A 72089-nucleotide genomic window follows, 5' to 3' on the forward strand; every position below is an offset into this window, starting at 1 on the left:
AAAGATGTCATTGGTCGAGACATTTTGGAAGTGGCTTGTGCATGGACCAAAAATTACCCGATTGCGAAAAATAACACAGTTTTAAAAGATTCCGATTTTAACCCAGATTGGATGTTTAAAAATGAAAAGGTCGAAAAGTATCTAAGTTATCGTGACGTAGGGCCCAAATTTATCAAATTTAGTTCTTCCACTAGTGCCTGTTTTCAGAAGTTGCTGATTTTCTTGCCATTTTTGATTCCGTTGTATGACGGGAATCAGTTTGCTGATGAATATTTAGGAGTAGTTTTGTACTATTCAGTTAGGTTTGATTTTTCAATGATTTTTGAGTGCATCGAAAATTCTCTCCCGTTAAAAAACACATACAGTAATATAAGTACAAGGAGTGTTTTAGCTGTAGCTCTTGATAATCGATCGAAGAAAATTCTGAACAAACTATTTTCCGAAGAAAAAGATTACTTAGAATGGGACTGTGTCTTGGATTTACGGGTTTCGTTAATGGAAACAGAGAGAATATTTGCATTTATGTTAGAGTTAGAACAGTTTAAATTAGATGTTCCAAATTCGGACGGTCAGTTGCTGATACATTTTGCATCTGAGTACCGCCTAATTAAGACTTTAAGTTTATTAATCCTTAATGGTGTGAAACTGGACGTTCCGGATAGAAGCGGTCGGCTACCGATTCATTATGCTTGTGGCGATGCAGATGTAGAGACAGTAGAATTCCTGCTAAAGATTGGTGCGGAAATCAATGCTCCGGATAAAGATGGTCTCTTGCCCATTCATTATGCATGTAAAAATTTTCACTACGGTTTTACAGTTATAAAATTTTTGATCGAAAAAGGTGCTAAAGTAGATTCCCCCGACGCAGATGGTCGGCTACTGATTCATTATGCTTGTGTCAATGCCAAATTAGAATCAGTTGGATTCCTGCTAGAGAATGGTGCGGAAGTCAATGTTCCGGATAAAGATGGTCTACTAGCTATTCATTATGCATGTAAACACTCTTACTTCGGCTGGAGCATTATATCATTGCTGATCGAAAAAGGTGCTGACGTAGATTGCCCAGACGCAAATGGTCGACTGCCGATTCATTATGCTTGTGAACATGGATATGTGTCTGAAGTAGACTCAATAGTAGCTAATGGAGCCAAAGTGGATGCTCCGGATGGAAATGGTCGGCTGTCCATGCATTACGCGTGTTTAAATGACGCTTATTGGTACAAAATTATACCATTTTTGATAGAAATAGGTGCGAAAGTGGATTCTCCAGATGGGGATGGTCGACTACCCATTCACTATGCCTGTGAACATGGAAATCTAGATCTGGTGAAATTCCTTGTAACGAATGGTGCGAAAGTGACGGTTCGGGACGGTGATGGGCAACTGCCGGTGGATTACGCAAGTAAAAATGAAAACTTTGCTAAAGAAATCACTAAATTTTTGACAGAGCAAAATGAAATTCCGTAAGTCTAAATTATATAAAAATTATAACATGGTTCAGTTTAAATCGAAAACAAGAAAAATCAAAATCCATGCGGATGTTTGATATTGACAATGCATCAAAAGAGATAAAAACATAATAAGTTGTCTACATTAGCCTACAGATTTGGAATAAAATATTATAATATTAATTAGTTAATTGATTAATTACAAAAAAAAGGGGTTTTTAACACAAGAATATCCATATAAGGCTAAGGGAAAGCTAACTTAAACTATATGTCTATTTAAGTTAGCTTTTCCCATTATTTGGATGAAAAAAATGTTAGATGGTATGAGTGTGGGAAGTGTCCACATAAAGCTAAAGAAAATTCTCATCTTGGGCATTCCTCTACAAATTTATATGTTGACAGAATTGTTTTTACAAGACAAAGAAAGGTATTTAGATTTGTTGAAGGACTGTTCTCGATTTGTATGAACACTTTGTGGACGAAAAATTCAAGGTTTTGTACGAAGAGAAACCAGAAATCCTGCTATCGAATGAACAAAATGAAAAAAAAATTATCCAAGAAAAAGAAATTAAAATTAATTACTACAAACGTTTGGCGGTCAGCTCTTACATTTACAACACATATGTGGAAAAACTTTTCAAGATAAATCGCTGTGTCGACAGAGGTTAAAATTTTTTTGGAAAAAATTAAAAATGGGGGCGACTTCTAGAGGAATGTCTATCTCTTTTGCCACATGCAATATTGTTGTACAGAATTAACCAATTTGTATAATTTAAAATGTAGCTTTAAAAATCCTAACACTGTAAATATAGAATTAAAGAATTTGTTGGATTTTTTATGCTGTGTAATTATTATAATTTTTAGAATGTGAAAAAGGGGAGAAAATCGTAAATATGGGGAAAATCGCTGTCTGACCGCTAATTCAAACGAATTGTCAGACGAGAGACGTCAAAAAATTTTCTATTACAAGAGTTTGGTAGATCATTGACATATTTCAAAAACAAAGTCGTTTCTAACATTGATCTTTGAGGCACTCCACGATCAATATAACTAATTTTAGAAATTTTTTCAAATAAGATTTTATGATTGCTTTAGAGAATCCATAGAATTTTAGCTTGTCAAAACATAATTTTTTATGAAACCCCAAAGGAAACAATCAATGCGGTTCAAATCAGGCGATGTTCAAGGCCATCTTATTGGGCCCTATTCCCGTTTCTTACCTTCTGGGGTGGTGCTCCATATTGTTGAAAATATGAAAATACAAGTTTTTGACGTGATTCGACGGTAACTTATGTTCTTCCATTTGCCACATTTACGTAAATATTGCATATATATACATATATGTCTTTTGAAAATATCTTTTTTGGTGAACGAAGCTTCGACGCTTCAAATAATAATATTTTCAAAAAAATAACGGTTCTTCTTGCCGTCTTGTTAGTACCAAAATTTGATTCTAGCTGTCGGATGTCTTTATGGTACCATTTATGAAAAATATACCGAGTGTTCCATTAATAAAATGACGTTGGTGTCAATTCCGGTTCTACCGTAAGCTCAAGAACTATAGGTTTATTTTTACAAACAAAAAGTTACAAAGGTTGTATCAAATATCTGTCTGTCTGTCTGTCCAGTGTCTGTATCCACTTTTATTGGACAAGTAATCTCCGAAACTACTGACCGATTGTTGTTATATTTTGTACGTATATTAGGAATATCATGTAGATGGTTAAACGCTAACTAAAATTTGGCTAATCATCCCCACCATCAATGGGATGACGTCATTTCCAAAATTTATAACAAAAAGTTTTTTTAAACTTTACAAAATAAGATACGCCTGCACTTGTGGTGCATGAATCCGTGTCGAATTTTCACCCTAGACATCCAGAATTTTTGGAAAAAATTCAAAACTGAGTAACAATATTTTGCAATAAATGAAATTAATTACTCTATTCCAAATATATATTTTTTATTGTTCACCCGTTATTTTGTGCGATATGATAGATAAGATTAGATTTTTTTTAATATCGATTGCTGTTGCGATGAAGTCCTTATCGAACAGTTCACGACTAGTCAATTTTTACGTTTAATCCTACAACTATTATTGAAGGTAATTCAATAGGATGGAAACCGTAAGTTATAATAAATCATATAATATGTATATTTAACAATAGGTACATTATTTTCAAAAATATTTCAGACTGCGAAAAGCACAGATATCCACCAAGAGGATAACTCATCTGAAAATTCTGCCTCGGTGAGTTAGAAAAACGCTACTTCAAAAGTTGAGCACATGTAAAGTGTACCTATTATCAGTTATCACTGATAACATGATATGACGATTGTTTTTTTTAATGTTGATGTCGTCACCAAACAATTTTAATATGAAAAACTCACTAGAAACATATGCATACGATGCTTCTTTACTTGTACTGCAACAATCCACGCTAATACTAATCTTAGCTCATAGCGGTCACCATAAAAAAAAATAGAATCCTCAAAGTTATGTAGATGTGATAATTTTTCGAAGCTGTATTCGTTCGAGTGTACTTTAGAGGCGAAGAAAGTTTTGTTGAAATAACCTTAGACAATTTTTTTAATGGATGCGAAAGGATTTCGCAGGCCCTTAATGTCTTTTTTTCTTTTAGATCAAGAAAAAATTTCGGGGATCCCTACTGTGTTTTATTTATTATAGATGCGATAGAATCTCGGGGTCCGTAGTGACTTTTTCTTTAAGATTGCGAAAGAATCTCTGGGGATATTAATGTTATTTTCCTTCAAGATTGCGAAAGAATCTCAGGGGCTTCTAGTGCCTTTTTTTATAAAGACGAAAGAATCTCAGAGGTCTCTAGTGTCTTTTTTTCAAAATTACACAGGACTCAGGGGAACCCTAGTGGTTTTTTATTTCTGGATGCGTAAGAAACTCGGGGGCTCCTAATGTCTTTTTGATGTATGCGAAAGAATCTCAGGGGCTTTTAGTGTCTTTTATTATAAGTACGAAACAATCTTAGGAGCTTTAAGAGTCTTTTATTTATGGATAGGTAAGAATATCGGAGACTCCTAATGACTGTTTTATGGATGCGAAAGAATCTCGAGAGCGCCTAGTGTCTTTTCTTCAAGATTGCGAAAGAATATCGAGGGCTTCTAGAGTTTTTGTTCTTTAAGATTACGAAAGAATCTTGTGGGTTCTTAGTGTCTTTTTCTTCAAGATTGTGAAAGAATCTCAGGGTTTCTTCTTGTATTTTTCTTCAAGACTGCGAAAGAATCTCAGCGGCTTCTAGTGTCTTCTATTTAAGGATGCATAAGAATCTAGGGGGCTCCTAATGCCTTTTGTACAGATGTCTTTTTCTTTAAGATTTCGAAAGAATATCTTAATGTATTTTTCTTGAAGATTGCGAAAGAATCTCAGGGGCTTCTAGTGCCTTTTTTTTATAAAGACGAAAGAATCTCATGGGCCCCTAGTATTTTTTCTTCAAGATTACATAGGAATCTCGACGATCTCTAGTGTCTACTATTTATGGATGCTTAAGAAACTCAGGGGCTCCTAGTGTCTTTTTTATGGATGCGAAAGAATTTCGAAGGCTCCTAGCGTCTTTTTCTTTAAGATTGCGAAAGAATCTCAGAGGCTTCTTGTGTATTTTTCTTTAAGATTACGTAAGAATCTCAGGGACTTCAATTTTTTTTTTTATAGATACTAAAGAATTTCAGGGACCCCTAGTGTCTTTTCTTCAAGATTAGGCAGGAATCTCGGGAATCCCTAGTGTCTTTTATTTATGGATGCGTAAGAAACTCGAGGGCTCCTAGTGTCTTTTTGTTTAAGATTGCGAAAGAATCTCGAGGGCTTTTACTGTATTTTTCTTCAGGAGTGCCAAAGAATCTTAGGGGCTCCTTGTTTATTTCTATTTAAGATTACGTAAGAATCTCTAGGGCTTCTAGTGTTTTTTTCTTTAAGATTACGAAAGAATCTTGTGAGTTCTTAGTGTCTTTTTCTTCAAGATTGTGGAAGAATCTCAGGGTTTCTTATTGTATTTTTCTTCAAGACTGCGAAAAAATCTCACCGGCTTCTAGTGTCTTCTATTTAAGGATGCATAAGAATCTAGGGGGCTCCTAATGCCTTTTGTACAGATGTCTTTTTCTTTAAGATTTCGAAAGAATATCTTAATGTATTTTTCTTGAAGATTGCGAAAGAATCTCAGGGGCTTCTAGTGCCTTTTTTTTATAAAGACGAAAGAATCTCATGGGCCCCTAGTATTTTTTCTTCAAGATTACATAGGAATCTCGACGATCTCTAGTGTCCACTATTTATGGATGCGTAAGAAACTCAGGGGCTCCTAGTGTCTTTTTTATGGATGCGAAAGAATTTCGAAGGCTCCTAGCGTCTTTTTCTTTAAGATTGCGAAAGAATCTCAGAGGCTTCTTGTGTATTTTTCTTTAATATTACGTAAGAATCTTAGGGACTTCTAGTTTGTTTTTTATAGATACTAAAGAATTTCAGGGACCCCTAGTGTCTTTTCTTCAAGATTACGCAGGAATCTCGGAAATCCCTAGTGTCTTTTATTTATGGATGTGTAAGAAACTCGAGGGCTCCTAGTGTCTTTTTTATGGATGCAAAAGAATCTCGGGGGTTCCTAGTGTCTTTTTTTTAAGATTGCGAAAGAATCTCGAGGGCTTTTGCTGTATTTTTCTTCAGGAGTGCCAAAGAATCTTAGGGGCTCCTTGTGTATTTCTATTTAAGATTACGTCAGAATCTCTAGGGCTTCTAGTGTCTGTTTCTTCAAGATTGTGAAAGAATCTCAGGGGTTCCTAAAGTATTTTTCTTCAAGACTGCGAAACAATCTCAGGGGTTTTTAGTGTCTTTTTTTATAAATGCGAAAGAATCTCAGGGGACCCTAGTGTCTTTTCTTCAAGATTACGTAGGAATCACGGGGAAATCAAGTGTCTTTTATTTGTGGTGGCGTGAGAAACTTGGGGGCTCCTAGTGTCTTTTTATGGATGCTAGAGAATCTCGGGGGTCCCTAGTGTCCCTTTTTTAAGATTGCCAAAGAATCTGGTGGCCTCTTGTGTCTTTCAGCATATATGAGAAACGATCTTAGCAGTCTCTAGTGCCTTTTTCTTTAAGATTGTGAAAGAATCCTGGGGTTTTTTGTATCTTTTTGTTCAAGATTGCGAAAGAATCTCAGGGGCTTCTAGTGCATTGTATTTATGGATGCGTAAGAAATTCGGGAGTTTTTAGTGTCGTTTTTATGGATGCGAAATAATCTCGAGGGCTCCTAGTGTATTTTTCTTCAGGATTGCGAAAGAATCTCAGGGGCTCCTAGTGTATTTTTCTCTAAAATTACGTAAGAATCTCGAGGGCTTCTAGTGTTTTTTTCTTTAAGATTGCCAAAGAATCTTGTGGGCTCTTAGTGTCTTTTTCTTCAAGATTGTGAAATAATCTGTGGGGCTCCTATTGTATATATTTTTCTTCGAGATTACGAAAGAATCTCAGGGACTTTTAGTGTCTTTTTTAATAGGTGCGAAAGAATCTCAAGGGCTTTTAGTGTCTTTTATTTATGGATGCGTAAGAATCTCGGGGGCTCCTAATGTTTTTCGTATGGATGCGAAAGAATCTCAAGGGCTTCTAGTGTCTTTATTTAAGATTGCGAAAATTTCGGGGGCTCTTAGTGTATTTTTCTTCAGGTTTGTGAAAGAATCTCAGGGGCTTCCAGTGTTTTTTTTATAGATGCGAAAGAATTTCAGGGGCTTCTAGTGTCTTTTTTTATAGACGCGAAAGTATCTCAGGGGCTGACAACCACAAATCTGAATATTTGTCTACAGATCAGAATTCAGTTACTGACGTTATTTATATATAACTTCAAAATATATCAAATTTTAGACAAGAAATCTGAAATCAGGTATTCTATTTTTTTTCAGATGTTTAAGAAGAGACCTGGTACCACTGACCACGACAAACACATCTACATAGCTAACTTGCTTTTAAAACTAACGATTGATGACGACGTCGAAAACTTTCACTTGTCTTGGAATGACGAAGAATTTGGTTCCTTCGAAAACGTTGCAGTTGAAATTTTTTTCAAAAATCGGACGGAAACGTTCGCCTTTCAGTTGAAACACGTAGCCGGAAAAACCGCAATGATTGAAAAATTAAACTCACCGAATGAAGAAACGAGTGAAGAAAATTCGGAAAAGTTTGAATTTTTTTTCAAAAATGTATATCTCTGTAATGATCAACCAGATGTCGAGCAACTTAAAAAGGAAGTATTGGAGACACTAGAGGCACATTTCTGTTGTAATGAAACTGTTTTTCGTGACTACATAGATTTCATAACCCAGTGGAGTATGAAGCAAGAAAGACAATTCAAATTAGATAAAACATGGATGAAACACGTGATTGCCCTTTGCGTGTGTTCGCCTCTTACTAAATCGTTGTCCTTTCTTGCTGGTAAATCAGTCGACGATAAAGAACAAATTTTTCGAGAAGCTGTTTCTAAATGTGATTTGACTGTTATTGGTAACGACAATTTTGAAAGAATCGAATCAATTTGGTCAGATGCTATCGACGGTATAGACGATATGGAAAAAACGAGTAAAATTAATAACTTGTACCAAATTATGGAAAACTTGATAACGAGTAAGGAAATGCTTTACGCTGAGGATGCATCCAAAGTATCGAAACTCATGTGGTTGCTGGGAAAAACTCCGTTAATCGTTACAGGATGTCCACAAGTTTATCAAGCACTAAAAACATGCCAAATTAGAAATCTTATCGTACTTGATAATCAAGAAACGTTTAGTAAAGGCGTTGAAGGAATCACAAACAGTCAACAAAAAACTTTCCTGTTTCGAAAGTTATTTGAATTAAAAGAGCACACAAAGTTGTATCACGACATCTTAATGAAGTTTACCTATTCGTTGGAAGGTCAAAGAGAAATTGAGCTGAAATTCTTACAAGAAGTGTGCGATATTGACAATTTCATCACCACAGATGATTTAATTGAAATGTTGAAAGCTCCATTGTTAATTGGAAACCCAGAAGCTCTACCACCAAGTCACATCGAAAGAAAGTTGACCAAAACTTTAATAGACGTCAAGTTTTTGGAAACTATCGACGAAAATACAGTCGCTTTAATTGACTGTATGACAGACGTTAACTTCTTTCAACGAAATTTTAGAGACGCTTTTATTTGCAAAATAAACGAAGTTGACTCAATTCAGAATATACATCATAGCCAGAAGATTTACGTCTGCGAAAATCAAGTTTCACAAGAAGAATTTACTAGTTTGTGTTGGAAAAATCCAGGAACGCAATTTCAACATTTTAAATACGTGGACAATCATCTCTTGGAGTGGGTAGGAAGTGGGAATTATGACCCCAAATGCGGATATTTGAAACAACTTGAGAACTTTCGTCTACGCAGTGAATTCATGGAACATGACATCGACGAACGTCAATATTTTAGTGAATCGCGACAAAATGTTAACATTATTTGCGCCGGTCCTGGTGCGGGAAAAAGCACACTAATGAAGAGTTTGAAAAGTAGGACTTCCTCATCAAAATGGGTTGTTTTAATCAACGCTCAAGATCTTGGAAAAGTTGCTTCCGACGTGGACATCCTGGAAGTTACTTGTCAAAAGTGTTCAAAGCTTTTGGACCAAATAGTGTTCAAGACAATGTTGGAACAAAATCAAATAGAAGTAGTTTGGGATGGACTCGATGAAGCGTCTGACTCCATTCAAGCTACCATTGTAGCTTTAGTGAAAGCTCTTTCGCAACGAGGGGTCAAGCAATGGTTAACTTCCCGAAACAACTTGAAAAATGTGTTAGAAGAGAACTTAGGTACTTTTTCACGAAGTGTGAAGCAGTTCAGTGACGACGAACAACGAAACTACATCAAAAGTCGTCTACAGGTACCCGAAGACGAGTTATCCGAAATTTTCAGTAAAATAAAAGAAAACATAACGACTTTTCCAAATTATGAAATTTTGGGCATTCCTCTTCAACTTTACATGTTGACAGAATTGTTTTTAAAAGATCAAAAAAAGTATCTGCTTTTGTTAGACGATATATTTACTGTTCTCGATTTGTATAGACACTTTGTCACAACAACCAACGACTTCTCTCACAGTTCGTTTGGTGAATATTTTGCAGCTGTTTACCTCTTCGAACACGAAATGTCTAAATCACTCGACAAAAAATTTATTTCGGACAGTCGCAACACCAACACCCGATTTTTTTTAGATTTGATGTTGACCGAAAATCGCAAAGTGTTCCTAGCTGTTTTATATAAAAACCCTTCGATCCTGGGGGAACTCACCGATGCAGATTTAGAACAAAAAGATGCGATAGGTCGCAACGTTTTAGAAGTAGCTTGTGCCTGGACTAGAAACTATCCAGTTGTTACCAATGAAACCCTTTTAGTTAATTTCGGTTTTAACAAAAAATGGATAATTAATAACGATCACGCAAAAGTCGCCCAAGATTTAAATCATCGCGATTTGAAGTCAAAATTTGATCAATTTAGTAACACGTGTTTCAAAAAGTTGCTGCTTTTCTTACCATTTTTGATTCCATTGTATGACGGGAATCAGTTTGGTGATGACTATTTAGCAACAGTTTTATACTATGCAATTAGGTTTGACTATTCGGTGATTTTTGAGTGCATTGAAAATTGTCTTCCTTTGAAAACTACATATGAGGATGATATTAACTCCAGCAGTGTGTTAGCGTTGGCTATTTTTCACCAATCAGAGCGAATATTGAAGCTACTATTTTCCGAAGAAAGCGATTATTTTACTTGGGACTGGGTGGAAGATTTGTGGACTCCAGAAGTAGATTTTGACGAACTATTTGCTTTAGTGTTGGAGTTGCGAAAGCTTGAAATGGACAGTCGAAACTGGAGAGGTGAATTCCTGGCGCATTTTGCTTGTCGGAAGAATCTAATCAAAACCATGCGTTTACTAATTCGTAAAGGTGAGAAAATTGACGCTACAGATGACGATGGTCAACTGCCGATTCATTATGCTTGTCAATATGGGGACTTAGAGATGATACAGTTATTGGTAGCCAATGGTGTCAGTCTGGATAATCCTGATTACCACGACCAGCTGCCCATGCACTACGCTTGTAAAAACCGCTACAGTGGATCCATTATTATACCATTTTTGGTAGAAAAAGGTGCCAAAGTGGATTCCCCAGACAGGAAAGGTGGACAACCGATTCACTTTGCTTGTGAGTATGGAAATTTAGAAGAAGTAAAGTTGCTGGTAGCGAAAGGGGCAAAAGTGGATGCTCTAGATGGAGATGGTCAGCTGCCCATACATTACGCTTGTAGAAACTGGTTAACTGGATATCGCATTGTACCATTTTTGGGACAAGCAGTAGATCGTCCAGATGACGATGTTCGACTTCCGATTCACTACGCCTGTGAACATGGTGATTTACAACTAGTAAAGTTACTGGTAGCGAATGGTGTCCGAGTGGATGTTCCAGATGGAAATGGTAAGCTACCCATGCACTACGCATTTAAAAACAGTCTGAGTGGCTACAGCATTATCCCATTCTTGAAAGAAAAAGGTGCAAAAATGGATTCCCCAGATGGTTTTGGTCGACTACCGATTCACTGTGCTTGTGAAGATGAAGATTTAGAAGAAGTAAAGTTATTGGTAGCAAATGGTGCCAAAGTTGACGCCCTGGATGGTCATGGTCGTCTACCCATACATTACGCGTGCAAAAATCCCTACAGTGGATACAATATTATACCATTTTTGATAGAAAAAGGTGTCAAAGTAGATTGTCTGGACGGAAATGGTCAACTGCCAATTCATTACACTTGCATATACAACGATTCAAAGGTACTAGAATTACTACTAACAAACGGTGCCAAAGCAGACGTTCCGGATGGAAATGGTCGACTACCCTTGCATCACGCTTGTCAAAATTGCTCCCACGGATACCAACTCATGTCACTTTTGATAGAAAATGGTGCCAAAGTGGATACTTCAGATGAAGATGGTCTGCTCCCGATTCACTACGCCTGTGAACATGGAAATTTAGAAAGCGTAGAGTTGCTGGTCGCCAATGGTGCCAAAGTTAACGTCCCGGATGGTCATGGTCACCTGCCCATGCACTACGCGTGTAAAAATTCCTGGATGAGGGACAGCATTATATCGTTTTTGACAACACAAGGTGCGAAAGTAGACATTCCTAATGACGACGGTCGACTCCCGATTCATTACGCTTGTGAAGGTGGAAGTTTAGATGAAGTAATGTTGCTGGTAGCGAGTGGTGCCAAAATTAACGTTCCAGATGGAAATGGTCGCTTACCCATACATTACGCGTCTAAAAATCGTTTCAATGGGGACAGAATTATACAATTTTTGATAGACAAAGGGGCGGAAGTGGATGCGCCAGATGGGGATGGTCGACAACCCATTCATTACGCCTGTGAACATGGAGATTTAGCGATAGTAAAGTTACTGGTCGATAATGGTGCGAAAGTGGATGTTCCGGATGGAGATGGTCAACTACCTATGCATTACGCGTCTAAACTGTCCCATTCTGGCTACACCATCATACCATTTTTGCTAGAAAATGGTGCGCAAGTGGATTCCCCGGACGGGAATGGTCGACTACCGATTCATTATGGGTGTGAACATGGAGATCTGGAAGTAGTAGAATCACTGGTAGAGAATGGTGCTAAAGTGGATGTTCCGGTTGGAACCGAACAGCTACCTATACACTTCGCTTGTAAAAATCGCTACAGCGCACACCCTATTATATCCTTATTGAAAGAAAAAGGTGCAAAAGTAGATATTCCAGATGGGAATGGTCGATTACCAATTCATTATGCTTGTGAACATTGCCCTTTAATTGTAATAGACTTACTATTAAGAATGAGCTTGAAATTGGATGTTCCGGATGGAGATGGTCGACTGCCCATGCATTACGCCTGTAAAAATTGCTTTGATGGGCGCAATGTTATACCATTTTTGAGAGAAAATGGTGCAGAAATGGATTCCCCAGACGACGATAATCGGCTGCCGATTCATTATGCCTGTGAACATGGAGATTTAAACATGGTAAAGTTATTGGTAAGGGGTGGTGCTAAAGTGGTCGTTCGGGACAATGAGGGTCGACTGCCGGTGGATTATGCAAGAAAAAACGAAACCTTTGCAGAAGAAATTGTTACATTTTTGACGAGGCAAAGTGAGAATCGATAATTGTGATATATCGTGAAATTTCTTTACTTTTTGACTTAATTTAGTATTTTTTTGTACATTTTAGCCCTTTATGACTTTATGAAATGAGCTGCCTCCGTTTTGTCTTTTGAAATTGTGTTGAAATAAAATTAGTCTGTCACAAACAAATGAATATCACAAATTTTGTCGCACACTCAGTATACAGTGTGTGTTGGCGCACTATGGATTTCAGCAATCCAATTTCTAAGCACTTGTAGAGGAATGTCTACATATATTTCGCCATATCTAATATTTTTACACACTATTATCTTTCTTTAGCGACTTTAGAATGTAAATATATTCCTGTTAGACAAATGGTTTGCCATCTTCCAATACATCCAACTGTTTGTTTTAAAATTTTAGAACTACTATTTTTGCTGTATCATCGAAAATGTGTAAAATTCTTTATAATGTAAATGTAGAATTAAAAAATTTGTAAGATAATGTTGAATGATGAACTGAATTATGTTATACAGTGTGATGATTATTATTGTAGGAGAAATTAAACGAAAAAAATGCACAAATTGCACAAAATATTTTATGGGGTTATGGTGCTAGTGGCGGTCGATTTTAGTGAATTTTTATTGTTAAACGACGAATTAATATTACTTAATATTAGTATTTCGCCGGAAGTTCTCACTCGAGTATTTGATTTAAAAAAAGGCGAGTCAAATTGTGTATCGAAGCTCATACAATTTTACATAAAATTTATTTTGATACGTTTTGTAAATAATAAGAAATGTAGGTAAGTAAAGATAAACGTATTATTAAATATATATATTTTTTCTACCGCCCACGTTTTTTGGTTTTCTAATAGAGCTATTAACGCACGCAAATGACGTCACAGCAGTTCGTTAATAGCTGAAAGGCGTTCTTTAATAGATCTGGTGTAATTTAGATCGGTAAGATTGGTAGCAATGACGAGAAATGTCAGGTGAATGTCAGTGGCAAATCTAAACTTAAAATTTCCCACGCTTCCGGACGCGTAACTTCTTCGCAAGACATTTTAACCAATTTTAAATTAGAAAAACTCGAATTGATTCGAATTACAATTGTTGTTGTGAAAATTCGAACCTCAAATATTTCGTGGTTAGTGTCAGACCAACTCATCACCAACCACGACAAAAGTCCCCAGATTAAAAAAAATGCAAATTTCAATTAAATTTTGGGAAAAAACGTGTGCGGTAGAAAAAATAGTATAAATAACTCGTTCATAAGGCCATTGAGGCACTCATCCTTTATATAACTCGCGGCTTCGCCGCTCGTTCTATAAACTTGGATTCGTGCCTCAATATTTGCCTTATGAAACTCGTTCTTTAATATACTATTTTTTGTGAGATATAATAGACAAGATTAGTTTCATTTTAAAATATCGACTGCTGTTCGGTTTAAGTTTGTATCCGAGCAACTTACGAGTAGTGAAGTTAATACCCTAAATAATTGAACCGTTCATCCTACAAGAATTAGGTAGTTTCTATCGGAATTCGTCATGGCAACCGTAAGTTCTTATTAATCATATATATGTATTTCACAATAATTTATTTGCAATATTAATTTGTTGAGTAGAGCACGAAATTATTTTAATGGGTCCAGATACACAATTTGCTAAAACATGGGACAGAATATTATGACATTTAAATGTACTTTTAAGTCGTAATATTTTATTCACTTCGCTTTATACATTAGTGTCACGTCATAAATGTATACAGGTAACATGAGTTCTCTCCCGTTTCCGTCTGTCTGTCTGTCTGTCTGTCTCTCCAGATTTTTATTAGGTAGTTAACCTTCGAAACCACTGGACCGATCGTTGTCAAAATTTGTATGTAGATGTGAAAACGCTAACCAGAATTTGATAAATCATCCCCGTCTCCAATGGGATGACGTCATCTCCAAAATTTATAACAATATATTTTTTTAATTTTATAAAATAACATACTTAGGCACTTGTCTATGTTGAGATTTCACCCTAGACATCCAGATTTTTGGAAAAAAATCAAAATTATGTAACAACACTTTGGAACTTAACTTTGAAAACTACAAAACCGAATGTTCTGAAACCTTGTAAATGTTTTAAGGTTATCGTAATCGTCTAAATCGTTAGTCAAAATTTACTCGTTTTGTCCCCTCTCAAAAAATTGATGACGGCACTTCTGAATTTTGCCTAATAAAGCATTTCTAAAATATGCAAAATATTTTGACTTTATACTTGTGGTATATCAATGCACACATAGTTTTTATAATTACTTATATAGTGAGATTTCAAAAAAAATGAATGAGGCTATCTATTGCATTCATTAAATCAAAAATTTGGAAATATAGTACTGTTATTATTGTAATGGAAAATCTCACTTGAAATAATAAACGCGTAGCGCGCTTCTTGACCTTTATTTTAACATTACATACATTTTAACTTAAAGGGTTATGATAAAAAAATTAAATTCGCAAAATCAAATCTTATAGTTCTTCGAAAAATTTACCTTCGACGAATTTTTTCATATCACAGATTTTACAATTTTTTGATCTCACAATGTTTCGTTTTTTCAACTTTCATTATCCTCAATTTTAAATTTTTTGATTTTTCAGTTTTTCAGCAGTTTCTGAATTTTTAATTTTTCAATTTTTTGAAGTTTTATTTCCTCAATTTTCGTATTATTGATTTTTATTCTTCATTTTCTTGATTTTATATAAAAATTTTTCTTTTTTCCATTTTCTTTATTTTTTCAATGTTTCTTTCGATTTTATAATCTCTCGTTTATTCAATTTATCAAATTTTCGATTTCTGATTTTCAGATTTCTTTATTGGCAAAATTTCGACTTCACAATACATATTTCGTTTTTTCGATTTTTGAATTTTTCGTGTCTTCAATCTTTCAAATGCTTGTTTTTATATTATGCTTTTTCGTTTTATCATTTTCGGAAAAAATTGAACCACTGAAAAATTACAAATCGAAAAAATTAATGAATCGAAAAGTTGAAGAAAGAAAAAACGAGACGGGTCGCAAAATAGGAAAACCCAAAAATTGTGAAATCGACATATGTACCACGGAAAAATAGAAAAATTATGGAGAAATAAATGAAAAAGTTTTAAAATTCAATAAATGAAAAATGAAAACATTCTAAAATAGTAAAATTAAAAAAGTGATTTTTTTTTATTACAATTATTATGTATTTAAAATGAAAACTAGAAAATTGCAAATTGAAATTGAAGAAACGAAAAATCTAAAACTGAAAAAATGAAAAGTTATAAAATCAGAACATTAAAAAACAGAAAAATTGCAAAAATAAAAAAAAACAGCAAATCGAAAAGATCTAAAAACTGCAAAATTCGAAAATTCAAGTTTTTACAAACTAAAAAATTTAAACTTAAAAACTCAATAAATTGTATGTTTAGATGAATTTTTTAAAGAATCTTGAGGTGGCCTCATAAATTGTTTTAGATAGTAGCAGACAGATATAAACATTTTGGTCAAAATTCATTATCTAATAAGTATAAAGTAATTTTAAGCTATAGGCAGAATTTTAGGCAGGCAGTAAAATTCAGTGAGAATTTAAAATTGCATATTCATCAAAAACACTTAGAAGATGCCCTCAGTTGACCCTAACATACTTTTCAGACGTTTAAGAAGAGAACGGGTACCACTAATCAAGGTAAAGACTACGAACACCTTTACATTGCTAACTTAGTTCTAAAATTAATAATTGATGATGAAGTCGAAAGTTTTGATTTGTCTTCGAATGACGATAAGTATGGATGTTTCGATGACGTTGTAGCCGAAATTGTTTACAAAAATCGTACGGAAACGGTGGCTATTCAGCTAAAACATATTACCAAAACCAAAAAAAATGGTCAAATATTAACCTCATTGGTTGGTGACTCTACAATCGAGAATTATGACACAAGTTTCAAAGAAACGGAAAAGTTAAAGGAACAGTTTGTCAAGATGATTATATTTACCAATTTTAAGATAAACGTTAACAACTTGAGTAAGTTCAATTATGGCAAATTAATGGAATACGATCAAGGGAGTTTGACCGGCGTTTCACAATCGAAAGGGATGTGTTATTCATTCCAAGCAAGTGGAGACAATTTGAAGAAATATGAATTATTTTTCAAAAATTTGTATTTCTGTAGTGATCAGCCAGATGTCAGACAGCTTAAAAAAGAAATATTTGAGACACTAGAGACACAATTTGGTAGTAATAAAAGTGTTTGTCGTGAGTACGTAGATTTCATAACTCAGTGGAGTATGAAAGAAGGTGAAAAGTTCAAACTGAATAAGACATGGATGAAACACGTGATAGCCCTTTGCGTGTTTTCGCCATTCAGCAAACCACTGTGCTTCACTGAGGGTAAGTCTGCCGACAAAAAAGAAAAATTTTTTAGAGAAGCTGTTTCCAAACGTAATTTGTCTGTTATTGATAAAAAGAACTTTGAAAAAATCGAATCAATTTGGTCAGATGCTGTCGACGATATAGGTGATGTGGATGAAATGAAAAAAATTAATAACATGTATCAACTTATGGAAGACCGGGAAATAAATAAAGAAAGTCTTTACGTTGAGGATGCATCCAAAGTATCGAAACTCATGTGGTTGCTGGGGAAAACTCCGTTAGTCGTAAAAGGATGTCCACAAGTTTATAAAGCAATAAAAACATGCCAAATTCGAAATCTTATCGTACTTGATAATCAAGAAACGTTTAGTAAAGGCGTTGGAGAAATTAGAAACAGTCAACAGAAAATTTTGCTGTTTCAAAATTTATCTGATTTAAAAAAGCACACAAAATTGTATGACGATTTCTTAGTGGATTTTACTTATTCGTTGGAAGGTCAAAGAGAAATTGAGCTGAAATTCTTACAAGAAGTGTGCGATATCGACAATTTCATCACCACAGATGATTTAATTGAAATGTTGAAAGCTCCACTGTTAATTGGAAACTCAGAAGCTCTACCACCAAGCCATATCGAAAGAAAGTTAACGAAAATTTTAATAGATGTCAAATTTTTGAGAAATATGGATTACAATTCAGTTGCTGTAATCGACTGTGTGACAGATGTAAACTCTTTTAAGCAAAACTTCCCAGGTGTATCAATCAAAATTATTAATGATGTAGACACAATTCAAAGTACAGTTCAAAGTCCGACGATTTATATTTATGAAAACGAAATCTCAAAAGAGAAATTTGATGCTTTGTGCAAACAGAATGTAAGAACACAGATTCATTACTTTAAATATTTGGACGATCATCGTTTGGAGTGGATAAGAAGTGAGAATTGTAGCTCGAAACGTGGATGCTTTGAAAAACTTGATAGGTTACGTATAAAAGGTGAATTTATCGACCAACGTCAATACTTTAAAGAATCGTGGCAAAATATTAATATTATCTGCGCCGATCCTGGTATGGGAAAGAGCACATTATTGAAGAGTTTGAAAAGCAATAGTCCTTCGTCAAAGTGGACTATTTTAATCCACGCAAGAAATCATCCTGAACACTTTAGAAAAAATAAATCCGATATGGACAAGTTTTTAAAATACATCCTGGACGTTACTTGTAAAAAGTATCCAAAGACATTCCACCAAGAAGTTTTCAAAAAAATGCTGGAACAAAATCGAGTAGAGCTAGCATGGGATGGTCTCGATGAGGCGTCTGACGCCACTCAAGCTTTTGTTGTAGCTTTAGTAAAAGCTTTTTCGGAACGAGGGGTGAAGCAATGGTTAGCATCGCGAAACAACGTGAAAAATATGTTAGAAGAGGGCTTATGTACTTTGTCACGAAATATAAGGCAGTTGAACGAAGAAGAACAACGAGCTTACATTCAAAATCGTCTACAAATTCCCGAAGATAAGTTGTCGGAGACCTTTAGTAAAATAAGAGAAAATATAATGGCTTTTCCAAATTACGAAATTTTAGGCATTCCTCTACAAATTTACATGTTGACGGAGTTATTTTCAAAAGACTTAAACCGTTTTCTGAATTTATTAGACGGTACTTTTACTGTTCTTAAACTGTATAAACATTTTGTGAAAGAAAAATTTCATATTTTATATGCAGAGAAAAACGAAATTCCTTTAACAAAGGAATCCAATTACAAAAATTTTGTTATTAAAAAAAATAATAAAAAGAATTGTTACGAATATTTAGCTGCCAATTCTTACATTTATGATTTACTGGCAGAAAAACCTGTCATCGTAAAATGCAGTTTTGACCGAGAAGTTGAAAGCTTTTTGAACGAAATTAAAAATGAAGGCGATGAAGTAGGAATCATAAGCCGCGTTAATTCTAACAACGATGTTGAATTCGCTCACAATTCGTACGGGGAATATTTTGCAGCTTTATATCTCTTTAAATATGAACCATCAAAAGCACGGGACAAAATATTTATTTCGAACTGTCGTTACAACAATATTCGATTTTTTTTAGATTTAATGTTGGCGAAAAACTGTGAAGGTTTCGTAGCTATTTTATATAAAAATCCTTCAATTCTAGAGAAACTCACAGATACAGATTTAAAGCAAAAAGACGTCATCGATCGCGACATTTTAGAAGTGGCTTGTGCATACAGCAAAAATTATCACGTTGCGAAAAATGACACTGTTCTAACAAAATCCGATTTTAACGAAGATTGGGCAGGTGATACGGAAATCGTAAGACATTTAAATTATCGTGATGTGGGTCGAGAATTTAATCACTTCAATTCTTGTTTTCATAAGCTGCTGCTTTTTTTACCATTTTTGGTTCCATTATATGATGGGACTCGATTTGATGACGACTACTTGGCAGTAGTTTTATATTATGCAATTAAGTATGATGTTTCAATGATTTTTGAGTGCATTGAAAATTCTTTGTCTTTAAAGACCATGTACAATAGCATTAATCCAAGGAGTATTCTAGGATTAGCTCTTTATAATCGATCAAGACAAATATTAAGAAAACTGTTTTCCAAAAAGGAAGACTATTTCGAATGGGATTTTGTAGAAAATTTAGGGGATTCGGTGATGGAAATTGACGAAATATTTACTTTTGTGTTAGAGTTGGAAGAGTTTCAAATAGAAGTTCCAAATTCGAAAGGTCAGTTGCTGATCCATTACGCATCTGAGAATCGCCTAATTAAAACGTTAAGTTTATTATTGGTTAAAAGTCCGAATGTGGATGTTCCGGATATAAGTGGTCGACTACCGATTCAGTATGCTTGTGAACATGGTGATTTAGAGTCAGTAGAATTATTGGTGAGAAATGGTGCAAAATTGAATGTTTCCGATGAAAATGGTCTTCTGCTCATTCATTACGCTTGTAAAAATTGGTTAAATGGATATAGAATTATTCGATTTTTGATTGAAAATGGTGTGAAAGTAGATTCTGCAGATAGCAATGGTCGACTGCCGATTCATTACGCTTCTGAATATGGAAATTTAGATGCAATAAAGTCACTGGTAGAGAACGGAGCAAAAGTGAATGCTCTTGAAGCGAATGACGAAAAGTTACCTATACATTACGCGTTTGACAAAATGGTGAATGCGGACTCCATTGTATCATTTTTGACAGAAAATGATGCGGATTTAAATTCCCCAGATGGGTATGGTCGACTACCGATTCACTACGCTTGCGAGTATGGTTGTTTAGGTGCAGTAAAGTCACTAGTAGCGAATGGTGCAAAAGTGAATGTTGCGGATGGAGACGGTAAGCTGCCCATATATTACGCGCGTAAAAATCGATATTTTGAATATAGCATTATACCATTTTTGAGAAAAAAAGGTGCGAAAGTAGATTCCCAAGATGAGGGTGGTCAGTTGTCGAGTCTTTATGCTTGTGAATTTGGGGATTTAGAAGAAGTAATGTTGCTGGATATAAATGGTCAACTGCCCATGCATTACGCGTGTCGAAATCGTTTCAATGGACATAAAATTACTTCTTTTTTGATAAAAAATGGTGAGAAAGTAGATTTGCCAGATAATGATGGTCGACTACCAATTCATTATGCCTGTGAATTTGGAGATTTAAATGAAGTAGAGCTGCTGGTTGCAAATGGTGCGAAAGTGGATATTCCGGATAGAAATGGTCGATTGCCTATGCATTACGCGTGTAAAAATCGTTCTATTAATGGACATAAAATTACGTCCTTTTTGATAACAAAAGATGCGAAAGTAGATTCCCCAGATGACAACGATCGACTGCCAATTTATTATGCCTGTGAATTTGGAGATTTAGCTCAAGTAATGTTGCTGGTAGAAAATGGTGCGAAAGTGGATATTTCAGATAGAAATGGTCGGATGCCTATGCATTACGCGTCTAAAAATCGTTTTAGTGGACATAGAATTACGTCATTTTTGCTAAAACAAGGTTCGAACGTACAATCCCAAGATAAAGATGGTCGGCTGCCGATTCATTATGCTTGCGAATTTGGAGATTTAGATGAAGTAATGTTGTTGGTAACGAATGGTACAGCAGTGAGTATTCCGGATAAAAATGGTCGAAGGCCCGTACATTATGCGTGTAAAAATCGTTTTAGTGGACATAGAATTACGTCATTTTTGATAAGAAAAGGGGCGAAAATAGATTCCTTAGACGACAAAGGTCGACTGCCGGTTCATTATGCTTGTGAATTTGGAGATTTAGATCAAGTAATGTTGCTGGTAGCGAATGGTGCGGCATTGTATGTTCCGGATAAAAATGGTCAATTGCCCATGCATTACGCGTCTAAAAACCATTGTAGTAGAATTAAAATTAAGTCTTATTTGATAAAGGCAGGTGCGAAAGTAAGTTCCCCAGATGAGGATGGTCGAATGCCAATTCATTATGCTTGTGAATTTGGAGATTTAGATGAATTAAAGTTGCTGGTAGCGAATATTGTGGAAGTGGATATTCCAGACACAAATGGTCGACTCCCCATACATTACGCGTGTAAAAATCGTTTGAACGGACATACAATTACGTCATTTTTGTTGAAAAAAGGTTCGAAACTAGAATCCCGAGATCACGATGGTCGGCTGCCGATTCATTATGCTTGCGAATTTGGAGATTTAAATCAAGTAATGTTGCTAGTAGCGAATGGTGTGGAAGTGGAATTTTCAGATAGAAATGGTCGAATGCCCATGCATTACGCGTCTAAAAATCGTTTTAGTGGACATAAAATTTCGTCCTATTTGATAAAAGAAGGTGCGAAAGTAGATTCCCCAGATGAGGATGGTCGAATGCCAATTCATTATGCTTGTGAATTTGGAGATTTAGATGAATTAAAGTTGCTGGTAGCAAATGGTGTGGAACTGTATATTCCAGACACAAATGGTCGACTCCCTATGCATTACGCGTGTAAAAATCGTTTTAGTGGACATAAAATTTCGTCCTATTTGATAAAAGAAGGTGTGGAAGTTGATTCTCCAGATAACGATGGTCGACTGCCAATTCATTATGCTTGTGAATTTGGAGATTTAGGCGAAGTAAAGTTGCTGGTAGCGAATGGTGCGGCATTGTATGTTCCGGATAAAAATGGTCAATTGCCCATGCATTACGCATCTAAAAATGATTTTAATGGACGTAGAATTAGGTCATTTTTGAAAAAAAAAATAAGATGGTAAAGTAGATATCCCAGATGACGATGGTCGACAACTAATTCATTATGCTTGCGAATTTGGAGATTTAATAATAATATTAATTATTATTATTATTAATATTATTATTTATGCCCAACAGTGTTTGCAACACCAATTACAGGACAAATCAACTTAATTTTAAAACAGGAAGTACGAAAATATAACAAAAAAAAAAAGAGAAATATTATTTGTAATTATTTTATAATTATATTATACAATACTAATTCTAAAAGGTAGCTAAACAACAATAGCCGGTCAATGCCCCAAGCAGCAGACTGTCGTCTGATTCACGTCAATTTTTGGTCATAACTCGTCGGCGACGTCATTCGCCCAAAAAATCACGTGATAATGACGAGATTTTTATGACTTATTTCTGACGTCAATTAATGACGTCAAAAGGCCGTCTTTTCTTCGTCATTTTTTAAGATTATATGATCAATTAGATGTGGGTCGTCGTATTCTTTAAAAAGTGGCCTTCATAATGCTTAATTATAATTATTTAGAGCAAAAAATACAACGGCTTTATTAGAAATGCACCAAAGACAAGTTTTTTCATTCTAATAATTTCTTTTAAAATAATTATTTCTGAAAACTTGTTTACTCTGGAAGTGTTATTTTGTATGTACCTGCTTGGCAAATTATCAATAGAACATCCGGGGTTGACCGTATAATAGTGAAAAGACCCTACGACACAAACAAAGTCATAAAAATTCTTTGTCCATTGTCCCTAAAACGGGACAAGGTTTTGAAGAATGCCTTCGTCGAATTTTGATTTTATAAAGACGTTTATAAAGTGATAATGGTTACCAAAAAAATTAGTGATTTAATATTTAGTTTTATTAAATTTATTTCATCTAATGAAAAAATAATGCTCAACTTCCGTATTTACTATACAATACATCAGATGTTTGAGGCGTGCATTCGGGCTTTCCCTTTTTTCGGTATTTATGTTTATTGCACTTCACAGTGAAGGATTCCAATATTTCCAGTTGGTTCTCAACCACCGAAACTTTCTCGTGTATCCGTTACTCACTTCATTTTTAACCGAGGAGGGTAGAATAAGAACGGAGGGATAATACGGTCGAAAAATGTGGCACCGACCGTCCGAAATCTAGACACCGTTTATGACGGTGTTTGGAATACGCGCTCGGCTAAACCACGCCCCCAGTTTCGAGAGAATCCCTAAACAGTGGCGGGCAAAGTTACTCAAGTTATACATTTATTACTTACTTATGAAAACTAAGTCTGTCTTTCACAGATTGTTTACTTCCATTCCACGACTTACAAAGTTTGCAGTTCACCATGTTGAATTTATTAAAAACAAAACGGCTTAAAGGATAAAGATATACAGCACGTGATGGTACAAAATAACTGAGATGTACGCCCATGGAGTACGATGGGCTTTTCTCGAGGTTTGTAGCCAGCTCGCACATGCGCACAGTCGACAAACCGATCGTAAACGGTGTTTGCGGTAGTTGATTTTGGGCCAAAACCGTACCATTGAAAGCATACGACATGCTCCCTCCGTTCTTATTCCACCCTCCTCGTTTTTAACGCAGTTAAGAAAGCAAAAATAGAAGTTATGCCACCAGGACCACACCTAAACAAATTTTGACGAATTACAAGATTATCTTTGCTAATTAGAACAACCAGATTTCTTTGTAAGTTAAAAAAATACAATGAATTCCAATTCATATGTACATATAATATAATATTGGATATTATATACAGGTAGATGCCTGTAATACTACGATACTTTTTGGTAACTTACTATACAGTATTGACAACGAGATTTTCCTGATAGGTTATACGTTTTTGTCAATGCAACCATTTTACGATTATCCGTTAGATTCAAGTAAATTTTTAAAATGCAGAATTTGTCTTCTGCTTTAAGCTGTAATCCCTTAAATTTAATAATAGCCAAATGCTTGCTATTGCCCATACACAAAAAAATGATTGCATTTCCCTTAATCCATGCACTCTAACGAGTTTTTCTTTTCAGTGCAATAAATTGAGGCAAACTTAAAAAACTTAGGTTATTAACATGATTGTTAAAACAGAATTAATTCTTAACGGTACTTTTTTGTGTGTTGGGGACAGTCAAGTCGTCGTGAATTAGAAAGTTTTACAGTGCATTTTCAAATCAAGTAACTTCAACAATGCGATTCAATTGTCTTTTCCCTGTATTCTAGTTTTTTTTTTATATTTTTTGTAAATAAATTTGTTCGTGTTTTTAAGACTGATTTATAGTTTATTATAGTTTTCTTTTAATATTCTTTGTAACTAAATAGATGTCTTTGTGTTTTAAAACAGATTTTTCTTTAAATAGCATATTTTATTGCAACGTGAATTTTTGATTATATATTGTATACTATCCTTTTTTTTATACTAATTATACTCTTAATTGCCTGTATGTAGATTTGTTTGTGTTCTTAGGAGTGGTTTATCTTTAATTTGTTTAATTGACATATATTTTTTTATTTGTTTATTGAAATTCATTGTTGGTTGTACAGAATTGTAGTAAATTTATTTTTTTTACTCTAATTTGTTTTAACTTTAATATATATTTTGTTTTGGGATTTACCTGGTGATTACAACGAATTGTAATATTTTATTTAAAGTAAACAATATAAAAATATAAAATTATTTCAGCGTTTTATTTATTGCATATTTTTTTCTAAAAATCAAAATATTAAAAACGTCTTAAAATGGACAATAAATGCCGTCTCTAAGACGTCAGTACATCACGTCAATAGTTCGTTACAAAATGACGACTCTAAGACGTCAGTACATCACGTCAATAGTTCGTTAGAAAATGACGTCATCTGGACGAGACATTTGACCGTCATTGGTAAGTCAATATCACGTGAAATCTTTGGTCCCTATGACGTAATTGATGACCATTTATTCACGTGAAAAAGACGACATCGTGTTGCCTGGGGCTGAATATTTTCAACCAAGCATTATAGACTTGATAGTTAGAATACCAAACAATAGATGCGTATTCTAATCTACTTAAAATAAACGCACGGTATAATGCAACTAAACAGTCAATATTTAAAAAATACTTACAATTGCGTATGATAAAGCCTAGCATAGAATTGCAGACGGAAATAATATTAATATACTGCTGATCGAACCGAAGGGAAAAATCAAAATACACCCCAAGATCCTTTGTTGAGTCGCACCGGTGAAGAGGAGTTTGATCAATGGAATAGTTAAATATAATTTTATTCTTCTTGAAAGTAAAAGAAATAATCTTACATTTTGGAATATTTAACTTGAGTTTATTAACAATGCACCAATTATGTAAGATATTTAGGTTGTCTTGTAAGAATAAGGTATTTTTAAGAGAATACATGACATGAAACAATTTGGCATCATCAGCAAACAACAGTATCATTATCAAACAACGCAAAACCGAAGACAAATCATTTATAAGTATATAAAAGAAAAATTAGTGGTCCAAGGACTGATCCTTGAGGAACTCCAGAACCCGCAACCTGTGGCTGCGATGAAAAACCATTATAATGAACGATTTGTGTTCTGAGCGTAAAATACGATTGTGAAACAAGCAATAACAAACGTTGACTTAAAAAATTCAGCAAAAGCATTAACGATATCGATGGGAGTTTCAAAAGTATTATTCTCAAAGGACATCTTTCCGGGAATTCTAGTACCACCTTTTTTTGGTCAGTAGATGAAGTAATGTTGCTGGTAGCGAATGGTGCGAAAGTGGAATTTCCAGATAAAAATGATCGAATGCCCATGGATTACGCGTGTAAGAATCGTTTTAATGGACATATATAGAATTACGTCATTTTTGATAAGAGAAGGTTCGAAAGCAGATTCCTGAGATCGCGGTGGTCTACTACCGATTCATTATGCTTGTAAGTATGCGCATTTAAAAACAGTAAAGTTGCTGGTAACGAATGGTGCAAAGGTGGAGGTTCCGGATAGAAATGGTCTGCTGCCCAAAAAGTACGCGTTTAAAAATCCGTTTGAAAGAAACAGAATTGTATCATTTTTGATCCATGGAGACAATGATCGTTGACTACCGGCTGATTTTATGCACGTAAAAGTAAAATATCGCCTCTAAAGAGTACAATTTTTTTAAAAAACTCATTGGTGTCAATTAGCATAGACACAAAATATCGCAAAATTTCATTTGAATTGTTGAAAATTCGGAAGGCAAGAGAAATTCGCAAACGCTCCAAAACGTCTTCTCCCTCTTCCACCTCACCATCTTCCCGTTCATTCGTCATAAAAGTCTTCGCACTTCTCTTCTCCATCTGAGGAGGAATCTTCTCTAGTGAACTTCTCGTTCTTCTTGTTATTAATTTTCTGGTCACTTGAAACTTGACGAAACGTATACATTCTTGTCGAATTTGACACGGTGACTCTGGTCGTCAAAGCTGTTTACGTGTAAAGTTAATATTGTTTACTGTAGTTTAACACAACGCAAGTGCAATCAGTTGGTGATTTTACAGTACTTTTCTCGCAATTTAGCTAATTAAGTCTTCGTTTGTGCTTTGAGACTCATGTAATCAAATCTGAAAATGTTGGACGATTAGCACTTTATGATTAAGAAATAGATTGCATATAAATTGATTCAATTACGTACTAAATCAAAAAATACAAACACAATTGATGCATTTTAATCAACAAACTAACCATTTATTTTACATTCTAATCGGTCTTGAGTGCATTTTTATTAATGTAAAACTGCAGGAACTGTTAAAAATTAGAGTATTATATGTGAAAAGCTCCTCCAAACACTTCTAACTAAAATAATGTACGTAATTAGTAATTATCTTTTAAATAATTGTGCGTCCATATTCAAAAGTTAACGATTTTTCAGTTAAATACATATTTTTGTCGTCAAATTGCTTGTAGAGGAATGTCCATATATTTCGGCATATGCATTTCGGGACTTGACTTTCGAATGTAATTTCTGAAAAACTAAACATTCATAATAATTAAAACATTTGTAAGATAGAAGATAATGGGAGGCCGTGATTAAAACATCTAAGTTTAATTTGTTTCTTTCCAATAATCTTTAGCTCTCTGATGCCTATCATGTCCTAGGTGCTCTGATCATGGCCCCTCTTTATCTTAAATTTTGTTGTTCATACAGTGTATAAACATAATTACCTTATATTAATTTTTATATGTAAGCTTTAAATGAAACTTTGTACATATGTTTGTGTATATATATTTTTTAGTATTGTAAAGTGTAGCATACTACACCCTTGCATCCTTTATAAATTTAGATTCGATAAGAAATTAACAGTTGTTTATATTTATTTTCTCGAAATTTGAAATAAATGTTCCATATTCAACCACCCCCATAAAATAATTCGCACCATCATTACAAAACAAACAATTTATTCACCCCTTACTTCGTAACCACCTTAATGAAATCCTCCAACTTAGCTATATCCGCAAAAACAATAAACTCATCCAAATTACACGAATAATCCTCATTCTTAATAGCCGTCGACACCAACCCCCTCAAGTACCACCTCTCCCCCTTCTTAACAATAAACCCCGCCCCACTATCCCCACTACAAGGTCCACTCCCGTCCTTATTCCCTGCGTACTGCCACCACATTCTGGACCTCCTCACTTTTACCCCATACAGCGACAACCCCTTTCGAGCGGGTACTGCGTTTAAGGTTGGTGTCTCCGGTCCAGAGGAAGATGGGTCTGACTGTGATCTTGAAGGACACCTCTTCGTTCAACTTGATGACGGCGACGTCGCAGTGGCCGGAACCTTGTTTGTAGTTGGGGTGAGGGGTAACCTCAAGGGCTGTTCGGATCAAGGCGCCTGTGATAGCCCAATGGGTGAGGTCGGAGCGGCCCATACCAGGAGGATGTCCTCTTTGGCGATGAGTGGGCAGCTGGGAAAAATGAAGAAATGGCGTTTTAGTATAAATTTTGAGCACAAACTCGTTCTATTAATATTTTTTTTAATTTTTCAGTAGTTACCGATATAGATATGCCTATTCGTTATCAAATTGGAGGTTCACTGGAAGGTGTAGGATACCCCTTGTCTGTGGAACATAGCAGCCAACCACGGATATCCATTATCCTCTTTTCTCTCCTTTCAGGACTAAAATCTCTATATCTTTAGCGAGTCCCCAACTTTCCTCCACCGTTAATTTTGGTGGAAATGTTGTTACTGATGGTACGTTCTGAGATTTATTTATATGGGGTGTCACCTGCGGTACGTTTGAAGAAGAAGGTTCTGTAATTAAAGTATTAACAGTGTTCGATTTAAGGGTATTGTTCACACCACTGTGGATATTGTATAGGCGTACTGGTTGATCCTGAAGATGACATTGGCCCATAAATTGGTACCTTCCGTCAACGCGTACTGCAAAAAGAGTTTTTTTTTTGTTGACAATTTGTCAACATTTCTTTGTTTCAATAATATCCAGAAGATTTCTCAATACACGACTGTTCTATAGTCAATTTAGAAAAATTTGGACTCTTGGCGACAACTGAAAAATCATCACCTAATTAATTCTCAAATTTATGTAGGTTTACAAGGTGAGTTTCGTCCAAACAGGGTTAACAGGGCCAAGGGCTCTCTTTGGAAGAATTGTTTTTTCTTGTCGTTGTAAAATTTCCACACATGATTTTAGGCACAATGAATACAAAAAATTGTCCATACCAGGATCAGTTCGATGGGCTGGATAAACTGAGAGTGAACGGAAATCGCCAGTTTGAAAAACTGAACAAGTAGAAATTTTGGGATTCCATGAAAGTGTGAAAAAAAAAATGAATTTTGATGATAAATATGTATTTCGTATTGATGTTAGTATACTTTTGAGAATAAATTTTGTTGTATTTAAAATAGTGTGTATTTTATCTTACAATGTTGTATAGAGTGTTCAACTTCAAAGATTGGCAGTGAAACAAGAACTAAGTTCTGCTTCCGTAAGCTATGAAAACACCACGCAATCTGTAAATAATCGGACGAAGAACGTCAGTCGAACTTGCCTGGAGAGGTGGCGAAGCTTGGAACTTTTATTAAAATAACTAAGAGAAAACGTAATGGTTTTTCCAGGTTAAGAAATTTTGATCATTCCTCTACAAATTTACATGTTGATAGAATCATTTTTAAACCACAAAAAAGTATCTACATTTGTTAGGTGGTATAGGTATTTATAGTTCTCCATCTGTATGAACATTTTGTTGAGGAAAAATTTAATTATATAAGAATTCTGGATTTCTAGAACTAAGATATGTGGATTGGAAAAAAGTCCTCTTGTTGTTGAAAATTATCTTCAAAGGCACGACTAGCAATTGCACAAACTTCGATTCAACTTCAAATCTACTTAATTCAAAACGGATTTGTCAAAAAATGGAATTTTTAAATTACAAATGAGGTTATACATGACATTTGCAGTTTGATCAAAGACATGACAAATATTTCCATGGCTAACTCTAATATGAAAATTTTTTGATCATCCGTTATATTTTGTGAGACATAATAGGTAAGATTAGTTTTATTTGGAAATATCGACTGCTGTTTAAGTGTTTATTCAAACAACTTACGAATAGTGAAGTTAATAAGAATGAAATACTTGAAGGGGCAACCCTACGACAATTATTTACTTTTATTTTTATATCGAAATTCGACATGGCAACCGGAAGTTATTATTAATCATATACATGTATTTGTCAATATTATTTGCAATAATATTTACAGACTGCGAAAACAATTTTTTTTTCTCGATAAGTAAAAATAAACGTTAGTTTACGAACGGTGGGATAAATTCAAATAACGAGAACAAATGTATGCTTAGGTATTGCTGATAACACTATCCTTAACTGAGTGTCCTCGTCTAGTATGCTTAAACGATTAGAACAGCGCACACATTGTGCACATTTTCAAGTAACACAATATATTTAGTTTACTTATGTTTTGTTATATTTGCTAAGTAGACTACAAAAAAGTTTTGATGGGTCCATTCGACGAATTTCCTAATCCATGGTTTCTGAATGTTTCGTCTGTCTGACTGTTAGAAATGTTATTAGTTAGAGAATTAGCTAAAATACTCGTAATACAGCTTTTATGGGTTTGCTCTTAGTTCGTTTTATACCTTAGACGAATTTTTTCATATCACAATTTTTCGTTTTTCTTCTTTCTTTGATTTTACGATTTTTTGATATCACAATTTTTCGTCTTTTCAACCTTAATTTTTAAAATTTTTAAGTTTCTAGACTTCTAAATTTTTCAATTTTTCGATTTGCAATTTTTGAATTTTTCAAAGATTTATTTTATATTTTTTCATTTTCTCATGTTTAATTTTCCATTTTTTTGAGTACAAAATTGAAAAACCGAAAAGCTGGAAATTCGAAAAATTAAAAAACGAAAAACTAAAAACTCAAAAAATTGAAAGAAGGAAAAAAAGCACAATCGAAAAAATGGGAAATCGAAAAATTGGAAATCGAAGAACTGAAAAAACGAAAAAGTGAAACATTGAAAAACTAAAAATTAAGAAACTTAAAAATCGAAAATATTGTGACTTGAAAAATTGGAAAGAGGAAAAAACGATAGATAAAAATAGCAAAATCCAAAAATGGTCCAATCAATTATAGGATCGTCAAACATGGAAAAATGAAAAAACTAAATATCGAGAAATCGAAAATTTAAGAATCGAAAAATTTAAAAATCGAGTAAATGAAAGAAATTCTAAAACAGTAAAATTGAAAAACTGATTTTATTAATTATAATTATTATTACATATTTAAAATGAAAACAAGAAAATTGCAAATAAAAACTTGAAGAAAAGAAATATGTATAGAAAAACCTAAAATTGAAAAATTGAAAAATTTCTCTTTGAAAAAAAACTTCGAACATTGAAAAACCAAAAATTGAAAAAATAAAGAAAATAAAAAATGGAAACAAAAAATTACAAATGGAAAATCTGAAAAATTAAAAATTGAAAACTCCAAAAACTCAAATCGCAAAACTGAATTTAAACTTAAAAACCTAATGGCATTTTTAGATGTGTCATAGGTACATTGCATTTCAAAGAATTTTGAAGTGACCTCATCAATTTTTGTAGATAGTAGAAGACAGTTAAAAAAATTTTAGTTAAGATTCATTATCTAATAAGTACAAAGTAAGTTTAATCTACATATCTAAAACGAATAAAATTAATAACATGTCCCAAATTATAGAAACCTGGATAACACTTAAGGAAAATCTTTACTCTGAGGATGCATCCAAAGTATCGAAACTCATGTGGTATGTGGTTGTTGGGGAAAAGTCCGTTAATCGTTGAAGGATGTCCACAAGTTTATCAAGCAATAAAAATGTTGCCAAATTCGAAATCTTATCGTATCGACAAACAGTCAAGAGAAAACTTTCCTGTTTAAAAATTTATTTTATTTAACAGAGCACACAAAGTTGGAAAGTCAAGGGGTGCGATATTGACAATTTGATTACTACAGATCGTTTGGTTCAGAAGTTGAAGGCCCCATTGTTAGTTGGAAAACTAGGAGTCATATCGAAAGAATGTTAACGAAAATTTTAATATGCTTTAATCGACTGTGAGACAAAAGCTAATGATGTAGACACCATTCAAAGTACACTTGAAAGTCCGACGATTTATATTTATGAAAACAATATCTCAAAAGAGAAATTTGATGATTTATGCAAACAGAATTTAAAAACGCAAATTCATCGTTTTAAATATTTGGACGATCGTCGTCTGGAGTGGATCAGAAGTAAGAATTGTGACTCGGAAGGTGGATGCTTTGAAAATCTTGACAGTTTTCCTCCACAGGGTGAATTTGTTAGCAATTAACGTATTAATTTTTTCTAAATAAATTTGCAATGCTTTACTCAAAAATTTGTGAAGTATGCAGTGAGATCTAGAACTAAGAATATAAAATAATACAACATAAAATAAAATGAAAGAATGATAATACTTGTTCCTTTCAGTTAAACAATTTCAGAAATTAAAAACAAATCATCTTCTGGCAAATTACGTTGTAGTATTTTACTCCATTTCGCTTATTTCAGTAGAAAAATTTATGAAACGAGGAATGTCTTCATACGCAAAATTTTACATACATTTTTTCCAGGCTGCCAAAATAAGTTTTTTACAATGTCTACAAAAATTTTAATTCAAGCTATAAATTCTCACGTCCTCTTTGGCGATGAGTGGGGATTTGTAGAACCAGACGCGTTGGGCAGTTGGGAAAAATGAAAAAATGGTGTGGATTTAGGGTATTTCCAGTTTTAGTATAATTATATAATAAAAAAAAGGCTTCCATTGTTTAAACTGTTTCCAACTTTTAGGCAACCAGTAATACTCATCAGTAAAATTCGGAATGATAATAATAATAATTATTTATTATTATTATTGTTTGAAGGACTCGACAAAAAAAACAAGTTTCCATTTACAGTTAGGTACTGCATTCACACTTATTTTCATAGAGATGTATGTATTAAAATTAAAAGTTTTAGCTTACTACTTAAACAGGTCTGGATGACCTTGAAAAGTCGTTGGACATTTCATGCAAGAGAGTCGATTATGATATATATCAATAAAGAACAAGAATTGTGCCCCATTAAAGAGTTTGTTAACAGAAAATTTGGACACATTTTTTCTAAAGGATTGCACTTGTGATTCCTATCAAAAGTTCAACAGTTTTCCAAAATTTCTTTGTTTCTTATGGAAACAAAGAAATTTTGAGTAGTTGTTTATCACGAAATGTTGTGGATATTATATATCCACAACATTTCGTGATACACAACTACTCTATCGTCAATTTAAAAAAAAAAAAGTACTCTTGGTGATAACATGAACTAATTTACTCTCAAATTTATTTTTATAATTATAGAAGAATTTTGCAGTTCTATGACTAAAATACGCAAATTTGAAGATAACGGATGCCACTGGTTGCGACATTTTTGAAATGTTTCACCAACGAGTTCGTTAATTGTCATTAACCAACATGTTTGTTACACAATTTTTCCGACGATCGTCGAAACATTCAAAGTTCAAATTTTTATATGGACTTGATTAAATAAATGAAACTCTGTAATAATTTTTCAAATTGTTATTTGTCATTATTAGATTTAACAATATTTACGATAATATGGCCGAGTTGAAAATTTATTTTTACAATAATAAATGAAAAACTTATTATGTGAGATGTGTCTAGGACCAAGCCCAAAATACTTCCTCTATAACTGTAGGTAATTTGGAATACCCTCATTACCTACAACAGTGAACAGATTGTTAGTTTTTGTATTATTTATTGTGATGAGTAATTTGATGTTGAAGTCTTGAATGTCTTCTACTGGCAAATGTAATCATTAATCCTTGTGACAACAATTAACGCCACCTTAAAAATTTATTAATTTTTAAAAATATTCCAACATATTATTGAACAAAAGATGGTACCTTAATCAACAAACAATCTGCATCTGGGGCTTCCAATATAAATTTTTCTATGTTTGAGATATCTGAAAAATATTGTCAATACGACGTTTTCTGAATAATGTTCAACTTTCTCCTCTGCACTACAACATGAATTCTTCATACGTTTTTTCCAACGTGTTCTTCGGTTTTTTGTGGTGTAAATGTTGGGGAGATTTCATTATCACTATCTAATGTCCATTTAATTTTAATGACCACTAAAAAACATTGAACACTTTTCGGCTATTTGTTGTTGTCATATCGACTGTTAGGTTATGTTTTTGTTTTGTTTGTGTCGGTATAGTAGAGATTCGTACGATTGTTGATTGACATATCGATATTTAACATCGAAAATCGATAAAAATTTATTGCGAAATTTATTTATCTTTGTGCTGAGATTTGAAGTTCATAAATCGGAAAATATCAAATTCGTGTGTTCCACTGCAAAAACTAAAATATTTAAAATAGTTTTCTGCTTAATACGCAAATTGATTACATTTACATATAAATTAATTCGATGTACAACAATGGGATTATCAACTAAAATGACATTTGAGTGTAGTAAAAAGTAATAACAATTTGTTTACTAAAATGGTACATTAACGCACAATTTTAAAGAGAAATCATGTACTTAGTTGTAGTAACTTAAATGTTAGATCGTCGGAAAAGTCTTTATCCAAACAACTCAGGAATACTGAAGTTAATTGAACCGTTAATCCTGCAACAATAAGGTAGTTTCTATCGGAATTCGACATGGCGACCGTAAGTTTTTATGAATCATATGCATGCATATGCATACTCGGCAACAAATTATTATTTGCAATATTGCTAATGAAATACTCGGCTGATTATTATGAGTTTATGACATTTAAATGTATTTTAACTAGTAATATAGCTTTTAATTCGCTTTTAATATTACCATGACGTCATTGCTCTTGTGCCATGCCTACTATATAAGATTTAAACGACTTATATTTCAGAATTTACTGATATTGATAAACTAACCATAAAATTCATAAATGTATACGTATATACAGTTTCCGACAAAAAATTTCAAACATCACTTTTCTGTCATGTCAAAAATTTTAATGTAGTCTATGCTTTATTGTCATTATTTCAGACAGCTGGAATGTCAAACTTTCAAAATACCATGGCCGACTAGTATAAAGACTATGGCCTGTCCAAAGGTACCATACGTGCTGCCATCTACTAATAATTCAAAAACGATAAAAGAATTATTAACACTTCTTGATAGGCACAAAGGCATTCATACCGAAACAAACGACCATTTCACGTTTTGAAGTCTCATAATGTCAAATCAAATTAAAATTTTGCTAAATTATTAAGTGTAATTATTAATAGATGGCAACACATATGGTACCTCTTGGACAGGCCATAATCTTTATACTAGTCGGCCATGCAAAATACATAAACATCTAAAGGTTGCTTTACACTATCTGACGACTGAATGACATTGACGTCTGAAATTTTTTGGCGGCAACTATATATAATATATAATGCATTTTTCTTCCTGAGCATAAATTAAGATCCATCGGGCAATTTGCCACTTTCATGTTTTCTAGACGTATCATGGCCTCTAGAGCTTGAGCAAAATGGTCTCCGGTTTCCGTCTGTCTGCCGCCTGGACAGATTTTTATTAAGAAGGTAATCTTCGAAAGTACTGGAGCGACTAATCGTTGTCAAACTTTGTATGTAGATGGTAAAATGCGAACCAAAATTTGGCTAATCCTCATTACATTGATAGGGAGATTGTGCAAATTTTGGTTAGCGTTTCACCATCTACACGATATTCCTAACATTGTAAGTATATAAAAATAATCGGTCCAGTAATTTTGAAGATTATCTGTTCAATAAAAATGTGAACAAACGGTAGGCAGATTGAATTAGGAGACCTAATTTTTCATATTCTAGGTCATAAAATGTCGACCTCCAATAGACTCGATTACAATACTTTCTTTGCTTACGCTCGGTAAGTAAAAATAAAATTCGCAAAATTAACTTTTATAGTTTTTCGAACGTTTTGTATTTTAAAGAACGTTTATTCCCACAACGCCGAAAACACAAAATATTTGTTGACGCGTTTCGCCAACAACGTTCATCTCAGATTAACTTCAAAGAATTTTGGGGTGACCTCTCAAATTTTTGACAAATAAACAAAGTTTAGTTATCTAATAAGTACAAAGCAATTTTGATCTATAGACGGAATTACAGAGAGAATTTAAAATTGCGTATTCATCAAAATCACCATCAAAAGACGGCTCCAGTTGATCGTAACATTCTTTTCAGATGTTTGAGAAGAGACGAGGTACCACTGATCAAGGTAAAGACTACGAACACCTCTACATAGCTAACTTAGTTCTAAAATTAATAACTGATGATAAAGTCGAAAATTTTCATTTGTCTTCGAATGATGTTGAATATGGGTCTTTCGATGACGTTGTAGTCGAAATTGTATACAAAAACCGTACGGAAACGGTCGCTATTCAGCTAAAACACGTTACCAGAAAGACATCAATGATTGAAAAATTAAACTCAAAGAGTGGTGACTTTAGCATCGACAAGTATTACGAAAATTTCAAATATCAGGAAAAGTTAAAGGAACAGTCTGTCAAGATGGTTCTATTTACCAATTGTAAGATGAACGATGACCACTTAAGTCAGTTCAAATATGGTAAATTGGCGCAATGCGATCAAACGAGTTTGACAGGTATTTTAAAATCGGAAGGGAAGTGTTATTCATTCCAAGCAAGTCGTGAAAATTTAGCGAAGTATGATTTTTTTTTCAAAAATTTATGTCTCTGTACTGATCAACCAGATGTCAAACAACTTAAAAAAGAAATATTGGAGACACTAGAAGCACACTTCTGTAGTAATGAGACTGTGTTTCTTGAGTACCTAAATTTCATAACCCACTGGAGTATCAAGGAAGGAAAAAAATTGAAATTAGATAAAACACGGATGAAACGCGTAATTGCCCTTTGCGTGTGTTCGCCTTTTACCAAATCGTTGTCCTTTGTTGCTGGTAAATCAGTCGACGACAAAGAAAACATTTTCCGAGAAGCTGTTTCTAAGTGTGATTTGGTTGTTATTGAGAAAAACAATTTTGAAAGAATCGAATCAGTTTGGTCGGATGCTATTGACGGTGTAGATGATATGGAAAAAACGAATAAAATTAACAAAATGTACCAAATTATGGAAAACTGGATAACAAGTAAGGAAAGTCTTTACGCTGAGGATGCATCCAAAGTTTCGAAACTCATGTGGTTGCGGGAAAAAAGTCCGTTAGTCGTCGAAGGATGTCCACAAGTTTATAAAGCAATAAAAACATGCCAAATTCGAAATCTTATCGTACTTGATAATCAAGAAACGTTTAGTAAAGGCGTTGAAGGAATCACAAACAGTCAACAAAAAACTTTCCTGTTTCGAAAGTTATTTGATTTAAAAGAGCACACAAAGTTGTATGACGACATCTTAATGAATTTTACCTATTCATTGGAAGGTCAAAGAGAAATTGAGCTGAAATTCTTACAAGAAGTGTGCGATATTGACAATTTCATCACCACAGATGATTTAATTGAAATGTTGAAAGCTCCATTGTTAATTGGAAACTCAGAAGCTCTACCACCAAGTCATATCGAAAGAAAGTTAACGAAAATTTTAACAGATGTCAAATTTTTGAGAAATATGGATTACAATACAGTTGCTTTAATCGACTGTGTGACAGATGTAAACTCTTTTCAGCAAAACTTCCCAGGTGTATCAATCAAAATTAATGATGTAGACACGATTCAAAGTACAGTTCAAAGTCCGACGATTTATATTTATGAAAACGAAATCTCAAAAGAGAAATTTGATGCTTTGTGCAAACAGAATGTAAGAACACAAATTCATTACTTTAAATATTTGGACGATCATCGTTTGGAATGGATAAGAAGTGAGAATTGTAGCTCGAAACGTGGATGGTTTGAAAAACTTGATAGATTACGTATAAAAGGTGAATTTATCGACCAACGTCAATACTTTAAAGAATCGTGGCAAAATATTAATATTATCTGCGCCGATCCTGGTATGGGAAAGAGCACATTATTGAAGAGTTTGAAAAGCAATAGTCCTTCGTCGAAGTGGACTATTTTAATATACGCAAGAAATCACCCTGAACACTTTAGAAAAAATAAATCCGATATGGACAAGTTTTTAAAATACATTCTGGACGTCGTTACTTGTAAAAAGTATTCAAAGAAATTCCACCAAGCAATTTTCAAAACAATGCTGGAACAAAATCAAATAGAGCTAGCGTGGGATGGTCTCGATGAAGCGTCTGACGACACTCAAGCTTCCATTGTAGATTTAGTAAAAGCTTTTTCGGAACGAGGGGTGAAGCAATGGTTAACTTCTCGAAATAACTTGAAAAATATGTTAGAAGAGGGCTTAGGTAGTTTGTCACGAAATATAAAGCAGTTGAACGAAGAAGAACAACGAGCTTACATTCGAGATCGTCTACAAATTCCCGAAGATAAGTTGTCGGAGACCTTTAGTAAAATAAGAGAAAATATAATGGCTTTTCCAAATTACGAAATTTTAGGCATTCCTCTACAAATTTACATGTTGACGGAATTATTTTCAAAAGACTTAAACCACTATCTGAATTTATTAGACGGTAATTTTACTGTTCTTAAACTGTACGAACATTTTGTGAAAGAAAAATTTAATGTTTTATATGCAGACAAAAACAAAATTCCTTTAATGAATGAATCCATTTACAAAGATATTGAAAATACAATGAATTGTTACCAACATTTAGCTGCCAATTCTTACAACTCTGATTCACTTGCAGAAAAACCTGTAAAATGCAATTTTGACCGAAAAGTTAAAAGCTTTTTGATCGAAATTAAAAATGAAGGTGATGAAGTAGGAATCATAAGCCGCGTTCATTCTAACAACGATGTTGAATTCGCTCATAATTCGTACGGGGAATATTTTGCAGCTTTATATCTGTTTAATTATGAACCATCAAAAGCACGGGACAAAATATTTATTTCGAACCGTCGTTCCAACAATATTCGATTTTTTTTAGATTTAATGTTGGCGAAAAACTGTAAAGGTTTCGTAGCTATTTTATATAAAAATCCTTCAATTCTAGAGGAACTCACAGATGAAGATTTAAAGCAAAAAGACGTCATCGGTCGCGACATTTTAGAAGTGGCTTGTGCATACAGCAAAAATTATCCAGTTGCGAAAAATGACACTGTTCTAACAAAATCCGATTTTAACAAAGATTGGGTAGGTAATACGGAAATCGTAAGATATTTAAATTATCGTGATGTGGGGCGAGAATTTAATTACTTCAATTCGTGTTTTCATAAGTTGCTGCTTTTTTTACCATTTTTGGTTCCATTATATGATGGGACTCGATTTGATGATGACTACTTGGCAGTAGTTTTATATTATGCAATTAAGTATGATGTTTCAATGATTTTTGAGTGCATTGAAAATTCTTTGTCTTTAAAGACCATGTACAATAGCATTAATCCAAGGAGTGTTCTAGGATTAGCTCTTTATAATCGATCAAGGCAAATATTAAGAAAACAGTTTTCCAAAAAGGAAGACTGTTGCGAATGGGATTTTGTAGAAAATTTAGGGGATTCGGTGATGGAAATTGACGAAATATTTACTTGTGTGTTAGAGTTGGAAGAGTTTCAAATAGAAGTTCCAAATTCGAAAGGTCAGTTGCTGATCCATTATTCATCTGAGAATCGCCTAATTAAAACGCTGAGTTTATTATTGGTTAAAAATCCGAATGTGGATGTTCGGGATAGAAGTGGTCGACTACCGATTCAGTATGCTTGTGAACATGGTGATTTAGAGTCAGTAGAATTATTGGTGAGAAATGGTGCAAAATTGAACGTTTCCGATGAAAATGGTCTTCTGCTCATTCATTACGCTTGTAAAAATTGGTTAAATGGATACAGAATTATACCATTTTTGATTGAAAAAGGCGTGAAAGTAGATTCTGCAGACAGCAATGGTCGCCTGCCAATTCATTACGCTTCTGAATATGGAAATTTAGATGCAATGAAATCATTGGTAGAAAATGGAGCAAAGGTGGATGTTCCTGATGGGAATGACAAAAAGCTACCCATACATTACGCGTTTGACAGAATCCTGAATGTGGACTCCGTTGTATCGTTTTTTAAAGAAAATGGTGCGAATTTAGATTCGCCAGATGGGCATGGTCGATTACCGATTCACTACGCTTGTGAATATGGATGCTTAGGTGCAGTAAAGTCACTGGTAGCGAATGGTGCAAAAGTGAATGATCCGGATGGAGATGGTAAGCTGCCCATATATTACGCGTGTCAGAATCGATATTTTGAATATAGAATTATAACATTTTTGATAAACAAAGGTGCGAAAGTAGATTCCCCAAATTACGATTGTCAGTTGCCGATTCATTATGCTTGCGAATTTGGAGATTTAGAAGAAGTAATGTTGCTGGTAGCGAATGGTGCGAAAGTGGATGTTCCGGATAGAAATGGTCGCCTGCCTATGCATTACGCATCTAAAAATCGTTTTAATGGGCACAAAGTAACGTCCTTTTTGATAAAAGAAGGTGCGAAAGTTGATTCTCCAGATGACGATGGTCGACTGCCCATTCATTATGCGTGTGAATTTGGAGATTTAGATGAAGTAATGTTGCTGGTAGCGAATGGTGCGAAAGTGGATGTTCCGGATAGAAATGGTCGAGTGCCTATGCATTACGCGTCTAAAAATCGTTTTAATGGACACAGAGTTACGTCCTTTTTGATAGAAGAAGGTGCGAAAGTTGATTCTCCAGATGACGATGGTCGACTGCCGATTCATTATGCTTGTGAATTTGGAGATTTAGATGAAGTAATGTTGCTGGTAGCGAGTAGTGCAAAAGTAGATATTCCAGACAGAAATGGTCGAATGCCCATGCATTACGCGTTTAAAAATCGTTTTAGTGGACATAAAATGTTGCCCTATTTGATAAAACAAGGTTCGAAAATAGATTCCCGGGATCACAACAGTCGGCTGCCGATTCATTATGCTTCTGAATTTGGAGATTTAGATGATGTCATGTTGCTGGTAGCGAATGGTGCGAAGGTGGGTATTCCGGATAGAAATGGTCGGATGCCCATGCATTACGCGTGTAAAAATCTTTTGAATGGACATAGAATTATGTCATTTTTGTTGAAACAAAGTTCGAATGTAGAATCCCAAGATAATGATGGTCGGCTGCCGATTCATTATGCTTGTGAATTTGGAGATTTAGATAAAGTAATGTTGCTGGTAGCGAATGGTGCGAGATTGGATGTTTCGGATAGAGATGGTCGACTGCCAATGCATTATGCGTGTAAAAATGGTTTTAACGGACACAGAATTACGTCATTTTTGATAAAAAAAAGAGCGAAAGTAAATTTCCGAGATAACGGTGGTCGACTGCCAATTCATTATGCTTGTGAATTTGGAGATTTAGATGAAGTAATGTTGCTGGTAGCGAGTAGTGCAAAAATAGAGATTCCAGACAGAAATGGTCGAATGCCCATGCATTACGCGTCTAAAAATCGTTTTAGTGGACATAAAATTTTGTCCTATTTGATAAAACAAGGTTCGAAAATTGATTTCCGAGATCGCGACGGTCGGCTGCCGATTCATCATGCTTGTGAATTTGGCGATTTAGAAGAAGTAATGTTGCTGGTAGCGAATGGTGCGAAAGTGGATGTTCCGGATAGAAATGGTCGACTGCCTATGCATTACGCGTCTAAAAATCGTTTTAATGGACACAAAGTTACGCCCTTTTTGATAAAAGAAGGTGCGGAAGTTGATTCTCCAGATAACGATGGTCGACTGCCAATTCATTATGCTTGTGAATATGGAGATTTAGATGAAGTAATGTTGCTGGTAGCGAATGGTACGGCACTGTATATTCCAGATAGAAATGGTCGAATGTCCATGCATTACGCGTCTAAAAATCGTTTTAGTGGACATAAAATTTCGTCCTATTTGATAAAACAAGGTTTGAAAATTGATTCCCGAGATCACGACGGTCAGCTGCCGATTCATTATGCTTGTGAATTTGGCGATTTAGATGAAGTCATGTTGCTGATAGCGAATGATGAGAAAGTGGATATCCCAGATGGAAATGGTCGGATGCCCATGCATTACGCGTGTAAAAATCTTTTGAATGGACATAGAATTATGTCATTTTTGTTGAAACAAAGTTCGAATGTAGAATCCCAAGATAATGATGGTCGGCTGCCGATTCATTATGCTTGCGAATTTGGAGATTTAGATAAAGTAATGTTGCTGGTAGCGAATGGTGCGAGATTGGATGTTTCGGATAGAGATGGTCGACTGCCAATGCATTGTGCGTGTAAAAATGGTTTTAACGGACACAGAGTTACGTCATTTTTGATAAAACAAGGAGCGAAAGTAGATTCCCCAGATGACGATGGTCGACTGCCAATTCATTATGCCTGTGAATTTGGAGATTTAGATGAAATCATGTTGCTAGTAGGAAATGGTCCGAAAGTGGGTATTCCGGATAAAAATGGTCGATTGACCATGCATTACGCGTGTAAAAATCGTTCTAATGGACATAGAATTACGTCATATTTGATAAGAAGAGGTGCGAAAGTAGACTCCCCAGATAACGATGGTCGACTGCCAATTCATTATTCTTGTGAATTTGGAGATTTAGATGAGGTAATGTTGCTGGTAGCGAATGGTGCGAAAATGGATATTCCAGATAGAAATCGTCGAATGCCTATGCATTACGCGTGTCGAAATCGTTTTAATGGAGAAAAAATCACGTCTTTCTTGATAAGAAAAGGTGCGAAAGTAGATTCCCGAGATCACGATGGTCGGCTGCCGATTCATTATGCTTGTAGATTTGGAGATTTAGATGAAGTAATGTTGCTGGTAGCGAATGGTGCGGAAGTAAATATTCCAGATAGAAATGGTCGACTGCCCATGCATTACGCATCTAAAAATCGGTTTAATGGACATAGCATTACGTCGTTTTTGATAAAAAAAGGTGGGAAAGTATAATCCCGAGATCACGATGGTCGGCTGTCGAGATTTAGATGAAGTAATGTTGCTGGTAGCGAATGGTGCGAAAGTAAATATTCCAGATAAAAATGATACAATGCCCATGGATTACGCGTGTAAAAATCGTTTTAATGGACATAAAATCTCGTCCTATTTGATAAAATGTACGAAAGTAGATTCCTCAGATTGCTATGGTCGGTTGCCAATTTATAATAATATTAATATTAACAATAATAATAATAATAAGCAATTGTAGAAATAATGAACTCCTTCATTTTACCAAAATATCTCACAAACTCGATCTCTTTTGAAAAACTTCATACAATTATCTACTGTGCAGCTTTAACTTGTATTCAAATTAACACATGTAAAGATAACATAATAAATACAAACACCAATCGTATACCTTCGACCCCTCATTGGGAAACACGGTTAAATTATAAAATTAATAACATTAGAAAACAACTAGGTCAAATAACACAGTACCTTAGAGGAGTTAAAACACCACATATCATGACATGTATGCATTCGATACTGACCAACAATAATTTTCATCAAACTGATTACAATGAGTACAACACAACATTATCCCAAATTAAAGATACCCTATTACAAAAACTTTCCTTATATAGCAAACGACTTAAAAGATACAAACAATCACATCTCAGAAAAATTCATAACACTAAATTTTTAAACAACGAAAAACTATTCTATCAATATTTAACTAATTCAAACAAAACTCAATTATCCGGTGAACTTCCAAGTTCACAGGATGTAACAACATTTTGGTCAAAACTTTGGTCTGAAGAATTTGAATTTAACCAATCTGCCAAATGGATTCCTCATATATCCCATAAACTATCCACAGTTACACCAATGAATGATCATCAGATAACACTTGCCGAATTAATAAATACCATCAATAAGACACACAACTGGAAATCACCAGGACCAGACAAAATCCATAATTTTTGGATAAAAAAATTTAATTGTGTACATATTCATTTACTAAATCACTTAAATCAGTTCCTTCTTGACCCATCCTCCTTTCCAACATTCTTATGTCATGGTGTAACATACTTAAAACCTAAAGATAACGACACAAAAAATCCATCAAAATACAGACCTATCACATGTTTACCAACAATCTATAAAATATTAACCTCATGCATTACTCAAAAAATCTATCAACACTGTTTTAACTCTAACATCATTAATGAAGAACAGAAAGGATGTATTAAAGGATCCTTTGGTTGCAAAGAGCAATTAATCATAGATTCCATCATCTGTGAACAAGCTAGAAAAGAAAACCGAAACATATATACTGCTTTTATTGATTATAAGAAAGCTTACGATTCTGTCCCTCATTCCTGGCTATGCAAAATTCTGGAATTATACAAAATTGATACTAAAATCTGCACTTTTCTAAAATGTTCCATGGAATTTTGGAAGACCACCCTTCAAATAACCTTAAATGAACAAACAATTCAGTCAGATCCAATAATGATCCGAAGAGGAATTTTTCAAGGCGATTCTCTTAGTCCGTTATGGTTCTGCTTAGCAATAAATCCCCTCTCCGATATCCTGAACAGTTGCAATTATGGGTTCAATATAAGAATTAACAAACAAAGAGAAAACAGAATAAGTCACTTGCTGTATATGGATGACATAAAAATATATGCAAGTACACAAAATCAGTTAACAAACCTATTAAATCTGACTGAACAATTTTCCGGTGATATTGGTATGTCTTTTGGTATTGAGAAATGTAAGACCCAAGCAATCAGAAAAGGCGTCCAACACCAAGTACCACATATAACCCAGAATAACGAAATAATCGAAGCACAAGAACGAAACGATACATACAAATATCTGGGTTTCTGTCAATCATCACACATCAATCATACCAAAACGAAAACACAGTTGAAAGATCAATACCTAGCGAGATTGAAATTAATATTGAAGACACAGTTAAATGGAAAAAATTTAATGAAAGCAGTAAATACATTCTGCGTTCCACTACTAACATATTCTTTTGGAGTCATTAAATGGTCCAAAACTGATCTTGAAAATTTAAACATCGCAACAAGGAAAATCTTCACACAGTATAGAAGGCATCATCCAAAATCGTCGATTGAAAGATTCTCATTACCAAGACAGAATGGAGGAAGGGGTTTCCAGAACCTAGAAAACTTATGTCAGAGACAAATCTCAGATTTGAAGAAGTATTTCTTGAAACGAGCGGAAAGAAATGAAATGTTTCGCACCATCACAAGAGCAGATTTGAACCACACACCCTTAAATCTGTCGAACACCGAAGAAATCCACACCCCCCACACAATAGATAAAATAATAAGTGGGCTAAAACAAAAACAACTACATGGAAAATTCTACAAAGACTTAGAAGAAACTCATATCAATAAGAAGATGTCATTGATTTGGTTAAAAAAATCAGGTTTGTATGCCGAAACAGAAGGATTTGTGTTTGCTATTCAAGACCAAGTAATCAATACCAAGAATTACAAAAAATACATCATCAAAGATCCGAACATAAAAAACGACTGCTGTCGCCTCTGCAAAGCAAAACCTGAAACGATCCAGCACATAATCTCTTCTTGCAGCATCCTAGCACAAACTGACTACAAAGCTAGACACGACAACGTCGCCAAAATCATCCACAAAGAATTAGCAACACTTATGAACTTAATCGAAGATACGACACCGTATTACACTTACATTCCATCTCCGTTCCTTGAAAATAACAAATACAAATTATACTGGGATCGCACAATACTTACAGACTTAAACATTACAGCTAACAGACCAGACATCATACTTATCAAGAAACACACGAACGAAGCCATTCTCATTGACATTGCTGTTCCCAACACAAACAACATTATTCAAACATACCACACCAAGATTTCAAAATATCTACAGTTATCGATAGAAATGAAATCCATGTTGAATCTTAAAAAAATTTCAATTGTACCTCTAGTTATCTCTAATGTAGGTGTAGTTCCAAATAGCTTAGTTGAGAATTTAAAGTCTTTGCATTTGAATGATTCAATAATTATCAAAATTCAAAAAGCTGTTTTGTTAGGAACATGTCATATTGTTCGTAAGTTTCTTGAACAGTCTGATCATGTTAGTCAGATTAGGTTAGCACCAGTAGGTCAGAGTAGTGTAGGTCAATTTTCAAGTGATGCGCGGATAAATGGTCGGTAGTTACGCTAGACTTTTGGGGATGGGGTGAGATTAGAGAATAATAGCAGACTAATTTGTATGCTGTAATTCTAGAATCTCGAAAGTTGTTCTGTTAATCTAATCAATGCATATCATTACTTGGTCTTAGTACCCGTAATGATAGAAGTCTTGCCTGAATGCCGGTCATTTCCGGGTCAGTGGTGGGTCTTAAGTTTATTGCCCAACATTTCAAGCGAACCAATTACAGAGCAATGAATGAATATAAGCTAATAACCTAATATTATTCTAGAGAGTGACAAAAAAAAACAAACCAACTTAAAATAATAATAATAATAATAGTAAAAACAGTATTTGACACAAATTCAAATTAGTAGAAACAACAACTAATAGGTGTAATTATTTAATTAACTACTATTAAAATAAAAAGCTATTACCTTCGTTTTGAACTGTTTGAAACTGTGTGAAAAGATATCCAAAGCCTTAAAGTTCTTATTAAAAAGGAAACACATTATATTTAAAGGCGATTTCATTAAAATATTTGTACGAGCTAAAGGCACATAAAAAGGCAAATCACTTCTGCAATTTAAGCGTGGAACATGAAAGCAAATTTTTCCCAATAACTCGGCACAATCAATCCTTGAATGAATTAATTTAAAGAAAAATAAAGTAATGGCAACTTCTCTACTGCTAACTAATGATAACATGCTGAATTCACTTAGCAGCAAAGCATTATCAATTCCTCTATCAGGATAAGTACCGTATTTTCTAAACCATACGTATTTCATGAATTTTCTTTGAATGGACAATGACATTTATGTAGCATTGATATAATGGATTCCAAATAAGACAACCATACATCAGACATGAGATAACATATGCCTCGAATAATATCTTAATAGTATTTAAATTATTGAAGTTTTTACATTGCCTTATTATAAACCCAAGTAAAGAAAACGAACGTGCAACAATATTGTTGATATGGCATTGAAATGTAAGTTCTGAATCAAATGTGATTCCCAGATCTTTTATGACATTACATCGAGGTATGATTTCGTTATTGACTGAATAATCAAATTTGTGTAATGTTTTCTTACGAGTGAATGATATGACTTTACATTTAGTGACATTCAGCGTAATTTTATTTAAGGAACACCAATTGTTGAATTGATTCATATCACTTTGAAGCTGGTGTGCATCCTCAGTTGTTCTAATAATGTGATATATTTTAGCATCATCCGCGTATATTAATGATTGACTCTTGAAAATGGTAGGCAAATCATTCACAAATAAAATGAAAAGTAGCGGACCAAGATTAGCTCCTTGTGGAACTCCTGATGTGACATCGTAGATATGAGAAGAGTGACCATTATAAAAAACATATTGCGATCTGTCTGATAAATATGAGCGAAGTAAATTGAAAATATTGCCACAGAGACCATATACCTGAATAATAATAATAATAATAATAATAGGTTTTATTTTCCCAACAGACACAAGGTCCATATAGAGATAGAATCATACATTGATAACTAATGGCAAAAAAAAAAATGAATAGAAAAAATAATTAAAACTAATAATAATAATAATAAAAACAATATAAACATAATTTCCAACCTCATAACAACTAAACAAAATATACTATTAACATTGCATATAGTAGTCAAGTAATTGATCCTTAACCTTACGTTTGCTCAAATCATCATGAAAAATGTCAATTTTATTTTGAATACAATTCCATAATTTGAAAGAATTTAACATTGGCGAGTTGTAATGGTGAAAAGTGTTTGGGATGTTATAGAAGAAGGTAAGTGGCGATCTGCTTACAGCCCTAGGGACAACTATTTTTATTTGATTAAGTAAATATTCACTCCTAATTGATCCATTAACTATTTTTTGAATGAACACTAAACTAGCCACATTTCTTCTACTCACCAAAGACCTTTCATTAACTAAATTAAGAAGCACATTTTGATTACAATGTAGAACTGGATATTGTCCGAACATTTTAAAAAATAAAAATTTGCAATATTTGCGTAAGACGTTTTCAAGTAGTGTAACATACATTTGTTGTGCAGGACTCCATATACTACTGCAATATTCAAGTTTGGTCCTAACTAAGCTATTAAACAATAACCTTATGGAGAATATATTACGAAAATCTGAACTGTTACGTATTATAAAACCTAACAATTTTAAAGCACTATTTGTAATATATTCAATGTGCGGCACAAATGATAATTTTGTATCAATGATAACACCTAGATCCCTAAATTGATTACAACGTTCCAAAACATTACCATTTATATTGTAATTAATTAGGTTTGTTTTCCTGGTTATCGACATAATCTTACATTTTGATTTATTAATGACAAGACAGTTTATTGAGCAATATTTAACAAAGGAGTCAATGCTGTCTTGCAAATCATAACAGTCAGACGATGAGTTTATAAACTTAATGAGCTTCAAGTCATCAGCGTATACAAAAAATTTGGAGTTGATGTATTCAGAAATGTCGTTAAAAAATATAATGAATAAAAGCGGTCCTAGATTTGACCCTTGCGCTACTCCACTATTACAACTAAATTCACGCGATTTGTAACCATTATATTCCACGTACTGGAATCTGTTCATAACCATGGCTTTTAACAATGAAGTTTAGATAATAACATTAAGTGATCAAGGCGATCAAAAGCTTTCGCAAAATCTGTATAAATGACGTCTACTTGGGACCCATTATCAATAGCTTCTGTCAGAAATTGTGAAAAACAAGCTAAATTGGTTATCGTTGAGCGCCCATCAACAAATCCATGCTGCTGGGGAGAGATATATTTTCGGACATGAGGATAAATAAACGAATACAGAACAACTTCAAAAACTTTTGAAGAGTTATTTATTATTGATATAGGACGGTATTTATCTATTTCAGCATTATTACCTGATTTGAAGATTGGCGTGACTTTCGAGGTCTTCCACTTTTTTGGGAATGTACCAGTAATAGGGGTAACATTAAAAATTGCTAATAAAGGTTGAACAAAAATATTTTTACAATCGTGTATCACAAAACCTGGGATTTGGTCAGGCCCAGCAGTAAAAGAATTTTTGATTTTATTGAAAGCAACTAAAATGTCATTGTGAGTAATGCTGATATAGATAAAGAAAGATAATCAGACGAAGGCACTGGAAAATCTGTTGAATTCTGAGAACAAACATAGGACGACTAACAAAATGTAGCAAATGCGTTGACGATGTCTTCTGGAGAATTTAAAGAAACGTTATTAAAAGTCATTTTTCCGGGTATGCGTGTTTGACCTTTCATTGAGTTTACGTACGACCAGAATTTTTTTGGGTCCTGGGATAGATTATTTTGAATGGAATTCAGATATTCTTTATAAGCTAGAGATATTTGATTTTTAGTAATAGTACCATAATGTTTAAATTTGACGTAATAGGAGCTATCATTAGTTTGCTTATATTTATTATGATAATAACCTTTTAAGTTAATGTTATTAATAATCATAGAATTGAACCATGGCGGAAACTGAATCTTATTGTATTTATTTGGATAAATTGGGACATGCTTATCAAAAATATGATATAGGGCGTTATAAAATTGATACTATCGACATCAACACAATTATTTAGATTTAGATGAAGTAATGTTGCTGGTAGCGAATGGCACAGTAGTGGATATTCCAGATGGTGATGGTCGGCGACCCATGCATTACGCGTGTAAAAATCGTTTTGATGGACCCAGTATTATGCCCTTTTTGATAAAAGAAGATGCTAACGTAGACTGCCCATTTCACGATGGTCTACTGCTGATTCATTATACATTCATTATACATTTAAAAACAGTAGAGTTGCTGGTAGCGAATGGTGCGAAAGTGGATGTTCCGGATGGAAATGGTCTGCTACCCAAAAAGTACGAGTTTAAAAATTCCTTTCAAAGGGGAAAAATTAAATCGTTTTTGACCCGTAGGGGACAATGATCGTTGATTATGCATGTAAAATTAAAATATCGGCTCTAAAATGTACAATTTTTTTTAAAAACTCATTGATGTTGAGTTCGAGTCAGCGAGACGGTAGGCGCTTCGATTGCACGCGCTACGAATCTGAGTTCTCCTCAAGGCTCTATAATCTAAAGCTTGAATAATGGAACTAAAATGTTTGAAAAAAAAGATCGTAAAATTATTTTTGATTGCAATGCGTATTTAATGATCATCACTGAAAGCCAACTTTCTAAAAATAAACGACCTTACTGCAATCATTTCTACTCTTCAGGAAGAAGTTAATAATTTATAAAAATTAGTAAGTGATAATGATAACTTAACAAAGGCAACCTCTGATAGCTCTGATATTGTCAATGACGCAACAAACCGATTCGATGACAGTGAAATAATAAATGAAATAATGGATCGTGAACGCCGTGAACCCAATTTAATCTTTTTTCAACTACCAGAATCCCGCAATGATGATTTAACTGTCATCCAGGAACTGATCACCTCAATTTCTCCTGACGTTAGAACAGATGGGATTAAAGTCTTCGTCCGATTAAAATTATTAAGCCCAGGATGTATGCCCCTTCAGAACACTTTGTTTTTAAAGCATTTTACCCCTATTTTTAACGCTCTTTTTAAAAAGTTAAAATTTTATGGAAGCTGTTTTCAGTTTGAATAGTTTGAGAGCAAGAGGATACCTCTCCGAAAGGAGACCTAAAGCTTTTATTAGTTGAGATTTATTAAATATATTTCAAATGTCATATTCATTTATTAGAGAATCATACAAATCTACAGATACATTAATGAATTCAAGAGGGGTAAAACCCCTTCAATATAAAGATTTTTTCTTGTTTTGTAAATATTTCTAAAATTTTATATGTCTGAACCCTTCTCTTGGGCAATGGATGGCTTCAAATTTGGTGATAAATACTCTTAGATCTAATTTCCGAAGTATCTTGAGATAATTCCAGTTTTCATGGGCCTTAAAGATAACATTAACTAATCAACAGCAATCAATAACATAACCTATTAACTTACATGGTTTCGATTTCCGCCTTAAATTTTATTTGATTAGACCTAATATCGCTCCTTAATTGCTCTTTCTATCCATCTGAGACTCAGATATAATATTATTTTTGTTAATTACTTATTTACGTTAAACGAGATAATTAAATTAATTTTAATACTAACCATTAGGCGAGTTCAAAGGACGTTTTTAGAAGTTATTATTATTATTATTATTATTATTGCACGCTCGAGCAGAGAGCTCACACTCTGTTATGCCCGCGTGAGCAACAATAGTTCTTAACTTTATTAAATTCAACAAATACAAATATTACAATTCAAATAGTTTACATATTCATAAAATGATCAAAATTTTTCTTGAAACTAAGTACACTTGGGCTGCACACTACTTGTAAAGGGAGAGAGTTCCATGTGTCGAAAATACGGTTCGAGAAGAAAAACTGTCGGGTTCTGGTGCGAAACGCTTCTTTCAGGAGCTTAAACTGATGACCTCTAGTACGCACATCAGAATTCAAAGTAAACATGCTGTTCGTCGGAGGAACATTTAATATGAGTGCAATAAATGTTGCAATGGCGTCTCCTCTTGTTCTTCTTTGACCCAATGCAGGGCATTTCATGATTACGAGTCTCTGTTCATACGATGGTCGCAAAATGCCATAAGGTAATCGAGTCATACGCCTCTGAACGCCTTCTAACAGATCACTATCCCTAACTAAAATTGGATACCACACTAAATTAGAATACTCCAGGATTGGCCTTACATATGTTTTGTGTAGTTTTGCAACTGTGTCATGGTCAGGATTTTTAAACGTACGTCTTAATAGATATACCATTTTGTTGGCTTTACTTACTATTTTAGCGATATGTTGTGACCACGTTAAATCGGTGGTAATTGTTACTCCTAAGTCGTTCTGTGCATCTACTTTAGTCAGTGGAACACCATATATGAAGTAGTCAGCTCTGGGATTATGGGGGCCAATGTGCAAGACAACACATTTGCTAATATTCAAAGGAATGAGCCATTTTTTACTCCACTCCGTCACAGCTAATATATCCGTCGCAATTACATTTAGTTTACAGGACGAGTTATAGATTTTAAAATCATCAGCATAAAACGCACATGGTGACCGAATATGCTTTCTTAAGTCGGCTGTGTATACAAGAAACAGGAGGGGTCCCAATACAGAACCCTGCGGAACACCACTTATTACCTGCTTGTGACCACTCACTACCTCACCAACTTTTACTCTAAACAATCGCTCAGACAGAAAGGATTTAATCCAAACCAACAGATTACCTGAGACACCAAGCCATTTTAGTTTTAATATAAGTCGTTGAATTGGGCCAAACCTTAAGGGCTTTCTGTCAAAAGAAATCCAGATAACATCTGGTGCTCCCCAAGGGAATCACTTAGGTCCAACCTTATTGCTATTATTTATCAATGATATTGTTCATTGTTTCAACTTACGTAATTAGTAATTGTTTTTTAAATAATAATGTGCGACCACGTTCAAAACGATTTCTCAATGAAATATTATACATTCTTTAAATCTTTAATTTATACCGAAATAGATTCCTACTTTTTGCCATCAATTTATTTACTTGCAGTTTCATTTCAAATTGCTTGTAAAGGAATGTCCATATATTTCGACATATACATTTTGGGACTTGTCTTTCGAATGTAATTTCTGAAAACCTAAGCATTGTACTCGTAGACTGATAAATAAAGCGTTTGTAAGATAACGAGAGGCTGTGATTAAGATATCTTAGTTTAATTTGTTTCTTTATCTAAAATTTTGTTGTTCATACGTTGTATAAACATAATTATAATAATTTTTATATGTAAACTTTAAATCGAACACTTGTCCATATATGTATATATCTTTTAGTATTGTAAAGTGTAACCTTATCCATTTTTAATATTTACAACGTTTTTTAAAACTTGAGTGTCTCTTATACTCAACCACCCCCATAAAATAATATACACCCTCATTACAAAAAAAAAAAATTATTCGCCCCCTACTTCGTAACCACCTTAATCCAATCCTCCAACTTAGCTATATCCGCAAAAACAATAAACTTATCCAAATTACACGAATAATCCTCATTCTTAATAACCGTCGACACCAACCCCCTCAAGTACCACCTCTCCCCCTTCTTAACAATAAACCCCGCCCCACTATCCCCACTACAAGGTCCACTCCCGTCTTTATTCCCTGCGCAGAACGTCATCTCCGACGTCAGATTCTTGAAATCAGCATGCGACCTCAGGCAGATCTCTTGGGACACCACAGGCATGTCCACCTTTCTGGGTACTCCCATCACGTTCTGGACCTCCTCACTTTTATCCCATACAGCGACAACCCCTTTCGAGCGGGTACTGCGTTTAAGGTTGGTGTCTCCTGTCCAGAGGAAGATGGGTCTGACTGTGATCTTGAGGGACACCTCTTCGTTCAACTTGATGAGGGCGGCGTCGCAGTGGCCGGAACCTTGTTTGTAGTTGGGGTGAGGGGTAACCTTAAGGGCTGTTCGGATCAAGGCGCCTGTGGTAGCCCAATGGGTGAGGTCGGAGCGGCCCATACCAGGAGGATGTCCTCTTTGGCGATGAGTGGGCAGCTGGGAAAAATGAAGAAATGGCGTTTTAGTATAAATTTTGAGCACAAACTCGTTCTATTAATTTTTTTTTTTTTTTGATTTTTCAGTAGTTACCGATATTGATGCGCCTATTCGTTATCAAATTGGAGATTCACTGGAAGGTGTAGGATACCCCTTGTCTGTGGAACATAGCAGCCAACCACGGATATCCATTATCCTCTTTTCTCTCCTTTCAGGACTAAAATCTCTATATCTTTAGTGAGTCCCCAACTTTCCTCCACCGTTAATTTTGGTAGAAATGTTGTTACTGATGGTACGTTCTGGGATTAATTTATATGGGGTGTCACCTGCGGTACGCTTGAAGAAGAAGGTTCTGTAATTAAGATATTAACGGTGTTCGATTTAAGGGTATTGTTCACACCACTGTGGATATTGTAGGCGTACTGGTTGATCCTGAAGATGACATTAGCCCATAAATTGGTACCTCCGTCAACGCGTACTGCAAAAAGAGTTTTTTTTTGTTGACAAATTGTCAACATTTCTTTGTTTCAATAATATCCAGAAGATTTCTCAATACACGACTGTTCTATAGTCAATTTAGAAAAATTTGGACTCTTGGCGACAACTGAAAAATCATCACCTAATTAATTCTCAAATTTATGTAGGTTTACAAGGTGAACCCAAAATAACTGATACAAACTTCTTACAAAAAGCGTATATCTTTTAAGTAAAAAAAAAAAACATTCAATGAAGATCCAAAGTATATTTCACTTTTGGGTCCAATGTAAAATATGTACTGAAACCCAATATTATTAGTACAGTGGAGTTTCGTCCAAACAGGGTTAACAGGGCCAAGGGCTCTCTTTGGAAGAATTGTTTTTTCCTGTCGTTGTAAAAATTCCACACATAATTTTAGGTACAATGAATACAAAAAATTGTCCATACCAGGATCAGTTCGACAGGCTGGATAAACTGAGAGTGAATGGAAATCGCCATTTGAAAAACTGAACAAGTAGAAATTTTGGGATTCCATGAAAGTGTGAAAAAAAAAATGAATTTTGATGATAAATATGTATTTCGTATTGATGTTAGTATACTTTTGAGAATAAATTTTGTTGTATTTAAAATAGTGTGTATTTTATCTTACAATATTGTATAGAGGGTTCATTCCTCTACAAATTTACATGTTGATAGAATCATTTTTAAACCACAAAAAAGTATCTACATTTGTTAGATGGTATATTTATAGTTCTCCATCTGCATGAATATCTTGTTGAGGAAAAATTTAATGATATAAGAATTCTGGATTTCTAGAACTAAGATATGCGGATTTGAAAAAAGTCCTCTTGTTGTTGAAAATTATCTTCAAAGGCACAAGTAGCAATTGCACAAACTTCGATTCAACTTCAAATCTACTTGATTCAAAACGGATTTGTCAAAAAATGGAATTTTTAAATTACAAATGAGGTTATACATGACATTTGCAGTTTGATCAAAGACATGAGAAATATTTCCATGGCTAACTCTAATATGAAAATTTTTTTATCATCCGTTATATTTTGTGAGACATATAGGTAAGATTAGTTTTATTTGGAAATATCGACTGTCATTTAAGTGTTTATTTAAACACCTTACGAATAGTGAAGTTAATAAGAATGAAATAATTGAAACGGCAATCCTACGACAATTATTTACTTTATATTTTTACATCGAAATTCGACATGGCTACCGGAAGTTATTATTAATCATATACATGTATATTATATACATTTTTAGATTTTTCAAAGATTTATTTTATATTTTTTCGTTTTCTCATGTTTAATTTTCCATTTTTTTGAGCACAAAATTGAAAAACCGAAAAACTGGAAATTCGAAAAATTAAAAAACGAAAAACTAAAAACTCTCAAAAAATTGAAAGAATGAAAAAAAGCAGAATCGAAAAAATGAAAAATCGAAAAATTGGAAATCGAAGTACTGAAAAAACGAAAAAAAGTGAAACATTGAAAAACTAAAAATTAAGAAACTGAAAAATCGAAAAAATTAGTGAATTGAAAAATTGGAAAGAGGAAAAAACGATAGATAAAAATAGCAAAATCCAAAAATGGTCCAATCAATCATAGGATCGTCAAAATTGTAAAGTCGAAAAACGGTAACATTAAAACATGAAAAAATGAAAAAATTAAATATCGAGAAATCGAAAATTTAGGAATCGAAAAATTTAAAAATCGAGTAAATGGAAGAAATTCTAAAACAGTAAAATTGAAAAAGTGATTTTTTTTAATTATAATTATTATTACATATTTAAAATGAAAACTAGAAAATTGCAAATAAAAACTTGAAGAAAAGAAATATGTAGGTATAGAAAAACCTAAAATTGAAAAATTGAAAAATTTCTCTTTGAAAAAAAACTTCGAACATTGAAAAACCAAAAATTGAAAAAGTAAAGAAAATAAAAAATGGAAACAAAAAATTACAAATGGAAAATTTGAAAAATTAAAAATTGAAAACTCCAAAAACTCAAATCGCAAAACTGAATTTAAACTTAAAAACTTAATTGCATTTTTAGATGTGTCATAGGTACATTTCATTTCAAAGAATTTTGAAGTGATCTCATCAATTTTTGTAGATAGTAGAAGACAGTTAAAAAAATTTTAGTTAAGATTCATTATCTAATAAGTACAAAGTAATTTTAATATACATATCTAAAACGAATAAAATTAATAACATGTCCCAAATTATAGAATCCTGGATAACAAGTAAGGAAAATATTTACGCTGAGGATGCATCCAAAGTATCGAAACTCATGTGGTATGTGGTTGTTGGGGAAAAGTCTGTTAATCGTTAATCTTCATTTCATGCAAGACAGTCGATTATGATATATATCTATAAAGAACAAGAATTGTGCCCCATTAAAGAGTTTGTTAACAGAAAATTTGGATACATTTTTTCTAAAGGATTGCACTTGTGATTCCTATCAAAAGTTCAACAGTTTTACAAAATTTCTTTGTTTCCATATAATATCCACAACATTTCGTGATACACAACTACTCTATCGTCAATTTAAAAAAAAAAAATGTACTCTTGGTGATAACATGAACTAATTTATTTTTATAATTATAGAAGAATTTTCGAGTTTTATGACTAAAATACGCAAATTTGAAGATAACGGATGCCACTGGTTGCGACATTTTTGAAATGTTTCACCAACGAGTTCGTTAATTGCCATTAACCAACATGTTTGTTACACAATTTTTCCGACGATCGTCGAAACATTCAAAGTTCAAATTTTTATATGGACTTGATTAAATAAATGAAACTCTGTAATAATTTTTCAAATTTTTATTTGTCATTATTAGATTTAACAATATTTACGATTATATTAGTAACTGATTAGTGGCAGACATCTCACTCAAGAAGAAACATTTAGTAGGTATTGATTTTGTAATTTTGTCCTTATTGCTACAAATGTTTTCTATTGGCAGTTGAAATTCTGAAGTATTACATCGCAATTTTATATGGAACTTTTCCAAGAGTGTTTATCCCTACTGGCTGAGTTGAAGATTTATTTTTACATTAATAAATGAAAAACTTATTATGTGGGATGTGTCTAGGACCAAGCCCAAAATACTTCCTCTATAACTGTAGGTAATTTGGCATACCCTCATTACCTACAACACTGAACAGATTGTTAGTTTTTGTTTTTGTATTATTTATTGTGATGAGTAATTTGATGTTGAAGTCTTGAATGTCTTCTACTGGCAAATGTAACCATTAATCCTTGTGACAACAGTTAACGCCACCTTAAAAATTGGTCTAAAGAGTTTAGACAGTACTTCCCTCGCTGTCGGAAACTTGACGACTGCATGCCTATTGTGTTTTTTTTTCTCATTACATTTTTGTAGTGGGAATTTAAAAAAAAAATTGTGATGACGTCATCAAAATTTTTGCAAGGACACGTATATCAGTTGGGATAGATGTAGTGTAATACTAAGAATAAAATTATTGTATTCCCAAATTTTCGGGAAAATGAATTGGGTCGTTTTGAATATTGATTTCTTATAATCAATAAAATAACGAAACAATTTACTCACGTATACGGCGCCGGTGTGTAATATCATTGTTTAAGTATATTATAGTTGGACAACCTAATACAAATTTTACTTCGCCTAAATAGTGAGCTTTAGGACAAGGAATCCAGGGGGCGTGGGACAAATTTTTCGTCAACGCGCATTTTCACTACAGTGAGCCAACGTATTAGGTTTATTTTACTCTAAATCAGATGGCGCCATCAAACATTAGCAAAGGTAAACATCATTCACTCTGCTCTTATACGAGGAGTTATCCATAAATCCATAATTAACATTGTTCCGTAAACAGTAATCTGTATAAACATATATGTACAAAATATGAAAATACACTTGACATAAAAAATATGAAGCAACGCGTTGTAACGTGATACGAAAGAATTGAATTTAAATTAATTTGACGCCTATTTTTATTTGACTATATCTGAAGACTGACAGAAACTTTCCAAGGGTTTTTAAACTGGTATAATCGTTTAGTTTTACAAGATTTTAAGTAAAATTTAGATTCGTGGTGTTACAAAAATATTAACACAAAATGAAAATACATGTTCAAAATAAATAACAGAATGGCATAAACTTTCGGCGTTAACATTACAAATAATTACAATAGAGAAAAAAACGCATAAAGAACTTAAGAGGCATGTTTGTAAGATCGAGTTGGTAAAGGCTGCTTTGAAGACTGTTTGTTTCTATGAAAAACAATTTTGATTTTGTTCCAAAAATACAAGATAACTAATTGTTTCTTGAACTAGTTTCCGTAACTTCTAAAATTTAAAAAGGATACGCCGTTCTGCTGTAATAAAATCTAGAATAAGGTCAAAATCACACTAATATTACATCTGATTTTGTTAACCACATGAATATAATTTACATTAAAATAAGTTACAGACATTGTTTGAAATGTTTATTATAGTTCGAAAACAAGATAAAATAAATAGATAAATAAATAAATAAATAAATAAATAAATAAATAAATAAATAAATAAATAAATAAATAAATAAATAAATAAATAAATAAATAAATAAATAAATAAATAAATAAATAAATAAATAAATAAAATGTGCAGTTTATAAACTTCAGAATTTTAGTATAAAAATAATCATGTTTGAAGCTTTATTTTGTCTGTTCCATTATATTGGGTGTATTGGGTCCCTCTCGGGATATAACACCGACATCAGTGCACCGACCCAACGTTCTTCAACCGATGGGATGATTTATTACTTCTGTTATGCTGGCCCTACACACAGCGATTTGGTTTTCGGATTTTCGGCTAGATCTGCACAGTTAACTCTTTGCGCACTGCACACTGACATAGAGTATTTTGTTCACGCAAGCATCAAAAATATTACGCCGAAAGCACTTCTTCAAGTGTTGTTTTTTTTAAGATGTCATATTTGTCAGCGTTTCCAAAATTTTCTTCTTTGCATAGGTCAACTAATTTTTCCTAAACCGCATTTTAAAATTTTTGTTATTGTATTTTTTAAATTTTAATTTTTTAAGGCATGAAAAAATCCCATATAGGTTTCTATGAATTTATTAACGAAATCAACTGATAACTTGCGCGCCATTTTGTGTTAATTAACACCAATAGTGATTATGATAATTTTATAATTATCATTTTAATGAAATTGTGTTCTTCACTTCGCGAACGACAGCAAACAATTTAAAAAATTACCGCTAGTCAAGTACCTGAAAATCCATCTCTCCCAAATATGTCTTTCTTGGCACGATTTGTAATCCGAAGTCTCCCTCCACATGCAATTTTTCGTCGCCTGAGAACTTGTTTGATCTACAGACCAAAGCACACTCAGGCCAATATCGGCTTTAAGGCTCCTCCTTACAGTCATTAAAATCTGCCGAAATACGGCAAAACGCCACTTCCAATATCATCCTTACTATAGCACTTGAAGACTTGTGCGACATATCTACTTGTTCGTGATACAAAAATCTTCATGAAAATAGTTTTTATATTGCATTAAAGGCTTTCGTTTTTTTAATAAAAAATAAAAACAGAAAAACTTATTTTTCCCTTTGAGCCAAAACTATAACGTATTTTGGCTTAAAAAAATCTGACAGTGTAGATAATATTATTGCTCACCTGGGACTAATAATTAATTTTGCGTTAAACTATCCATTTTTTAGTTATTGTTGATTAAAGCAAGACCTAAAAAGGGCATTTTTTGTAAATGTAGGCAACCAAACATTTTCTTTCGTCAAGAACGAGCCAAGAAAGTGTATGATTTACGATAGGGGTTGGCCACTATTGAGAGATTAGACGGATTTAAAACCCTTGTTGAGAAGATATGCAAATGAGGTGACCGCAGTGTGTTCTACCTGTAGGTTGTGGAAACGTACAATTATGTAGGAGTATTATATTAATCTAATTTCAGAATAACAAATAAATAACCGAGTTTCGATTTTTTACAAAACTGTCTAACTTGTTTCAACAGCTATAATTACTGCTGTTCACAAGTTAGACCAATTTCAAAATTATCATGAATCAATGAATATGAATAGAATAGAATAAACTTATTCAAAGCAAATTATGAAGATTAAATAGTTATTTGGCACTAATCGTGTGTATGTACTGAATTACTTATCCTTATATCTTTATATTATAAGTTCCTCTAAATTTAAAAATGTAGACTGAGATAGAAATTTCTGTAACCCCTGGAAATGGAAAATTATTTGGAAAAATTTTATTTAAAAGCCATGCTCCCAGAAATTATTGATTCACGATGGAGTCGAAATCAGCAACTTCGTCCTATAATAAAAAAAGATTTATGATTTACGGACCATTATTTATTTTTATATCATTATATTTATTATATTCTATCTCAGTCAAAAAAATTTACATACATTTTTAAATTTAGAAGAGGCTATAATATGTATAAAGAATCTTCATAGTGTGCTTTGGAAAAAGTTGTTCTATTCTTTTCTTTTTCAGTGATAATTTTAAAATTTGTCTAAGTTATTTCACATTTGGGATCAGCAGCAATTATAGCTGTTGAAACAAGTTAGGCAGTTTTGTAAAAAATCCAAACTCGGTTATTTATTTGTTATTCTGAAATTAGATTAATATAATACTCCCACATAATTGTACGATTCCACAACCTTCAGGTAGAACACACTACGGTCACCTCATTTGCATATTTTCTCAACAAGGGTTTTAAATCCGTCTAATCTCTCAATAGTGGCCAACCCCATCGTAAATCATACACTTTCTTGGCTCGTTCTTGACGAAAGAAAATGTCTGGTTGCCTACATTTACAAAAAATGCCCTTTTTAGGTCTTGCTTTAATCAACAATAACTAAAAAATGGATAGTTTAACGAAAAAATAATTATTAGTCCCAAGTGAGCAATAATATTATCTACACTGTCAGATTTTTTTAAGCCAAAATACGTTATAGTTTTGGCTCAAAGAGAAAAATAAGTTTTTCTGTTTTTATTTTTTATTAAAAAAACGAAAGCCTTTAGTGCAATATAAAAACTATTTCCATGAAGATTTTTGTATCACGAACAAGTAGATATGTCGCACAAGTCTTCAAGTGCTATAGTAAGGATGATATTGGAAGTGGCGTTTTGCCGTATTTCGGCAGATTTTAATGACTGTAAGGAGGAGCCTTAAGGGGATGTTTGCTAAAAGAAAACTGTCGGATTTTTAATTTTGCAGTGTTATTGTCTTCACAAGAAGTTTGCGTGTAGAAAAATAAAGACGAGAAGTAGTGGTAGGCTGGTTGAAACTCAGGAAAGCTGGGGTGTAATTTATGACACCCATAATCTCTGGCATTGATTAAATACGTATTTAATCAATGCATCACCTTAAGCGATTTATCTATGAACCGATATTCGTTAGAGTTGATCTGATACACATCCACTACGAAGAACTAACTAACGATTTAATACATAATGTTCCCGAATGACAAAATTTAGATTTCAAATTGTATTATCAATTTACACTCTCCAAAATTTGTCACGAACAATGAAATGACGCAATCTCCAATTTTTACAATAGTAAAATTCTAGTTTCGCCCCGTTTACGGTTTATGCATCCGTGTCGAGTTTTCACCTTAGACGTCAAGATTTTTGGAAAAAAAATCAACATTTTCCAATTTATAATGTTATTTAAATTTTAAAAAGTAGAATAGTCCTGATCTTGTGATTTAAGGCCGTGTGACACGATGCTAAATTTATGACAAATTTTTGTACGAAATTTAGTTCGAAAAAATGTAACTAAATTTACAACTAAACAATATATCTCCTGTATGCCACCTTACTAAATTCTCTTGTAAATTTACCATTCGCGCATGCGTAGTGAGTGAAAATTTTCGGGAATTTAAGAAATATTGTTGGTAATGGTGATTGGTAAGGTGCGTTTTTCAACATAACCTCTGTGACATAACCTACAATTTGTTTGTTTATTATTTACTTATTAATCATTTATAATGAATTGTGAGGAAATACTTGTTTATACAACTATTGCTGCTTCGAGTATTGTTCTAAGCTGCTATGCCAATAAAACAATTCGGAAAATTCAAAGAAGAAAACGACGTTCACTATGGAGCAGACCTTGGTTAACAAGGCGACAAGAAGGACGAGATATTTTAAACATGTTAAATACCGAGTTGTTGCCAGAAGATCCAATTGCATATCAAAATTTTTTGAGATTAACGGGTGCTCAATTTGTGGGCAAAAGAACTGTTTGGTTATGTTGATTTCATCATGGCGTCGTACCGGTTGCGCTTTATCGTACTGCGCAGTTTTCGTAACAAATTTAGTCAGTATTTAGAACGTGTCCTAAATAATTTCTCACCAAAATTTGCACACAAATTTAGCATGTAAATTGTGTATGACACGGTACAATTTTTTGCACAAAATTTATCTCGCTAAAATTTGTCATAAATTTAGCATCGTGTCACACGGCCTTTATACCTAAATACGCTATTGGGATTTTTCGGCTTGTCGATTTCTCGATTTTTCAACTTTAAATGTCTCAATTTTTCAATATTTCAATTTTGGGCTTTTCCGATTCCTCCATTTCTTAAATTTTTTATTTCTCGATTTTTTTATATTTATTTTATATTTATTATAAATTTTATTGACTAACAGAACAAAGTTCCAAAATAGACAATAGTTTTAAAAAACAGAATATAAAATAAGATGTCCTTATAAATACAAACGTCTTAAATAATTGTTAAACATATGTTGCGAGCAACTGAAGATATCTATATCTACTAAGTTATTAACCGCCAATCCTATTCTATTTACTACAGAATTGTTGTAACCGAGATTTGTTCTTTTAAACGAATATAAGATTGTGTCCTGGTTCCTAGTATGTACCAAAGGTACTCTAAAATTAAATAAGGATAAGAATTCGGCACTATCAATTTGATTATTGAACAGTTTATATGCAAACTTAAACTCAAATTTTAACTTACGTTGTGTAAGAGTCTCTAGTTCTGTTATAGCAAGTCTTTGATTATAATTATAATTTGATTTATTGAGACCCATTTTAAACATTAAATAATTACAGAACTTTCTTTGTACCCTTTCGAGGCGAGTTTCGTGAATTGCATATGAAGGAAACCATATAAGAATGCCATATTCTAAAATTGGTCTAACCATGGTAATATAGAGCTTACGAATTGCTATGATGCTATGGAAATCTGCAGTCATTCTTCTTATGAAACCACTAACTCGAAAAGACTTATCGATTACATAATCTATATGCTTAACAAAACTTAAAGTCGAATTAAAAATGATCCCTAAGTCCCTAATTTCACTAACAGCCTCCAGGATTTGGTTGTCAATGCTATATGAAAATTTTATAGTGGATTTTTTCCTGGAGAATGTTATTTGTTTACACTTTTTGTTATTTAATTGCATGCTATTTTCACTAAACCAGTTGGTTATTTTTATAAGAGTATATTGCATAGCTTGACAATCTGCAAGGTCGTTAACTTTAATGAATATTTTAAGATCGTCCGCAAAGAAAAATCTAACAAAATTAAGTGATAGTGCAAGATCATTTATGAATATTAAAAATAAAATAGGACCGATGTGACTGCCTTGTGGGACTCCCGAGGGAATAGAAATAGCATCTGATAAAAAGCCTTTAACTGAGATTTTTTGGGTACGATTTAATAGGTAAGAAGCTAACCATCGGTGAAGAGAACCTCGTATGCCATAAATCTTTAATTTCTTTAAAAGAAGGGCATGGTTGACTCTGTCGAAAGCTTTACAGAAATCTAGATATACAGCGTCGACTTGAGCTGCCTCCTCTAAAGCATCAATCAATATATTCATTGTAGATGGCGAGATTTGTTACTGTGCTTTTTCCTGGCAGAAATCCATGCTGATGAGGTGTCAAAACCTTTGCATAAGATCTAGTTAATGTATCACTGATGATTGCTTCGAGTCCCTTGCATAAAGCTGCTATAATCGAAATAGGACGATAGTTTGTAACATCTTTTTTGTCACCTGATTTGTACAAAGGTATGACATAAGATTGTTTCCAGATGTCTGGGCATGTACCAGATGTCAAAGACTTACTATATAAAATCCAGATTGGCCAGGCAAGACTGGAAGCACACTGCGTTAAGAAGAATGAAGGAATACCATCTGGTCCAGGATTAAAACTAGATTTAAGGGACAGTAATTTATTTTTTACTTCATCGATGCTGATATCTATGTCGTGTAAATCGATATTGTTGTTGACGTTTGAAAGGCCTAGTGTCATATTAGGGTCGATAACATCCTGATTATAAACAGACTTGAAAAAATTGGCAAACATATTGGCAATGTCTTTAGGTTTTGAAGAGCAGGTGTCACCAAAATTCATACATTTGGGAAAATAAGATTTGGAGTTTTGACTTTTGGAGTTGATAAAACTGTAGAAGATCTTCGTATTATGATTTAAATTGGTTTGTATATACGTTAAGTATTTTTTGTAATCATTTTTGATAGCCGTTTTAGAAAGGCTACGAAGATGTTTATAAGAATTGTAATGACTTTCATTTGAAGTTTTTCTATAGAGGGCTAAAGTTTTACGTTTTTTATTAATAAGTTGGATAGTGTCAGGCTTGTACCATGCTGGAAAATGACAATTATGTAGTCTAGATTTAGGAATACATATATCGATAGCAGAAAATATAATAGAATAAAAAGAGTCAGTTGCTGAGTTTATATCGTTATAATCTAGTAGGGAATTCCAATTAAGTGAAGAAAAGTAGTCGTTTAATTCACTATAGTTGGCATTTTTAAAATTATAACGCCAACTTGCCAATGGTGCAATAGAGGGTGTATTTTTCGATTTCTCAATCTTTCGATGTTTCAATGATACGTTTTCTCAATTTTTGTCCTCTTCAATTTTACGGTTTTTAAATATTTCGATTTTTCAACTTTTCAAATTTTCATGTTTCTAAATTTTCAGTTTGCCGATTTCTAAAGTATTTTTTTTATTTGTCCATTTCTGGATTTCCTAAAGTTTCTATTTTTCACATCTTCAATTCTTCAATTTTTCGATTTGTTAAGATTACGATTTTTCAATTTTGCTTTTTTAGATTTTCGATTTCTCAATTTTCCAATTTTTTAATTTCTCAATTTTCCAATTTTTTAATTTCTCAATTTTTTGAATATTTCTTTCAGTTATGAGATTTTTCAATATTTCGATTTTTCGACTTTTCGATTTTTGAATTGATGGATTTTTTTTGATTTCTCGCTTTTTTCCTTTTTGGATTTTCAATTTATTGTAAACTTTAGATTTTTCAATTCTGGGACTGTTTAATGCTTCGATTTCTCAATTTTTAAACTTTTCGATGTTTTAATATTTCATTTTTTAAAATTCTAGGTTTTTCGATATCTCGAGTTTTCAGTTCTTCTATATTTCAATTTTTCAATTTTTCGATTTTTTTAATTTTAATTTTTGATTTTCCAGTTTTTCTTTTTTAAAATTTTTCGATTATTCAATTTTTTAATTTCTCAATTTATCGAATTCAGATGTTTAGTTGTTTTGATTGTTCAATTTTTCAATTTTTAACTTTGCTTTTCGGCTTCCGACTCCTCAATGTCTCGATCCTTCGATTTTTCGATTTCTCGAAGTCTCAGTTTTTGAATTTTTCGATGTTTCGATTTTTGGATTTGTCGGTTTTTCGATTTTTTTCTTTTGAGCTTTTCAATTTATGGATTTTCCAATTTTTCAATGACCCGATTTTTCAATAATTGGATTTCTCGATTCTTCAATTTTGCGATATTTTAATTATTCATTGTTTTAAATTTTAGTTTTTTCGATTTCTCGATTTTTTGAATTTTCAGTTCTTCAGTATTTAAATTTTTCAATTTTTCAAATTTTTGCGTTAAATTTTCAGTTTTCTGATTTCTCAATTAATCTATTTTTGATTTTCCAACTTCTCAAAGTTTCGATTTTTCAGTTCTTCATTTCTTCGATTCTCCTAGATTTTTCTATTTTTTATTTTTGGATTTTCAGTTTTTTGTTTTTTATTTCAATTTCTCAATTTTTCAACTTATTCATATTTTAATTTTGAAATTTCTAGATTTTTCAGTTTCTCGAGTTTCCAGTTCTATATTTCAATTTTTTAAATTTACGAATGTTTAAATTTTTTGAGATCTCAATTCATTGAGATTCGGATGTTTCGATGTTTTGATTATTCAATCTCTCGCTTTATCAATTTTTCCATATTTAAGTTTTCGATTTTTCGATTTTGGCCTATTTCGGTTTCTCAAATTTTTTGATTTTTCGACTTCTCGATTTTTCGACTCCTCGATTTTTTTGTCTTTTGATTTTTCGATTTCTCGATGTCTCAATTTTTGAATTTTACAATGTTTCGATTTTTCGATTTTTTGCTTTTCGGTTTCTCGATTTTTCGATGTTTCGATTTTTGATTTATCCGATTTTTCAATTGTCCAATTTTTTAAATTCTCGACTTCAGTTCTTCAGTTCTTCAATTTTTCGATTATTTAGGTTTTTGATTTTTCAATTTTTCGATTTTTTAAGTTTGCGATTTTTAGACTCTGCTTTTTTGACTTTTCTGTTTCTCAATTTTTTAATTTCCTAATTTTTTGATATTTCGTTCAATTTTGTGATTTTTCAGTTTTTCGATTTCTCAATTTTAACTTTTCAATCTTTGAAATTATTAATTTTTTTCGATTTTTTGAGTTTTCAGTTCTTCTATATTTCAATTTTTCAATTTTCGGAATTTTTAAATTTTCGATTGTCCAATTTTGTTTTATTTTTCGATTTTCCAATTTTTCGATGTTTCGATTTTTGAATTAACCGATTGTTCAATTTCTCGATTTTTAAATTTTAGATTTTCCAATTTAAATTTTTTTGATTTTTTTATGTTTCGATTTTTCGAGTTTACAATTTTCCCATATTTGAATTTTTCAGTGTTTTAAATTTTCGATTTCGAGGATTTACTGTGTTACAGTAGTCAGCAGTCATTACTCATCAAGAACGATTATTGCTGTGCGTTAAAATGCCTACATACTGATAAGCACGTACATACAAGACACATTTAAGGCTGTTTTAAGTCATGCTAGATATAATTTTTGCAATTTTAAATTCATTTCTTGATGTCTAAATCGTATACCTATATTTAAATGGTGATGAATATTTTGTGATACAATCTTAGGATAAAATGCATTTTAGTTTCAAAAATAATATGTATTTAATGATTTGACTACTGTTAATAAAAAAAATACGTAAGAAGATGTTCATATTGAATTAAATTGGTGTTCATAGTTTGATGATAACCCATAGTTATTCTGGAGGCAAATTAGATGACTTGTTACTTATTAATTAAAGTAGTGGTCGTTTAATTTCGTATACCTTTAAAGTGGACTAAGGGACGCATATTTGTTAGCCATGCAGTTCATGGATAATAGGTATACCGCGATAATATTAAATTTTTGTTACCTTAACCTTGAAACAGGTATGCACTACATATACATATATTACAGTAAAATCTTCAACACGTACGTTGGCTTATTTTGTGACTGCTCCCCGTACAACGTACTGATTAATACGTCCGTTTACTACCTTATCGACATCACGTGCTTACGGACTATTTTTACCCCCTTTCGTAAGGTACCGCCACTTCATAGTGAAGCGAGTGAGATGTAAAATATATATTCATTCTTTTCTACATGGGAAAGTGATTGTCCGTATAGGTTGTCCAACTATAATATACTTAAACAATGGTAATATCTAGAGAGCGGATTTCTGTCGGGCTAGGCAAGGCCAAACTCGGTACGGCTCGTACGGGATGCGAATTCATTGCGGTTGCGGACTGCACTTTGTTTATTTGAGAATAGAATAACGCTGTTTCGTTGCACTCTGCTGTTAATTCCCGTTCTCATTTACTTAGCCGTTTGATTAATAAATCGTTAATTATATTTCTCTAGCGTTAGGGCAAAAGGGCATAAGTCAATAATTGCCAATTTTCACAATGAATTTTTAAAGTATGAATTTGTTGTCTAAAATCGATTTATCGATTGTAAGTCAGCTATTCTTTATAGTAACAGTAAAATACATCCTAGTAGTTAATCTTTGCTTCACTTTTGCAAAAAAACTATTTTGTCCTGAGTTTTAATTGACATAAGTCTTTTTGATCAATCTTTAGTTCAAAGGATAACGACTTACGCCCTTTAAAACTAAAGTCAATTTTTTGCGAGAAAGCAATTTAGCGTGTTGACTAAATTCCAATGAACTGGACGTTTTTGCGATGTGGTTTACACATGTGTAACGGCATTACTGGCGTCATACAGGCAGAAAATAAGTAGGATTATTTTTACTAGTAGTAATAACAAAGAATAGCAACAAATAGAAGAATGTATGCACAAGAGTCGTGTTCTTCCCAAGATTGTGCAAAAAGCAAGGAAGTAGATAGTTATGTTACAGTTTTCTATATGCCGCCTTGTTGAAAGAAATCTTATTGGGTGATTCAATCGTTTTAGTGAACTAATTACTGAACCGTAAAATTTTTAGTAAACAGATGCCAGTTGAATTGCCATAAAATAATTGTATAAAAAATATTTTTCAAATTTTTATTATTTCACTCTAAACAAAAGTAATATAATTAATCGATTATGTACTTATTTATAATCGAGTTTATAATTAAAAAAATCATTCATTATCTGCATCAAATGTTTATAGATCTGGATCGTTGTCAGCTGCAGCCTTTGTTTTTAAATTTTCATAAAAGCGCCCGTTGATTACCGGAACTAGCGGCAAAAGCTCCAGCAAATGTTGTTTCTTTTCTTCTGCTATTGGTACCGTATCTGAGTATCTTTGCTTTAAATTTATAGCACCAGGGCGACCACGCCGATTGAAATTTATTTCATAAAACTGATCATTCTTCTTAAGGGTTTTTTTATAGTAAATTATTCCTTGCTGTTTTGTGTATTTGAGCCACTTACAGTCGTGCCATAGAAATCTTCGGCCACTTGAATCTTTTTGTTTTTTTACAAAAACGTTTTTTAACAAGTCACTAAAATTATAGAAGTCTTCTTGAGACATCTCTACTACATTAAAAGGTTTCTTTTTGTTGGTGCACCTTATTAAGGTAGCCCAGTCGTGAGGATGTGCGATTTTCATTTCAGTTTTTTTCTTCTGCTTTTCTATTAGTGAATGATCTGCATCACATTCCATGTGGCTGTGGCCTGATGTAAGAAATTTGTGGTTAATCTCCTCAAGTGATTCTTTCATTTGAATTACAGCTAAAAAGAGGGCAGCTACAAAAGCGTTTTTATTCTGACCCCCACATGTGTCAGAATAAAAAGTAATCTTTTGAATATGTGTTGGTAAAGCCATAATCTCTATGAATAAACAAGAAGCAATTTCGTTTGCACCTCGCATGGCTAGTGACTCATGCCACAAGTAACACGAAGCAGAACCTGAATCGCAGTTATGTATTGTCAGGTTATAGGTCCAATATTTTCTCTTATAGAATGACACAGAAGTTTCTAAAAAAGGTGTAGGAAGACACTGCTGAAGATCGAAAGAACAGTAAACTGATGTAGAGTTTTCTCTGGATAATTTTTTGTCTTCTCTTTTAGAAGCATATGCTAAATCAGCTTCTTCGTGATGTTCTCTCTGTTTGATCCGTATTTTATTTTTTTCCTCCTCATCATTGGTTACTTCTAGTTCCATTTTCATTGTCTCACATTTATGACAAATGTCGGTTTTTGGGAGTTTGAAAGCAAGGTTTAATTTTCGAAACTCATTTTCGTAAGTTGTTCTTCCAACTGGTTCTAGGTTTGTTTCACAGTATAATTTATACATTTTTGTTAGATTCAAGTCTGAAGGTAGATAATTTTTATTATTAACACGACGTGTATAATGGTTTTCATACTTAGGAAAAGAATTTATGTGAGAAATAACCGCTTCAATTCTTTCACAAGATATTTTGTTTTTAGGATCATGTTTTCCACGTTTATCATCACTAACAGTACCATTTTTGCTTTGCGATTTATTTAGAGTTGTATTTCGAATAAACTTTTCAGTTTCGTCAAGAGTCGCTTGAAAACATTTTTTACATACTGTTCGGCGCTGTCCGTTTATTTCAAATGCGTATTTATAGGTAACAGTTCTTTCTTTAAAATCTTGTTGTTTTCTTATTCTTCTTGTTTTTACTTCTTCTGAAGTTACCAATTTATTTATGTAATTCATCCTTCGTTCACGATTGCCCAATTGCCAGTATTCGTTAAAAATTGTTTGTCTCAAATCATCACTCAAAAAATCTTTGCACTTCATTCTACAAAGAGTGGACTTGGAAGCTCGTTTTCTCGTAACTTTTCCCTTAGCAGTCAAATATTTTTGACCAGTATGGCGCTTTAATTTTCTTTCATTTCTTAGCTTTCTTGAATAAGGCTTTTCTCTATTTATAACTTGGTTAATTCCATGTCCATTGTCCGCATTTTCTACTTCCGAAGCAATGTCTATTGCGTCATTTTCAATAGTTCGTTCGCTTTCATTTACTGTAATATCTGAAGCAAGTTTTTTTTGTGGTTCTTCTGATGTGTAAATTGACACTTTTCTTTTTTTAAAAACAGCCCGGTCAGTGTCACTCTCGCTGTCTTCTTCACTGACTTTACATTCATATTCAGGATCCCTATCGCTGTCGTAACCATCTCCTATAATCCAGTCAATTTTTGTGTAACTCCCATATTCTAGGGAAAAAACAACATTCTTGAGTTAAAAACAATTTTTATAAATAACATTAACTGTATACAAAGCCAAGTTACTTTTTTACATTATTATTAAGAAATGTTTTGTAAAATATGTTGCGATAGATTTGATTAGTAATAATAATAAGAACTTACTTTCATTCAAAATCCTTTTTGTGTGCTCCGACATTATGATGTTCAACTAACTATGACGTCAGCCTACTATGTTTAATCAGACGATTGACCGCGGATTGGCGTATTGGTCAAAAGGAATTAAGTCGCGCTCAAAGAATAATCATTAGGATTTAAGAGGACTTAAGACCTTTGTGCCATATTTATTCTTTGGTAATAAAAACTTAAGTTGAATTAAGCCTTTTTTCACATCTTTATAGAACTTAAGTCTTTAAAACCCTCCCAAAAAAAGGTATAATTTATAGAAATGACTTAAATCCGTTTTACCAGACGGTTTGTGGCTTGTAATTACATGTTATGGTATACTTAACTCCAAATGCTTATTTTTTGACTTAAGTCCTTTTGCCCTAACGCTAGAGATTTATGGAATTAGTACTGATTAAATTCAGTGATTATCTATCACCCGCTACTGAGTCCCGGCGATCCAGCGCGTCACCACCTATAATCGTGACGTAGCCCGACAAAAATCCGCTGTCTAGTAATATGAAAGGCAACTGAAAATCGTTTATGTATAAACATTCTTAATTTAAGATGACAAGCGTAACAGCGGAAACAAGTGAGCGCATAAAACAAATGCAGGTCTGTAATGTTAAAGTCGATGTAAATAAGCGTGCTACCCTTATGTTTCAACCGAGTTTTTCCTTTAACAAATTTTGTGTCTACCAAATTGGGTTGGTTGGGGTGTAATACTAATAATAAGTGTTGCCTTTAATTTAATCAATAAAATAAATTGACATCATTAATTTTTTTGAACCACCTCTTAAGAAAATCTAAAAAAGATGAATGGAATGATAAATCACAAGTACAAACTCATCATATTTTTTGCATTTTAGATAGGATTTATTCAGCAAAATTTAAGGGTGACGTCATCAATTTTTTTAGGAGGGATGAACAAATACATTTTGAACAAAAGTTTACCATGCTTATAATAACTTTAAAATATTCCCAAGATTTCAAAGCAATCGGTTTTGTAATTCCTGATTAAATCG

At 33.2% G+C, this 72089-nt stretch overlaps 4 protein-coding genes and 1 long non-coding RNA gene across 5 annotated transcripts; 3 read left to right on the forward strand and 2 right to left on the reverse strand.

The window, feature by feature from the left end:
- The first annotated feature begins 3487 nt into the window (after window positions 1–3487).
- LOC135138339 (uncharacterized) lies at window positions 3488–13124 on the forward strand. The gene is made up of 3 exons (XM_064068294.1): window positions 3488–3574; window positions 3643–3699; window positions 7356–13124. Exons 1-3 carry the CDS (start codon window positions 3566–3568, stop codon window positions 12660–12662), a joined length of 5373 nt encoding a protein of 1790 aa, XP_063924364.1. The 5' UTR covers window positions 3488–3565; the 3' UTR covers window positions 12663–13124.
- A 20216-nt stretch (window positions 13125–33340) lies between these two features.
- On the reverse strand, window positions 33341–33997 carry LOC135138826 (uncharacterized). The gene is made up of 2 exons (XR_010282064.1): window positions 33703–33997; window positions 33341–33643 (listed from the first exon to the last, which is right to left on the reverse strand). It is a non-coding gene; the product is annotated as an uncharacterized LOC135138826 (long non-coding RNA).
- Window positions 33998–36375: 2378 nt separating this feature from the next.
- Window positions 36376–43012, forward strand: LOC135137957 (uncharacterized). The gene is made up of 2 exons (XM_064067738.1): window positions 36376–42804; window positions 42984–43012. The coding sequence occupies exons 1-2, from the start codon at window positions 36376–36378 to the stop codon at window positions 42984–42986; spliced, it is 6432 nt and encodes a 2143-aa protein (XP_063923808.1). The 3' UTR covers window positions 42987–43012.
- Window positions 43013–51367: 8355 nt separating this feature from the next.
- Window positions 51368–53273, reverse strand: LOC135137959 (uncharacterized). The gene is made up of 4 exons (XM_064067740.1): window positions 53076–53273; window positions 52339–52403; window positions 52274–52289; window positions 51368–52231 (listed from the first exon to the last, which is right to left on the reverse strand). The coding sequence occupies exons 1-4, from the start codon at window positions 53271–53273 to the stop codon at window positions 51368–51370; spliced, it is 1143 nt and encodes a 380-aa protein (XP_063923810.1).
- On the forward strand, window positions 52807–54694 carry LOC135138920 (uncharacterized). Its single transcript, XM_064068953.1, has 2 exons — window positions 52807–53685; window positions 53744–54694. The coding sequence occupies exons 1-2, from the start codon at window positions 53301–53303 to the stop codon at window positions 53893–53895; spliced, it is 537 nt and encodes a 178-aa protein (XP_063925023.1). The 5' UTR covers window positions 52807–53300; the 3' UTR covers window positions 53896–54694.
- Window positions 54695–72089: the final 17395 nt, after the last annotated feature.

This window comes from Zophobas morio, unplaced genomic scaffold (assembly GCF_036711695.1).
Source record: "Zophobas morio isolate AGI-343-1 ecotype UQ-CSIRO unplaced genomic scaffold, CSIRO_AGI_Zmor_V1 ptg000030l, whole genome shotgun sequence".
Lineage (NCBI taxonomy): Eukaryota > Metazoa > Arthropoda > Insecta > Coleoptera > Tenebrionidae > Zophobas > Zophobas morio.

What these genes read in the sequence shown, in the direction of transcription:
- LOC135137957 (XM_064067738.1), top strand. Translation starts at nt 36,376, where the DNA reads ATGAACGATGACCACTTAAGTCAGTTCAAATATGGTAAATTGGCGCAA.
- LOC135138920 (XM_064068953.1), top strand. Translation starts at nt 53,301, where the DNA reads ATGCGACCTCAGGCAGATCTCTTGGGACACCACAGGCATGTCCACCTT. An exon ending in AATGAAGAAATGGCGTTTTA is followed by an intron (nt 53,686 to 53,743) that starts GTATAAATTTTG and finishes TTGATTTTTCAG; the next exon opens with TAGTTACCGATATTGATGCG.
- LOC135137959 (XM_064067740.1), bottom strand. Translation starts at nt 53,273, where the DNA reads ATGACGTTCTGCGCAGGGAATAAAGACGGGAGTGGACCTTGTAGTGGG. An exon ending in AGTTGGAGGATTGGATTAAG is followed by an intron (nt 52,404 to 53,075) that starts GTGGTTACGAAG and finishes TTCTTTTGACAG; the next exon opens with AAAGCCCTTAAGGTTTGGCC.
- LOC135138339 (XM_064068294.1), top strand. An exon ending in CATCTGAAAATTCTGCCTCG is followed by an intron (nt 3,700 to 7,355) that starts GTGAGTTAGAAA and finishes ATTTTTTTTCAG; the next exon opens with ATGTTTAAGAAGAGACCTGG.